This window comes from Anolis carolinensis, chromosome 3 (genome assembly GCF_035594765.1).
Source record: "Anolis carolinensis isolate JA03-04 chromosome 3, rAnoCar3.1.pri, whole genome shotgun sequence".
NCBI lineage: Eukaryota > Metazoa > Chordata > Lepidosauria > Squamata > Dactyloidae > Anolis > Anolis carolinensis.
Window position 1 is genome coordinate 218,823,161 of NC_085843.1, and position 72,089 is coordinate 218,895,249.

Consider the following 72,089-nt stretch of genomic DNA (forward strand, 5'->3'; position numbering starts at 1 on the left):
ACTGGGTTAACTGAATCCACACTGGCATATATTCCAGTTCAAAGCAGATAATGTGGGATTTTATTCAGCTGTGTGGAAGGGGCCATAGTGTTAGCAATTAAAAACTTTTCTGTCCCAGTATTCTTTTAGGAATTGATTGCAAGAGCTTTTAATAGTGTGCAATTTTCTGACCATTATCTTCTTTTAATTAACTTGTTTTAAATGGTTTAAATTCTTTAGACAATTTAATTGCATTTTAATTACACATTTTGTATGTTTTAAACCTATAACTTGTATGTGCTTTTATTGTTATTATTGTCTTGAGTTCCAGCGGGTTTTTTGGGGGGAGGGGGTATTATATAAATATAATATGAAATATAAATGAAATATAAATGAAAGGAGGAGGAGATGGAGTAAGTAGATAAACCTAGGACAGCAAGTTGGAGTGTCCTAGGATACTATGGGGTAGAGCAATACATGAATTGTGAGAAGGTGTGAGGAATTGGAAAGAACAAAAATGGAAAATCAGACACTGGCTGATAATTATGAATTTATCAAATGATTCAAGGGTGGTCTTTTAAATACATGCTTCACAACTGCCTCCTGTTGGCGAGGTGGAATTCTGTCTTAGGAGGCCTTGATGTTCACCCTTCAGTCCTTCTTTTGTCTGTTTGATAACTAAGGAAGGGTGAGGATTTAGAACACACGTGGAACAGATTTGGTGCATTTTTCCAGTCAACAAATGAATTGCCGGATATACTCAAGTATAAGCTAACCCAAAAATAAGCTGAGGCACTAAATTTTACCACAAAAACTGGGGAAACTTATTGACTCAAGAATAAGCTGAGGGTGGGAAACGCAGCAGCTACTGGTATATTTCAAAAATAAAAATAGATACCAATAAAATTACATTAATTGAGGCTTCACTAGGTTAAATGTTTTGCAATATTTATCATATTTCAAAGAAAAACTAGCTCTGTAAGTGGAAAAGGAGAGTCAACAAAAACAACCTGGTATCAACAATAACTTTATAATCATCATCATCACCACCATAATTTATTTGTACCCCACCTCCCCATTGTGCAGCTCCAACATAGTAAACATTCAATGCCTATATAAACAAAAAACTATAAAATTAAACACAAGACAATACTAAACATTGTATGATAAGTTAAAATAAACAGTTGCATTAAATAATTATCATTAAAAGCAATTAAAAAACGAGCTGAGGTAAAGTGTCATATCAGTTCTCCTTCACCTTCTCACAGGCTTCTCCTATTTACGCAGCCTAGAATGGCATTGAGCTGCAACATCACACTGTTGGCTCGTGTACAGCTCGCAGTCGACTAAGGCTTCTGTCATAGAATCCTAGAGTTGGAAGGGACCTCTAAAGGCCATCTAATCCAACCTCTCTTCATTCTGCCTTCATGCAAAGAAAGCACAATCAAAGCACCCCTGACAGATGGCCATCCAGCCTTAATAATACTAATATCAATAATAATATTAATAATAATAGAGTTGGAAGGACCTCTAAAAACCATCTAGTCCAAGGACCTTCTGCCTTTATGCAGGGAAAGCACAATCAAAGCACCCCAAACAGATGGCCATCCATCCTTAACAACAACAACAACAACAACAACAACAACAACAACAACAACAACAACAATTGTTGGAAGAGACTCCTTGGACCATGTAGTCCAACCCCCTTCTGCCTTCATGCAGCCAAAGCACAATCAAAGCACCTCCTCGCCCTGGCGAGGTGGCAAAATCCCCGCTGCCTGCCTGCCTGCCTGATTTCCATCACTGGCAACTGGTGCTGGCTCGCTCGCTTGCGATGGAAGCCTGGAAGTCAGGCAGGCAGGCAGCATTGAGAGTAGGCCTCGCTGTGAGTGGAGGCCTCGCCCTTGCTGTGAGTGGAGGCCTCGGCCTTACAGCAAGCGGAGGCCTTGCCATGAGTGGAGGACACAGTGGACACAGCGGAGGAGGAGGCTGCAGAGGCAAAGGCAAGGCCGGAGACTCCACTGCCTCACCTTCAATCGAATATAAGCCAGGGGGTGGGCTTTTGCAGCCCCGAAAAAGTGCTGAAAAACTTGGCATATATTTGAGTATATACGGTAAATATTTTACCCAGCATGAAGACATTTTAATATTTTTTTTGCTGCTTTTGGGTGGAACTGAAGGTGTACATCAACCAAACTGATAACCATCAGTAGAAAAATTACCACACATTTGGTTTGGGCTGCTGATTCACAAATCATTCTCCTTTCTGATTGATCAAAATGCTTTCCCCAACTATTCTCCATGCTAGCACAGATAGTAACAATTTTGTCAATCAATATGGCATATTACTTCTTTCCAAAGACAAAGAATTCCATTTTAAATCCAGATTGTGATGAAATGCCAAAATGCTAGACAGATAGCTCAAACTTACGTAAATTGATTTTTGGATGTCTTTGACTGACTTCCTCATGAAAATCAGAAACCGGGAGCTTGGAAGGGGCTAAATCTTTGAGAAAAGAGTTCCCTCTGATTGTCCATATCACATTTAAATTGAACACTGAACACTGAGAAAGCTATTGTCTTAAATGGCACCCAATCAATAACCTTTCTGAAAACAGATTCAGAATTTATTTTAAAAGGGTAGTTGGAGCAGACCATCTTGCCCAGACTCACCAAAATACAGTTCAGAAAGAATCCTAACTGCCACCCTCTCCCCCTGTGTCTTTGCTGGCTTAAACCACAACATACTAACACCATAATCCTTCTGGCAGGTCTCAGGAGGAAGCTGAGCGGCAGAAACGAACATTTATTTTTAACTCATTAAAATGTTAGTGACTATGAGATTTCTCAGATTGAATGATTTATTTATATATTGTGTAACTGTATTACCAAAAATCCCAGATTCTATGCAAAAGATGTTTTGAACATTGACTATTATATTTTAGGGGACTGGTAATATTTCAGATATTTTCTTTAGTTTCATGCTTTCATTTTTGCAAAAAGGAATGTCCCCCAATATGGTGACAAAATAATTTAAATGTGCAATATGAATAATTCTATTTCATACTGAACTTATTTTCTTTTTCTAGAATTAGCTAGATAGTGGTTCTCAACCTGTGGGTCCCCAGATGTTTTGGCTTTTATCTCCCAGAAGTGAAGAGACTCCCCCCCCCCCCCAGGCTCACAGAAGACTGTGCAACTTGGAACGTGATGAATAGACTGTGCTCTGGCACCAAGAGATGCAGAGCCAACCTTAAGAAATGGGGCCACAAAATGGAGTCCACAACATGCGAGTGTGGAGAAGAGCAAACCACAGACCACCTATTACAATGCAGTCTGAGCCCTGCCACATGCACAATGAAGGACCTTCTTATAGCAATACCAGAGGCACTCCAAGTGGCCAGCTACTAGTCAAAGGACATTTAGTATAATGCCAAATTTTGTTAGTGATTTTAAATACATTACCCAGGGTCCGCTTCTGATACGATAAATAAATAAATACTCCCAGAAATCCTAACAGATGGTAAACTGGCTGGGATTTCTGGGAGTTGAAGACCACAACACCTGGGGACCCTGGGGTTCACCATTAGGACAACTGGACTAAAAGAACTACAAGCTACCATTTTTAGTGAATCCAGTTTTTCTTAGATGGCTGGTTTTAGAAAGAAATGCTGGATAGTTCCTATCTGACATGTTAGCCATTAGCCTATAGTGTCTTGTGGACTTGAAGCTTGTTTTATGTACATAAAACTGTTGTGCAAAGTTGTACAGGGTAATACAGTTTGGTGTTCCCACTATATAGATAGGGGTGTACACCTGTCTTATCTTAAAAGACTAAGCAATTGTCAATGAAAATTATGCTGTTTCCACCCCTGGATGGTAGCAAATTAATTTCCCACACTTCCACTGCTACAGTGTGGTAAAGGGGCTTGTCCCGACTGTAAAGATGACATCCATCTCCTAGTTCTCTTTTACATTATATTTAAAGGAAATTGTTCATGTTTCACATGGATTTCCATAATCAAAAATAGGTATCCATGTGAAACACGAACAGTTTGCTTTAAGCATAATGTAAAATACAAGATAGAGGTATTCCTTGTCATTGAAAAAATAGCCAAGGGAACTGGTTATCAGCCTGTTTCAAGACAGGGTTACACTTCTTTGAAAATTCTGGTTTGCAGGATGCATTCCGAGACATGAATGCTCAGATTTCAACTGTGTCTGTGTGCTTTTGCTGAGCTAAAGCCCAACAGCCCCTTGGTGATTTATATCATGGTCCGAGTGTGGGAATTATGGGATTTCAGCCACATGTTCTCAGGGGGCTGTATTTGACTTCAAATTTCCCAAAATGCACCCAATGGCAAAAATAGACATCCAATGTCTGGAGAAAGCATTTCTTTTCTAAGATCTCTCGACAATGTTGTCTCCAGGAGTCCTAAAGGATAGATGACCAGATGTTCTAAATTTCCACATCAGAAATAACCCAAAGCCTAACACAAATCAATAATGCAGTTGATTTTGGAGAGTAATTTCCTGAGTAATTTTGGCTGAAGGGATGGGGTTGCATACATAAGACTCAATGTCAACATCTCTCATCCCCTGACCTCAGCATGTAGAGCTATGAAGTAAACAGCACAGTTCTGCTTCTGTTCAATTAATGCAAGGAAAATTATTTTCACAAATGGATCCTCATAAAGCAGGTCATTAATCATTTGGAACATTCTACTTCCAATAAATTAAAGATAAATTGAATGATGTTTCAGATCTAACAGGCCAGTGCATACAAGGAGGCTTAGGTCAGAGTGGACATCTATTAGGGATGTAATTCTTTGCTAATTTTGGCATTGGAGGACACAAGTAATTTTAGCAGTTTTCTTCCCACTGAAAAATATATTTGAAAAGTGCAGTTTTCAAAAACTATTCATAGTTGAAGATTTATACTGAACACAATTTGCATAAAGTTTTGTGAAGAAAGCTGAATTTTCTGCACATAAAATAACATTTTGAAGTACTCTGAAAACACTGCTGCAGGCCAAAGAAAAATGCTGTTTTCCACAAATATTATGTAATTGTGTGAATTCTGCATAGTATAAGACCTGAACTTCAAATATTGTCATTGGTCCAGGATTCCCCTCCAGTTTCCCAATTGTTGAGGAACCCATGTTTAGCATTTTTCAAATATTTTCAAATAGTCTTCCTTTCCTAGCATGCACAACCCATCTCGGAACTGAGACATCAGGTGTTTTGAGGAAGCTGTGAAGATTGGTAATACAGTTCAACAGATTTGATATCCATGGTTTCACTTTCTCATGGCCACCAACATTTTCCTCTTTCAATACAGTGGGCCTCTTTAGGTCCTCCAGTACAATTCCAGACCAAGTATAGTCAAGAAATAGAGTTTATTCTTTTCCATAGTTTCAAATATTCAAATGTTTTAAATATCCACAGGGTGCCTTGGAATGTATTTCCTGAGGATATGGGGTCCTAGTGTACATTTCTCTGTATTTGGAATATATTTCTAATTCTAATTTTGTTTATCTATCTATGCATTAGAAACCCTCCCTACACACTGTGTGTGTGTGTGTGTGTGTGTGTGTGTGTGTGTGTGTATTTCAGGACACACACACATTCTAATCTCTTAACGCCTTTATGTCCCTCTGACTATGAATAGAACATTTTTTCCCTTTTTTGTTCATGATGTCCTCCCAATCACTCCATGTCAGGAAAGAGGAGCAATTTGTGTATTTTCCTTTGCATGCTCTCCTAATAAATTAAAGAACATTGTATAAGTTCTGCTCTTTTTGCAGCTTGGAGAGAAGGCAGTGGAGGAAAGGAAACTGCTATGATGATAATCATACAAAGGGGCTAATCTCCCTCTCCCCCCCTCTCTCTCTATGTGCACAACACATATGATAGATAATTGGTGATACAAATAAACTCCACTGCAGACCTCTTCATATTTTTGTTTTGTAGAATATAATAGGAATGTCTATTTGGACTTTGTTTAGCTTTGAGCAAGATTGGTATCATTAGGCAGCAGCAAAATCTCCACCATTGTCTAAGTGTTTTAAGAGTATCATTTTTGTGCTTTTTCTGCTCTTGATTATGTGATTCTGTTTGCCTAAAGCTGATATGACCATTTCTTGTATTCGCAATAAAAAGTACAATAAAATATTGCTGAGAAGAATATTTAGAGATTTCGAGATTTAGAGCAAAAACCACCAATAGTGATTCTTAAGCTTTTAAGTATTTCTCAGCCTCTTGTAAAGAAGGCAGCACCTTTTCCCAAGTAACAGCTGTGTGTTCAGCTTATACCAGAGTTACCTAGGGTAGAGCTTGGAAAAGTAAATTTTTGAACTACAAGATCCATAATTTCACAAGAAATTGTATGTAATCATGTCCCCCAGGAGTCTATCTACCATCTCTTCTGAAGTGCTCTTCTAATGTTGGCACATTAGATTTGCTACCTGAAAACAGAGGTGCAAAAGAGAAAGTTATGGTCTGAGTTTATCTAGAAATCAAATTCACCTTGGAATGTTATGGAAGGTTATTTTACATCATTCTTAAAAAAATATAACAAAGTGACTCAATTTTCACTCCTCAAACACTATTTTCTTTAAATTTGCTTTTGTTCTTTGCAAACATTCCACAAATAAATTCTAGTTGCTTCAAAAAATTATCAGATCCCTCCCTTAATAAATATGTTAATATAGCCATTACTACTACTACCACTACTTTTTTAACCCAAGGTCACTTGATGGGCTAATATTTTTCAACATTTAGCATATGTCACATTAACCTTCCATGTTCTTTTTCTAATACATAATCTTCCTCAAAAACCCCAGGTAAAGAGAATGCATAATAAAATTCTATATTGTAGATTTTTGAGCATAGTTTTGCTTGCATGGGTTCTGTAATTATTGTAATACCGGGTGTTTCCTTTTATAGGAATTGGAGTATATATTGAGCATTTCCAATCTGTGGGCCATTTTGTTTTCCATATTTCTTAACAGATGTAGTTAGAACTAGAGTCAATGATGTTGCTTTAACCTAAAGCACTTCGTTTGGTATGCCTGGTGATTTTTTTATCCCAAGAGCTCCGAAAAAAGTTTCCACTTCACCTACTAATATTAGAACTTCATCTTCAAATGGTTCTTCTGTGAGTAAATTTAAAATCTTTTCATCTCTTTTATAGTATTTTTCAGTGTTTTATCTTTCATTTGTAATGTGTTCTCTGTAAGTCATCTTGGATCTTCTGAAAGAATTTTCTTGTTCTTGCATTTTGTTGTCATCTTCCATTTCTCTTCATTGGTTATCATAGTTCTCCTTGTCTCTGCATGCAAGTCATTTGATGGTTGCATTCAGGGTTTTGATTCTATTCCTGTCACCTTTAGCTTTAGCTCCTCAACTGATTAAATCATTTCTTCTGTCATTTCTTTCATTTTGGCTGCAGTATCTTTTTTCATTCCTCACTGAAAATGTTCCTGGCTTCAGTTCAGAGTTCTTCTGGCTCCCAATCAACTATACTTAATAGTGCAAATCTATTTTTAAGTTATCTTTTAATTCAGCAGGTATTTTATTAAAATTATATTTTGCCACAATGCTCAGTTCCTTAGCACAGCTAAAACTTGTGTACCAGCTGTGCCCATACCTTGAGACATCTGATAGTCCACGCCTTAGTCACATTCCATTTTGGACTACTACAACACTTTCTCTATGTAGAGCTATCTTTGAAGATAATTTGGAAACTACAGCTAGTGATTGGCAACCAGGTTACTAACTGGAGCCCCATACAGGGAGAGAACCACTCCCATGTTGTGACAGCTCCTCTGGACGCGGGTCTGTTTCTGAGCTAAATACAAAGTGTGGTCATTACCTATTAAGCCCTAAACAGCCCAGGTCCAGGCTATTTGTCAAATTACGTCTCCCTGTATAGACCATCTCAGGCACTTTGGTCAGGCCCAGCACAAGTACGGCTGGTGGGAATGAGAGAGGGGGCCTTCTCCATAATCGGCCCCTGCCTCTGGAACACCCGCCCCTAAAGAATGCCCTAAAGAATGCCCGATCACTGTCTCCCAAAGCAGCTACTCTACTCCCAACTCAAGAATGGAAAATGGAATGTTGGTGGGTAGGAAGAGATTTAAAGATGGGCTCAAAGCCAACCTTAAAAACTGTGGCATAGATACTGAGAACTGGGAAGCCCTGGCCCTTGAGCACTCTAACTGGAGGTCAGCTGTGACCAGCAGTGCTGCGGAGTTCGAAGAGGCACAAATGGAAGGCTTAAGGGAGAAATGTGCCAAAAGGAAGGCACGTCAAGCCAACCCTGACCGGGACCGCCTTCCACCTGGAAACCAATATCCTCACTTTGGAAAAACATGCAGATCAAGAAAAGGTCTCTTCAGCCACCTAAGAACCCACCCACAGGACCCCACAGCTGGAAGACCATCATCCTCAAACTACAAGGGATTGCCTAAGTAAGTACGTATGGTCTAAATGAAACTACAGCAAATGCAGAACATTTTCTGCAGATTGGTAATCTAATTTGGTCCGGGTATATGCTCTGTACAATAAAGTTTTTACTGACTGTTGTGTTTACATTTATTGTTTTTCCAATTTGGAATGTTTACTATAATAAGTATGTTATCAGTATTTTATACTTTTTGATATTAAGTGATGTAATTATTAGGCTTGCTCAAATAATTCGTTTTCCCCGTTAACCGTTATTAATTCGTTATTTTTGTTTGTTTTGAAGCAATTTTGAAGCATTGGTTGTCCACACGTCTGATATCGCGGTTTCGAATCGCGAGAGGCCGTTTTTCGTTATGTCGTCGTTTTCTTCGTTAGGAAAAAAAAGCTTTTGCAAATCACCCAAACCATTCAGGCCCTTTCCTTTTGCCCCTCAGCAAAAGGGGCGTCACGGGCTCAGCCAATGAGAGGGGGCGAGGGGGAAGGAGGCCGAGGAGGAGGAGGAAGACGGAGGGGGGAAATGGCCGCCGCCGCCGCCTCGCCTCAGCTCAGGCCTGGTGTCTCTCTGAGGCGGGAAGGCGGCGGATGGAGCCGAGACCGAGAGAGACAGAGAGGGGCCCGGCGGTGAGGTTTTGACGTCTGTGCGAAGCTAGGCAAGTGGGGTTTATATATCTGTGGAAGGTCCAGGGTGGGAGAAAGAACTCTTGTCTGTGGGAGGTAAGTGTGAATGTTGCAATTGGTCACCTTGATTAGCATTGAATAGCCTTGCAGCTTCAAAGCCTGGCTGCTTCCTACCTGGGGGAATCCTTTGTTGGGAGGTATTAGCTGGCCCTGATTGTTTCCTGTCTGGAATTCCCATTTTCTGGGTGTTGTTCTTTTACTGTCCTGATTTTAGCTTTTCTGTAGCTAAAAATGCATATAAAATTGATTCTATAGGGAGGATAAATGATTGGATTTCAACTCCTACAGCTTGGCTTTCTCTGCCAATAATGGTACCCATCTTGGATATTGTAAGGGATTTATTATTATTATTATTATTATTATTATTATTATTATTATTATTATTAGACCTTGCTCCCAGGAAGGTGCCTTCGCTGTGGCTCCCAACTTATCTATCTATCTACCTTTCCACATATTCTCCACATTGTGTGTATGTGTATGTATATTATATATACATGAGCCCCGATGGCGAAGTGTGTTAAAGCACTGAGCTGCTGAACTTGCAGACCGAAAGGTCCCAGGTTCAAATCCCGGGAACAGAGTGAGTGCCCGCTGTTAGCTCCAGCTTCTGCCAACCTAGCAGCTTGAAAACATGCCAATGTGAGTAGATCAATAGGTACCGCTCTGGCGGGAAGGTAATGGCACTCCATGTAGTCATGCCGGCCACATGACCTTGGAGGTGTCTATGGACAACACTGGCTCTTGGGCTTAGAAATGGAGATGAGCACCAACCCCCAGAGTCAGACATGACTGAACTTAACGTCAAGGGATATCTTTACCTTTACCTATACACACACACACACACACACATTATGCAGGGACTATATACACAGTATATATCACACACACACCAATTTAACAAAGTTTCAGCCACAAAAACAAAGTTTCTGAAGTAGAACAATGACTTTCACAGTAAAGACAACCCAATTTAACAGGAAATAAGACTTTCAAAGCAGGAACAGATTTCTGCAATTATTAAAAAATGGTTTATTATAAAAGCTATGAAAATTTGCCAAAAATCAGAGGATAAGGGAAACGTTCCAAATTTTGGTGAGCTATCAGTGTTAAATGTGTTCTACCACTGTACCAAGTTTGAAGAAGATCACTCAAAAAATGAGGGTGGGAGAGTCCTGTAAAGTCCTCTCCCTCTGTGCTGTTTTTGGGAATTGCGCATGCGCGTCCACCATTAACGAATTAATTTAGAAAATAACGAATTTTCGTTAATTTCGAATTTTTTTGGGGGCCAAATTCGGAAATACCATCAGAAACGAAAAGCTGCCCCCCTCTAGTTTTGAAACGAGTTTAGAATCAAATTTTTCGTGGATCGATCAAGCCTAGTAATTATGGCATTTAATGTTTGCCGCTTTATATGTATGTTAACTGCCCTGAGTCCCTCTGGTCTAGAAATAAAGATGATGATGATGATGATGATGATGATGATGATTATTAAAATCTCCTTAAAATTCCCAAAAAGGTATCCTCACTGGCCCCGTCCTGTAACTTCTCCTGGAACAGCAGAAGGGCACCATTCCTTCTTGCCAAATGTTGAAAATACATTTCCACACCACATTGCCCACTATTTCACTTTCTTTACTAATAAAAAACAACAGCAACTTCTTCCAAAGCACTTCTTGTTCTCACAACATTCTGGAAGAAGCCAGCAGACCACCATCCACAAGCAAGCAAGCAGTATGTCCCTTTATTAGAAAAACACTCCTGTACGATCAACTGGGGTAAAAAAAAATTAAAAATTGATTGTGGGAAATCTAGCCATGTTTGGGGGAAAAACAATGTTTTTGGAGCATATTATATTGCTTTGTCTTAGTGATCCAGAACAGGTCAGGCAGGCAGGCGGATGGCCACTTGAGAAGATGGGGACTAGGACTGCTGGCTGTGGCTGGATGAGACTGGATGCAGATGGCAGGCTGATTGCTTGCATGTCATGACCTGGTTGGCCAGCCAGGCACCCACCTTTTAAGTTAACCACAGCTCTCCAAACAAAGGAAAGATAGCTGCAGGTGGTAGGACACTGTGAGCCAGGGCAGGTGCTTGCTTACAGCATGTCTTGGCCCAGTTGACTTAAGTCAACAAAGCTCTCCAAACAAGGGAAAAGTAGCAAAAGGTGGTGGGACACAGTGGGGTGGGTGTCTGCTGCCGGCATGTCTTGGCCTGGCTGGCCGGTTGGCCAGGAACCCACCAATGGCCCTTAAGTTAACCACAGATCTCCAAACAAGGGAAAGATAGCAGCAGGATTGTCACTTTGTCATGGTGAGGGGGCTTGCGTATTCCAATGAACCTGCAGGCGTAACTATTGTACTTATGTACTCCCAGGAGGGGCTGCAAGTGAGGTTCCAGACCAAGTGTGACCTGAAGACCTCAATAACAGATCAAGATGAAGATAACATAGTACATGTTACAATGGCTGTGAAGGCGGAAGAAAGCTTCAACAGATTGAGAAGCCATCGTCGTCATGTTAACCATGCCACTCGTTGGGACCCTCACTTTGTGAAGACTGTGTGTTGATTGGCTGTGCACTGACCTCCTCACATTAAGAAACTTACTCACAGGCATCTTCCAAGAAAAATATTACACTTGGAAGGCTATCATACTCAGACAACAAGGGATTGCCTAAGCAAGCAAGCAAGAAGCAGGTGGAGGGACATGGTAGAGAGGGTGCCTGCTGCCGGCATGTCTTGGTCCGGCTGGCTGACTGGCTTAGCACCCTGGCCCTTAAGATAATCACAGCTCTCCAAACAAGAGAAAGGTAGCAGCAGGTGGTGGGACACTCTTAACCACTCTCCACTTTAGAAACTTTTTCCAGTCAAGAACCGTCAACAACCCTATATCTCCTCCCATACCTTTTCTAACAACTTCAGCCCTATTTCTTCAACCATTAATCATAGAATCATAGAATCATAGAGTTGGAAGAGACCTCATAGGCCATCCAGTCCAACTCCCTGCCGAGAAGAAGAAAATCGCATTCAAAGCACCCCCAAAAGAGGGCCATCCAAAATATATCCATTGTATATGTTCCAATTTTACTCCTTCCCTGATATTTCTTACCTTTTAAGCTTATCTAGCTACTGGAGCTTCCAGTGGTTCAGTGTGTTAAAGCGCTGAGCTGCTGAACTTGCAGACCATAAGGCCCCAGGTTCAAACCCGGGAACAGGGTGAGCGCACACTGTTAGCCCCAGCTTCTGTCAACTTAACAGTTTGAAAACATGCAAATGTGAGTAGATCAATAGGTACTGTTTCAGTGGGAAGGTAGTGGCACTCCATGCTGTCATGCCGGCCACATGATCTTGGAGGTGTCTATGGACAACGCCGGCTCTTCGGCTTAGAAATGGAGATGAGCACCAACCCCCAGAGTTGGACACAACTGGATTTAACATCAGGGGAAACCTTTACCTTTACCTAGCTATTGTTCATATTTAGTTAACTCTTTCTATATGGGATTTTTACCTAACCAATCATTTTTCCATTTATAGCTGCTGCCTCTCAAAACAATTCAGAACATTTTGTTGCTCTAACTTATTGAATTTGTCCATCAAATTTTGAATCCATTCCTTCCAAGAAAGAGCAGTTTCCACATCCACTATTTTTAGTCTTAAGGTTCCAGCAAAATTTCCAGTAAAACTATTGGAGTTAGGGGATAAACTCCTGGAATTTTTTTTAAGTTATCCCATGTTTCCATAACATCTTTCGCCAGGCTGTTTTTACACCCTTTAATTACTTTGCCTATTTTTGTCATGAAAAACATTTCCCCATTATCTCTTTGCCAACATTTGCCTTCAAGTTCCCACCAGATTATTTTATAACATTCAATTGATGTTAAGTGGCAAACTTTTGAAAATCCTTCAGACAATACTGTTGTTTCTGTCTTGATTTTCTGTCTTGTATCTATGTATCTGACCATGATGAAAGAAATGCCTAAGATATCTTCTCTGAGATAGATATATATATATATATATATATCCTTTTCCTGACATAGTAACCAGCTTGCAATATATATTTAAAAAATGCCAAAACAATATTTACTACAAAGGTTTTGCAAAGCATTAATTATGCAATACAATTAAAAAATGAATGAAAAATAATTAAGAGCACATCCACTGATATTTATCATTAGTAATCATCATCTTAATTAACTTTCATACTGCATGAATGTTAATCATGTGAAATCTGCAAGAAGATTGATAAAACTAGCTGGCTGTTTTTAAGCCTTTAGACAGATAGACCAGTACTAACCTCAGGTATGGTCCCTTCTATGTTGGTACTGTGTAAATTCCAGCACTGAAGTTTGAATTTGCCTTTGAAAAGGGCACATAGCCTCTGCATCAGCAAAGTTGAAAGCAGATTTCTGAAAATCTGCTTTCAACTTAGTCAATTAAAAGTTCATGAAATATAGTCAATTAAGATGTGCAAGAAAGGTGAGGTCTCGTTCATTGAAGTATGTGCAATGTAGAACGAAGATTAATGGGACAATATGGAAAAGAGCTGTTTTTGGATGAATATCTGAAAATCTTCTAGACATTGATATATATTCCCTGAAAAGGTTTCTCCAAGAGAAGCAAAACAAGCCCATTATTGGGGACATATCAAACAAGACCAGATACGAATTGCAAAGAGTGTTTTGAAGACCACACACACACACAAATACACACAGATATATTCTAGCCATTAACTAATGCTTCTACACATTTGAATTTCAATAACCCCAAACATATACTAAATATTAATATCTCTATAGCAGAGCTTTCCAAACTGTGTGTTGTGACATATTAGTATGTTGGCTACAGTGTGTAGGTGTGTTGTACAAACAAAACAAGAAATTACAAAAATCTTGATAATGTATGTTTTTAGCTTACAAATCATGTATTTTTAAAAATATAAAAATAATTTTCATGGGATTTGTATCTCTATACAGTTTGTTGTTACAATGTGTGCATGTGTCCACAACTCTTTATTTATTTATTTATTTATTTATTTATTTGCAGTATTTATATTCCGCCCTTCTCACCCTGAAGGGGACTCAGCATGGATCACAATGTACACATACATGGCAAACATTTAATTCCATATGAACATAGAGACAGAGACAGAGACACAGAGGCAATTTAACCTTCTCCAGCTTCCAGCTTCCTGAGGGTATGCTCGATTTCGGCCACAGGGGGAGCAGCTGCTTTATCATCCACTGTGACACTGACTTCCTCGTTCAAAATGCTGTTGGATGATTTTTGTGGTGTCGTAAATTAGTTAAATTAGCCTCCCCACATAAGTGGGACCAAAATTTCCTACTTGATAGATGTAGCTATCTTTCGGGTTGCTCAGGTCAACAACAAGCAGTGCTATTTTTAAATTTTAATGGTCGGGTGCTTACTTCGATATGGGCTAGCCTCGAACTCATGACCTCTTGGTCATAGTGATTTATTGCAGCCGGCTACTAATCAGCCTGCGCCACAGCCCAATAAGGAATTCGTTTAGCCCCTAGTTTGCTAAAACTGAATTACTGTGCTGTGAAATTATGCATGTCTAAAAAGTGTGTCGCCATTATGAAATGTTTGAAAAGCTCTGTTCTATAGTGTGGTACTCAAGATTTAAATGTATATGCAACTATGATATGATACTACCAACCAGAGAAATATCCAGGAACAAATGAGCTAATTTATTTAATTCATTTGTCAACTTTCTCCCAGCATAGAGGCCAAGGTGACTTACAAAAGAAAAAAACCCATGATGGCTGGCATTTAGTATATATTTCATTGGTATGTACCCATGGTAGTTATGTGGCTATCTAGTAATTCCTAGCCTGACTCCCCATCCTTATTTACAAGTCAGCAGCCACTGTAATTGGCAGGGGTCTCTGTCCCACTTATTTGGACAGCATCTAACATTCCCACCCCTTCACATGAGCAATCTCTGTTACCATAGGGAAAAAATAGGGTCTGTTATGCCCCCCTTCTCACAGAGGAGATTGCTCACATGGGGGTGGGTTGTCAGTCAGTTGCTTCCTGAATGACAGGGGTACTGGACTCTGTCCATTTCAGCAACTGTGGACCATTAAGTGGGAATTGGGTATTTTCACAGTTCCTATGTAACCTCTAGATGAGAAGATGCATATGGACTATGAATACAACAAAGTCATCATTATGTCTATAAATATCATACATTAAAATGCCACCTGCTTCTAACAAGGTATCAACTTCTCATCATGGAGTGCAAGATCCATTAGAGTGCTATATTCTCTACATACTAACTTCTCTAAAACAGAGAGAGAATTGGAAAAAAATGGAGACAGTTATATGCCTATGGTTGATTTCCATCACTCATCTCCTAGTTACCACTTGGCATTCAAAGAAAGCAACTCCTTGACAGTTAATTCACCATATTTTGCTAAAACTATTAATAAGACTCCCATTGCTTTCTGTCAGCCATCTATTCAAAAGCAGCAGCTGGTAAAAGAAGAAATAAAAACTGCAATGGAATGATTTGTGAGTGTGTTCTGTGTGAAACAACTTTTGAAAAGCACAAGCACAGGCAAAACCTGTCATATTAAACCAACCATGACTGGCAATCTCATCTATGTCATATGATTGATTGAGTGAAATTTGTGGGAAGACCCATTATTAATCTTTGAACAAGATTCAGGAACCAAAACTCAGAAATCAATTTTATTTATTTATTTATTTAATTTATATACCGGTCTTCTCCCCAGGGTGACATTTCAGAAATGCCCCTGAAAAAGCTGCAACAATCTGTTCAGAACTGTTTAGTTCTGAAGAACATGGTCTTTCAACATAAATATATATACTCTAGAGAAACCCTGTGATCCAGCCATGTTGAGAAATGAGAAGACCTGTGACACCTTGATGACAGTGACCTTAATGTAGATGACACTACTCTTTCCTCCAGCAACTTCTGAATCTATGTATAGACCTGCAGACTGAAATATACATGCAAAAATGAAATAAGACTATCTTCCAGAGGTACAGATATCCAGGAACAAATTAATATTTTATTTAATTTAGACGTAACTGCCACTGGATCCTTTTACTTCTCTCATTCTAACAAACATTATTGAAGAAGGCAGAGGCCAAATCATTCTATGTTCTTCATAAGCACTGGTTTTCTTTCTTTCAAAAAATCTTTATTGTATATATTATAAAACAGCATATAGGAAAACTATAAAAAAGACAAGCTACAGAACAAAATTTACTTAAGTTGATATAACTACAGCTAAATAAGCTAATTGCAAGACTATAGTAAAATGTTACACAATACAAAAATAATCAAAGGAGGAGGGGAAGACAAATGACTTCCAAATTTACAACTAATGGCTATAATTAACCACATACTTACTAGGGTTTGGGGGTTTGACCGGGACTGCCTTCCATCTGGAAACCAATGCCTTCACTGTGGAAGAACATGTGGATCAAGGATAGGACTCCAGTCACGTATCCACCACCAGACTTGGAGGGCCATCATACTCGGACAACGAGGGATAGTCTAAGTAAGTAAATAAGTAAGTACCTACTAGGAGTGTGCACAATGTCCCAAAACCATACAATTTTTAGCTGCCCCCTGTTCTGTGAAATTTCCAAAATTGGGAGGTGGGATCTCGTTTTTGTTCCAATAAGATTCAGTCCATTGGTGCCAATAGGGAAAATTAAGAGGCTTGTTTTTTAGTCATGTTTAGGCCTATCAGGTTGAAACTTGCCTCGCTAGTAGGGCCCATTTATGACTGCAAGCTTGCCAAGTTTCAGAACATTTCACTAATCCGCTGATTTTTGAGAAATTCTTAAAAATAATTACCATAACATTTTTTAAAAAAAATTCACAAGAGAGGGTTCTGGGAATTGAAGTTCCAACCAGCGCATGCCACAAGAGGGGATGAAAATGGACACAGTCAACCAGGTCTTCAATTGGCTGAGAATGAAACGTGAGAAACAGATAGAAAACCTCAACTCTCATCATGCCCTAGGAGGAGTGCACAGGCTCCTTCAATGCTCATGCCATGCTAAGTGCAGCTGGGAAAGCAAGCTCCCGGTGGGGCCCTCTCTGGAGAAGAGGCCTAGGGAAGCCTTACCCATCTTTTTCTCTCTTTCTATATCTCTCTCTTTCCAGCCTTATTTGCCTCAAGTTGGGGGCAGGGGCCTTCAGGATGGGATGGAACAGGCTGCCAGGAAAGAAAGGAGGAGCTCCCGCCACCAAATGCCTGCTCTTGCCTGGTTTGCGAGACCGCTCACACGCCGTGACCTCCACCTTAGGTAAAGTACCACTCAACTCCATCCTCCCCATTAGCCCAAAGATCTGGCTGCTCATTATCCATTCCGGTTAAGGCTTCGATTGGGTCCTTCCCAGTCCATTTTCAGTGATCTGACTGTCAGATCACTAATTTTTCCTGAATTCTGCACACTCCTACTACCTACTTATCCTATTTCCTCTACATATATTCGTTAAATGAGCTTTTACATATGACTATCTCATCCTTACAAGGTAATTATAAACCTCATTTGAATGCCTCTTTCAAAAAAAGATATGTAACTAAAACAAGTATATTCAAACAAACATTCTACAAAGCAGATCTTCCCAATTGTTGTGTTGCTACCACTTAATAGTGGCAACACTTTGATGACCAAAACAAGTAATGCCCCCTGTCTTTTAAAGAGCTATAGAGCTTTGATTGATTTCTGCCTTTACCTTTGAGGTGAAGTTTTGGTTCTTATTGCATATGTATTGTGTATATAAACTTCAGATCCATTTCTGAGTGACTCCTATTGAAAAATCTTGAGTTAGGAAAACTCTGCATAATGTCTAGGGAGATAGTACTGGGCTAGCAGGATTAATGGTATGACTCCTCTTAAGTCTCAACTTTATGTCTTGTACAAAAATAAACAGTTTAAGCAAGTCCCTAATAGGTTTGTCTGTTATTAGTGAGAACCAGAGTAGGCCAGTGAATCTCTTGTCTAGCATCTGCATTGAAATATAACTCTTCAGAACAGGCACAATTGCCACATTTGGCTGTGATTCATGCTTCAATGCAACCTTCCAAAAAGCCAATCCAGTTTCGTTATTAGTATGAACCTTCATTAGATTCTTTTCGATTTTTACTCTTTTATAGAGATGTACCTATATATGTCTGATTGTTAGCTGATTTGGAAAAAATGTACATTCGACATGGCACTCTTGAGTCATACCACCACATTTCAGTACATTGGGATAATATACATAATAGTATCTATTCCTCTATGTTTATTTTTTTCTTATTTATAATGAAGATTTTCAGCAGGAAAAAAACAACATATAAAAGCGAAATACAGGTGCCTCATAAAATGAACACATGATGGATGGATCTGTCTGCTTAGGGGTGTTTTAAAGCGTGATCTTATTGGCTACAGGCTGTGATGACTTTGTATTACCTCTAGCATCAAAGGAAATGTCTTCATATGCTAAACTCTGGGAATACAACTTCATTGAAGAATGCTTCTCTTGTTATTTGGATAATTAGAGTGGAAAGCAGAACATGAGACAAGTTTGGTGGTTAGTCTGATCCTGAAGATGGTAGTGCATGTGCTCATAAACTCAAGTCTGAACATGAAGAGACATGAAAGAAGCCTCCCAGCAGGATGGTAACACATCCGGGCATCCCCTTGGCAACGTCTATGTGGATGGCCGATTCTCTCACATCAGAAGCGACTTGCAGTATGTCCACTTCTGACACAATAAAAAAAAACCCTACAGGATTGCCATCTCCTGTACAATCCGCCCTAAGCTCTGAGGCCCTCTGAGGGGTATCTGCTCCATCTTGCCAGAATCCAACTGACAACCACCACCCAGATGACCTTTTCATTGGTTGTGGAATGACCTGTCAATAGAGCTCCAATAGCTAGATCCATTGTCAGAATGTAAGACACAAGTGAAGACCTATCTCTTCCAGTAGGCCTACCCAGGCAGTTTTAATAATTAATCTTAAACTTCCAATCTATGTTTTGTGCATTTTAATATGTATTTTATGGAAATATGTTTTACTATGTGTATTAAAAAAATCTTGATTTTTTTTAAAAAAACTTTTCCCCAGAGCTGGAAGCAATTCAGTTATTGGGACTGAAGGGTTTATCATAGTGCTATTCATCTACATCAGTCTGGGGATTTTCAGTATCATGTTCAAATTACTGCTCACATAGGGCTTTTTCAGACATGCCTAAATTCTGTTATGGTTTACAACTTAGCCTGAGGTGTCCAAATGACACCTCAGGTTAATCCAGAGTAACCCAGAGTAAACCTGAATATCCAGGGTTACTCTAGGTTAAAAAAAAAAAAAACCCGCAAAGATCCAGACCTTTTCAGTAAGTTCCAGATCCTTTCAGGTATGGGCCATGTGGGAATTGACTCTTGGGATCACCTTTCATAATCCCGAGTGTCAACCCCCACTGACATCCCAGTTTTTCAGACTCTAGGAGTCTAAAGAACCAGGATGGCACTGCTACCTTCCTCTACCAGCTTCTGAGAGGCAAGCAGACCTTTCTGGTATGTTTAGAGGAGAAATGGGCTGGCTAGACCCCTCCTGGGTTAATTTCTGATCAACCCAGGATGTCAAAGACCTGTCCACAGAATCTTTTTTAATGCAGCCACTCACCATCTCATAATCAAAGGCAATCCAAAGTTACATACAGCAATCAGTTCAACAAGGGCAACGCATACAGACAGTCCAGAGTTCTTTCCAAGGGTCAAAGCCAAGCAGTCTCATCAACTCAAGCCATAGTCCAGTCACCACTGTCAAGGTCCAATCTCAGAGTTCTTCAGCAGAGATTTAAGATGTAGCAATTCCTTACTTACTTACTTACTTACTTACTTAGGCAATCCCTCATAGTTTGAGGATGATGGTCCTCCATTTCTGTTATCTTGGGGATGGATCCGTAGATGGCTGAAGAGACCTATTCTTGATCTGCATGTTCTCCCACAGTGAGGACATCCGTTTCCAGGTGGAAGGCGGTCTCAGTCAGGGTTGGCTTTATGGGCCTTCCTCTTGGTATGTTTCTCCCTTAAGCCCTCCATTCGTGCCTCTTCAAACTTCGCAGCACTGCTGGTCACAGCTGACCTCCAATTAGAGTGCTCAAGGGCCAGGGCTTCCGAGTTCTCAGTGTCTATGCCACAGTTTTTAAGGTTGGCTTTGAGCCCATCTTTAAATCTCTTTTCCTGCCCACAAACATTACGTTTCCCGTTCTTGAGTTTGGAGTAGAGTAGCTGCTTTGGGATACGGTGATCGGACATTCAGACAACGTGGCCAGTCCTGCGGAGTTGATGCCTTAGGAGCATCGCTTCAATGCTGGTGGTCTTTGCTTCCTCAAGCATGCTGACATTTGTCCGCCTGTCTTCCCAAGAGATTTGCAGGATTTTTCTGAAGTAACGCTGATGGAAACGCTCCAGGAGTTGAGTGTGATGTCTGTAGACTGTCCACGTTTCGTAGGCATAGAGCAGGGTTGGGAGGAAAATGGCTTTATAAAAAAGCACCTTGGTATCTCTATGGATATGCAGATCATCAAACACTCTCTGCTTCATTCTGAAAAATGCTGCACTCACAGAGCTCAGGCGGTGCTCAGCAGTTCCATAACATTGCTCCCAGCAACTACAAGATCCAGCCTCCAGTTATTTATGCCACCTTCACAAGTGCTCTCACCTGCTGGCCTTGCTCAGAGCCTACTGAGATCTCCTCAGTTAGATGGCATTAGTTCCTAATTGCAGCCTAGCTGGAATGCTTAACGTCTGATCTGCTTCTTGAAGCTCCTCATCCTAACTCTGCATCCCTACTTCCCTGAAGCTCCTGATCCTGCTCTGCAGGGGTAGATCCTCAATGTCAAGCTGCTTCTCTCTGCTTTCCCCTGACTCAGATGCTAGGTGAAGAAGTCTTTCATCTTCATCCTCAACACAAGCCCTGACACAGGAGAGCATCTTGCCACATATACACACCCCACACACAACCCAAAATTTCAGGATTTGGGCCTAAATTCAGAGATGAACTGGGTTTTTTTTTATTCCTGGTTCCTCTCTGGAAGGGCCCATAGTAAGAAAACTAAAGTTTAGGCTCTATCTACACTGCCATATATTTGTAATGTAGTTTGGAATTCCATTATATGATCAGTGGAGACTCATATAATGCATTTTAACTGCATTGAATTGCTTTATATAAGTCTACGCTCACCATATAATGCAATTCCAAACTGCATTGTGTGGAGGTGTAGACAGAACCTTATTATGAAGAGAAGAATGGATCCAAAAAATCCTGACATGATAATATGGAATGTTCATCACTATTCAAATTGTGCTGGTAAAACTGCCTTCAAGTGATTTGTTCATTTTAATCAAGATATAGAATCATAGAATAGTAGAGTTGGAAGAGACTTCATGGGCCATCCAGTCCAACCCCCTGCCAAGAAGCAGGAAATATGCACTAGTTACAATAAAATGGAGGCGGGGAGTCTTCTTTAATTCAACCCTACAGATATTTCTTTTACTCCCTAAATAGCAGTCACTCCCAGTGATAAACAAGTGGTTGTATGTTTTTTAAATAAAAATAGTTGAAAATGTAACAGAAATAAATTAAAAATAAAATTCCCATGGTCCCACGATCATGCTTCTGCAAATTCTCATAATCTTACCTTCCTACACTATCACTGATTCTTTTTAAAATTATTTTTAGTTTTTGTAATTCAGCTTTGAAAACTAAAAACATAAAATAAATGGAAAATAGGTTACTTAAAATAGTGTGTGTGAGAGAGGAAGAGAATCATGTCCCCTGGCATCACTTTACTGCTGGCATAGAAGTGGAAGGAATCCATCTCACCAAAATATATAATAGGAGTCGGACTGGGAGTTTATTGATGCGTTTTCAGAGAATTTACTCATCAGTAGCTAGGTACAGGAGAATCACAGAGAGGTTGAGGTCTGGCAGCAGGATACACAATGTTTTACAACAGGTAACCATGCTGGTTTGTCAACCTCATATGATAAAATCCATAGTATGGAAGATGAGAACTACTGCTTCCTGTGAAGAAATCAGAAAATAAAAACCTGATGGATCATTTGTGCTTTGGGGAAAAAAAGTCTCCTTAAAAAACATGAAAGAGAGCACTGAGCTCTGTAGAGCAGCGAGTTCAGAATAAAAAGATGTGCCATGTATCTTCAAATATATATTTATCTTCAAACTCAAAGGCTAAATTACTGCCAATGAGTAACAAACACTACTTTATGTTGTTGCCTGTAGTTCAGGGCAGATAAAAAGCTTGATGCATGGTTTTTCTGTTGTTAGGATAATACATGCATATTTTGAAAAACTGGTATAGATCTCTAGTCAGTCTTTCCACTCACAAAGATCAGTGCAATTTCCTTTGTGGACAAATATAAAGCTATATGAAGTGCCTTTTATTCTCAGAACCCTATTTGATAGAGCTCAGTACTCTCTGTAAGGATGGGGTTTTTTTTTCTAAAGCAGGCTTTCCAAAGGCACAAATGCCCCTATTTTAAAAAAAGCTGAACACAAGCCATGCTTTTCTCTAGGCATACATAATTTATCAGCAGCTATTTCTCCATAAGAGTCAAGAATCCTCTCCTATATAATAACAAGTCATTTATGAATTTGTTTTAGTTCCATATTCACTCATGAATTAGCATAGGTTCAGTGACAGTACTTATGGACACAGAGATAATCTAACCACCCTGTAGGAATGTAATTTTTCACTGCTTTTTTTCTTGACAGAAGTGATGAGTTATTATAGAAAGTATTTGAAAGCTGTGTAATTTTCAAATACTATTTGCAATTTGAGACTTATTCTGCACAAAATTTACCTGTGACGTTTTTGTGGAGAAAACAGTATTTCATGTGCAGAAAAAAATCATATAGAATTTGATGTTGCATGAGTAGAAAATTATGTTTTCTCTGCAAAAGAACAATCAGTAAACTTTGCATAGTATGCTTTGAATGAACATTTTCATCACTCCAGGATTTTTTACTTTGGTTTTCAATACTCAAGGAATATATGTTTCTACCATTTTTAAAATATGTTTTAATATTATCCCCTTCTCTAAAAAACAATTATGTCAATGTCAAAGTTCATATTGTACTGGAATAAACATGTTACATAACTGCTCCCATTATTTGTGGCTTTTTAGCATGCAAAAAAGGAATAATTTGGTTATTGAAATTATTAAAGAAGCATAACATTTTTAATAATTTCTAGAGTCTGGTAATGGTGTTCAGGTCATGTGCAACAGAAAAGAATCTGAACTCATTTCTGTAGGCTGGCAAAGTGGTTGTTCATATTTTCCTCTTTCTTTAGAGTATATTTTATAAATTCTTCCACTCCTTTGAACTTGAAACAAATGACACTTAGGGCCTCATCAGAAAGCTCAGTCGAAGAATCCCACTTCACCAGGCTTCTGCAAGGCAAGAGAAAGCAGCAGACCTCCCTCTCTGCAACTCTTTCCCCATCACATGGGGAAAGCATTCCCCTTGCATGGAGGCCTGTACTGGCTCCATTGCTGGCACCTGTGTTGTGGTGGAAGCATCTGGCAGCACTTTCACCCCAATTGTGAACATCGGTCTCCATCCCCCAGACAGGGTGAAAGCATCCTAGGACACTAAAATCACCCCGTCTGATGACATAGTTAAAGTGGGTGAGCCTTTAAATATGCATAGAATTCTATAAAAGTATATAAAAGTAAAATATAAAGAAGAGAACACAACCTCAATTTCATCTTTAACATATACAATAGTTTTTAATTATGTATTTGCTTATCTAATAATGTAGTGCAATACAGCATAAAATTTGTCTAAAGCCCAGTCATTTCTGCCAACTTCTCTATTAAAAAAAATGCTTGCTCACACATATAATTATATTTCAGGGCCATATATGTGAAATAGTGATTTCTTAAACCCACATTTCAAGTTTCAAGTTCGAAGGAGTGGAAGAAAATTATCAAAAAGGTTATGCTTCTTTAATAAATGATGTAAAACTTTGGCAGACCTTGACACCAGCAAAACAAAATCTAGATTATGGGTTCGGATTTAAATGCAGTATATTAATAGAGGAAAACAATATGCTGGTGAAGTTTCATCAGCTTTTCCACCTGTGCAAAGGATACTGTATTTATAGGACTGGAATGAAGCAGCCAACATGTATATATGGCTCATTTTTATTAGCCCTGGTGGCAAAGTGTGTTAAAGCGCTGAGCTGCTGAACTTGCAGACCAAAAGGTCGCAGGTTCAAATCCCGGGAGCAGAATGAGTGCCCGCTGTTAGCCCCAGCTCCTGCCAACCTAGCAGTCGAAAACATGCAAATGTGAGTAGATCAATAGGTACCGCTCCGGCAGGAAGGTAACGGCGCTCCATGCAGTCATGCCAACCACATGACCTTGTAGGTGTCTACGGACAACGCTGGCTCTTCAGCTTAGAAATGGAGATGACCACCAATCCCCAGAGTCAGACATGACTGGACTTAACGTCAGGGGAAATCTTTACCTTTATTTATTCAAGAAAATGGATATCTGAGGATCATCAGGAGGGTCCAGAAAATATCATGTGATTCATTCACTCTACCTTCTTGCAATCTTTGACCAATCTTTGACCAAGATGCCAAGGAATATAAAAATATTTCCTTGAGCCCAAGGAATTTTGATTTCCTGAACTGCCCCTTCCTAAACTGCCATGGCAAAATTATTTTGAACCTGAGAGTGTTTATGGTATTACTGAGAAGTGTGCAAGACAAATTACAAAATGCCATAAAAATTCAAATTGAGCATTGCAGATCAAAATGAAAGGTTCATAAATCAAATCTAATCATGCCAGTTTAACTGGATTTGGAACCCAAGCCTTAGAAAGGAGTAAATGTACTAATCCAAATCCTCCATGGTTGAGTGCCAATTGAGATAAATGTCCATCTTTTGAAAGCTAGCAGGATATTATTTAGGCTGCCTGCAGATGGTCTCTATGCCATGACAAATTTTCTTATTACAAAAACACTGAAAAGCCATGATTCTGACTATTCTATTAGGGCCTCGCCAACAGTTCACGAGTTGTGAATCTTTATCCACTCAAAATGGCTAAGTGTGTGATATATGTACTTTAAGTTCTTTAAAAAGAAAATAATAATTTTAAAGGAAGCATTATGTGAGAATAGATTTGAACTTTTGTACAAATGGCTGTTTCAAATGTATTAGCTACTGTCTTAACTGCTCTTTATCATGTTGTTTCATTTCTTGTTTTTACAGTTTTAAACCCCCATCCCCACCCCGAAATGCTTCCAGTTTTTTTTTAAATAACTGGTTTATTCATGAAAATTTACTGATTAACCAATTTATGAGTAAACAAGGTTTTTATTTTAACCTGAAGCTTTGTTGGGGGGGGGGGGGTGAAACCTTAACTCCACCCCCTCTAGCTACAGGCCTGACAGCAATGGTATACATCATAGTTGAATTGCTGTGGTCATGGTGCTGATTTTATTGCTGGGAGCAAGACAGTAGTAATGAAGAGGATTTGTATGCTTTCATGTCATTTCTGACTTATTGTGGCCCTAAAGCAGGTCTATTACAGGGGTTTCTGGGACTGAAAATGTGTGATTTGCCCAAGATCAGCCAATGGGTTTCTATGACTGGGTGATGTATCAGGTCCTTGTCTCTAAAGTCATAGACAAATATTCACATCTCAATGCTATTTCAATTGTGGGGCGGGGGAGGGGGGAGGGGGGAGAAACAACATTTGGCTTTTCAAGTATAGGAAAACTGACATGCAAAATCTACCTGAAGCCTTTTTCTTGTGTTTTTTTTCTCCATTGCATATTCAAATAGACCTAAAGACTGCATTTTCATCTTCCCGACCCAGACTCACTTGGCTATTCAGTAGCTGGCAGGAGAGTGGGAGCAGATAAGCAAGAAGGCTCAGCACTGGCAAGATTCTGAAAGTTGGAGCACAATTGTGACATCATAACCTCTGAAGAACTCCTGGAACATGCCCACTATGTTGTGTTTTGGCTAGGATAGCCATTGATGGGATGTGCTCCTCACACAGCCATTGATGGGAATCCTTCCTCCTGTTCCCACCTTCTGCCACTGGCGACTATATGGCCAAACTAGTGGATAGCTGAAGGGGGTTCAACTGTCATTGATCTATCAAATGCCAATCCTTCTTGCTTTGCTGGTTGCTCAGTTGTTTTCAATGACTCTGTCCCACTTGACATGGCTTTGCACCAGGTCAGATAAATACGAGTAAGAAGGGCAGACTTTTTCCTCCCTGCAAGAATGCCAAAGCTATAAAATTTTTCTGCCGCAAAGAGTAAGTTGATTAAATTGCTTGTCCTCCCCTGTTGGAATCAATGATTTAAAGAAGGGCATCTTTAAGGTATAAAGAATCATTTGTTTGCCACCTTAAATCATTTTTTTAAAAGCAGGATAAAAATCCTTAAAATAAATAAATGAGTCATAAACTTAAATTCAGTACAAAATAAAGTCCATAATTTCTTTATTTTTCTTTTTTAAAATATATTTTATTGAAGTTTTACCTTATAAGATAAAGTCCATAATTTCTAATGCCCTTCCTTTCCACACAACCATACTAAAACTAAATACCTGTAAGGGAATTAAACATAATGGGGCTTTCCCCATTTAAAATGGAGGTCATGTTGCCAACTGTTTGGTGTGGTTTGCAAATGTGCTTATGCACCATAACAGTGATTATTATTTTCAGTGCAGTATGTAAATTGAAACACTGGAATTTAAAGCGTTCCATATAAGATTATTATGCCACAGGAATAGTAGTTTTGGTTCATGTTGGTTTCAAGGGATGGTTGGATATATCAATTTTTATTTTTCAAAGTTTTCCCCAGTACTGAGTTTAATTGGCCTGAAGTATTAGTTTTTGTTATAATATCACCAAACATTTCTACTTTTGTATGAAATTTAATCTGATACATACATTTTGCAAACACTTTACTTAATAGTAATATATTTTAATGTTTTTATGATGCACTTTTCCCCAATATATACTTTTTGTATGCATTGCTCTTTATGGGATAACACTATTGCATAGTGTATATTTGAATGGATAACTAGGTTTCACTTTACATTAACATGCAGACTGAGGGTAAATCTATATTGTAGAATTAATGATATTTGTAGTTTGGTGAGGCACCAGCATTCTTTGCCAAAAAAGACTAAAGGCCTCACTAAACTACAGCTCCCATGATTTAATAGAATTGAGCTATGGCAGTTAAAGTGGTATTGAACTGCATTTATTTTATAGTGTGGATGGAATCCAAGTGAAATTTCAACAAACATCTATTTGTTGCTTTTCTGCCTTTCCTACCCCAGTGTGAAGAATTCATGCCAACATTCCAATGGTTATTCCACTGCTTTAGTGTGTGTGTGTGTGTGTGTGTGTGTGTGTATCTATCTATCTATCTATCTCAGTATAAGGGGGTTAATTTCTTGGACTGAACTGGGCCAGGTTGAAACCTGACTGAGATAAGAAAGAACTACTTGGGAGCACAAATGTTAGAGTTTGACTAGAGGGTTTTGAAAAACAGGACAGCTATTTCTGATCAATGTTTGAAGTGTGTCAGATGGTTTTATTTTTTCATTGCACAATAGGATTCTTGAAGTCAGCACTAAATATTTTCTCTTACTTTTTTGACTTCTAATTCTGCATTATGTTCAGAGAATGCTGATAGAGAAAGCATAAATGCACACACCAAGAATGTAAGAAACTATAACTTTAAAAGACTTGGAATTCCCAAATCTCAAGGTGTCAGGGCCTGTATCCTCATCTTCAGTTTTCAGGGTGATGGGGAGGAATCTCAGAATGAGAACATCGGCTTGAGATATGTGTGCATAAATATTTCCCTATATGTTAGATATGAATGATTTTACATTTAGGACCTCATCAGATGGGTGGGGGAAAGTGGAGGGAATTTTTTAATCCCATTCCTTTCCATCTTTCCTTGTCACCTGGGATGGCCAGCCATCCCACGTGTTTACCACACCTTTCCTCTGCTTTCTCCTGTTCTCTGCTGCTTGGAGTTGGATAACACCAATTCCTGAAGACAACTGGTAGGCTCTATCTCCATGTACTGCGGAAACGGAACCCCATGGAGTTCCACTGGAAGTGCCCTTACAACACATGATGGCCTCTGGGGCTCCTGTGGGGCCCCATTTCTGCAGTACACAGAAACAGAGACTTTAGTCCATCTGATGAGGTCTTTAGATTCTTATACTCTGTACAAATGTGGCTAGTGCTAAAATAGTTTGCTTAATGAAATCACCAAGTGTTTAATGAAATCACCCCTTATAATATCATGCTTGCATCTTCACCAGGGCTAGTCTCCTTTAACATTTAAAGAGATCATTCCACTGTCTCAGGTTTTGCTCTGAAATACCATGGCCCAGTCTAGTCCTATCCTTTCACCTCTTACTTTCTTGTCAGACATCCTTTGTCCCCAAAACCAAGGCAGTTGTAGTTCCCATGAATAACATAACTTGGGATATATCTGTGAACATGTAAGTATATGTTGGACCTCTGAAATTAAGCTATGTAGAACCCATAAACATACACTCTTCTGCACACATATGCACACTCCCAATGTAATGTTTTTCAGTACAGAAGGCTAACTCCAGGTGTATTATTGAAATACTGGTTACGACAACACCTCTGATGATGTACTGTGCATTTTGCATGATGACTGTGCTTGCTTTTTACACAATCCTGGAATTGTTATCATTTAAGCATTATTTAGAAATTAGAATTCCTATTAATACACTTAAAATACAGATGCCTGCTTAATTTAAGCTTAGTTTTCTGTACTTTGTCATCAATTTCTATAACTTTGTACCTCAAGAAAAAAAGAGCTGGATTTCCTGAAACTATCCCTTCTCTACACTTAGTTCCATCAGAAAGGCCCATTTTCTGTATGAATCTCTCATCATACTTTTGGCAGTGCTTGCTGTATCAGAAATGAACAGAGAGATAGTGGGAGTGATTCTAAATTGTCAGTGACTTGGCATTTTGCTTGTATATTCTTCCCCCACTTCACTGCCTGTTTTGTAATTCAAATGTTACCCAAAAGCCCCCACCTGTCATCTAAAAATGATAATGTAGATTCAAAAGTTCCTAAAGAACTAGGAAAGAAAGTTTCAGAACTACTAAAAAGCTTTTTTTAATTATCTATCAATGGTTTGGGGGAATGGAAATCAATCTGACAGAGCTTCCTAAACGTTTTAAAGTGAGAACTTTCTGTAAAATTGCTTATAGTTTCAAAACCCATTTGTGAACTGATTCTATCTTTTGAGCCCCACTTTGAGCCCTGCACCCAAATCCCAGGAAAGCTACATCAGTAGGGTTGGACAGGTCTGTTTCTGTCCCATGTTAGCCCTGGATGTATTCATCTCTACGTCTTTTGCACCTTCTTTTTGCAACAGTCTGCATATTTTTTAAAAGGAATAGAATTTTGCACTTAAGGTGAACCCCTTTCCTCCTAAAGTATGATTTGTACATACATACATTTCCCCTAAAACATGCATTTGTATACTCATTTTCCTCTTGAATATCCATTTTACAGACAATTTGACTAAAATATGCCATAATGCAGATATTTTGGAGCCAAGAATTACATCACAAAATCTGGAGAAGTGTGCAATTCAGAAGATAGCTGCATTCCAAACCACAAATTAGTTCAGTCAATTTGAATTGGTTTGGCTTGCTTTAAAAATGCACACTGAACAAAATTCTACAGCAGCCCTATTCCTCCGCTAGTTAATATTTTATTTTCTACATTTATCCATTTATAGATAATATAGATATATACAGTCCGAATGCATTTGAATAGACTTTAAGCATGGCACAATTTCAATCTGAAAGGACTGCAATACAAATTTAACAGATCATAGATTTGACCATCCAACACTGTTCGGATTTGCCATTGTGAGCCATGTCTAATCAGGCCTGAGCAGCAGTATTTGTTGTTCCCAATCTGGCACTTTACAGAATTCCTGAAAAGCTCTTGCAGCTGAACATCATGCCATATAGATTCAGGAAGTGTGACAGATCACCAAGCTGAGAGTTCAGATTTGTCAAACCTTGCAGTTCACAGTTAAGAACTGGCAGATCAACCCAGCTTAAATGACGTAGTATATAGAAGTCAGTAGGAAGGCACTTGCTTTGAATTCCACAGTTTCTCACTAGTATCTCTGGACAATAGCACAGCCTTTATACACTTGTTCTTTATACTCATGAATAAGTAATTGAACAAAAATAATGTCTCAAAATATATTTTTGTTATTGATGTTAGGTGCTTCTATGTCAACCTTAACATATGAAGATCTATCATAGGGTTTTAATATGTTTTTGATTTGGAGAAGTTTTGCCATGTCTTCCTCTTAGAATCAGATGATATGACTTGTATTTCCATGGATGAGCAGAGATTCTTGGAGGTGTTGTCTAAAGGTAGCCTTTAGGCTTGTGCATTTCAGCTGAAACTTAATCTGTTTCTGCTGGCCGAATTTCAGAAGAGCCACAGATCTGTTTTCGCATGCCTTTCGAAAATGGGCAGGTAGCCAAATAGCCTTTTTCAGTCTGCAGCCAAAAAAATGTGGCTAGATCCAGCCCATTGGTTCCTGGGCCCCAATTCCTATCATTTTATTGGTTCCTGGGCCCCAATTCCTATCACTTTAGACCTAGTATTTGTGACGAACGGGGGAGATGTTGGTGTGGAAGATCAAAACATCCTTCCATTGTCATGGACCGACCATCATCTGGTCAGTGTTAGACTTACTGTCACCCAAAACCTCTGCAGGGGTGGCGGACCGATTAAGATGGTCCGCCCTAGGAGACTTATGAATCCAGATGGATTCCTGATGTCTCTTGGGGAACTTCCTGTCATGTTGGCTGATGATCCTGTCGAGACCCTGGTCGATCTCTATAACACTGAGATGGCCAGGGCTCTTGACTCGATTGCCCCTGAACACCCCCTCCCTCTCCGCAGAGCCAAGTCAGCTCCTTGGTTCACCGAGGAGCTGACTTTGATGAAGCGGGAAAGGCAGGGACTAGAGTGCAAGTGGCGGAAGACTCGGAGCCTCCATTAAGGCCAACTCCGTGGTGTTGCAGGCAGCCAGAAAAACTTTCTCAACTGCCTGCATCGCATCTGCAACAAATAGACCAGCAGAGTTGTTCCAGGTTGTCCGGGAGCTCCTTCATCCTCATGAGGGGGAGGAACCCCTTGACAACTCGGTCGCTCGATGCAGCGAGTTTGCACATCATTTTGCAGATAAAGTCGCTCGATTGCGCTCCGACTTGGATGCCAATTTTGATACAGCTCCAATTGAGGTACCTAGTGCATCTGTTGAGTCAACTTTGATGGATTCGTTTCAGCTTGTTCGGCCTGATGACGTGGACAAAATCCTTGGAGCGATGAGACCACATGCGCTCTAGACCCTTATCCTACTTGGCTTATAAAGCTTGCCAAGGGCGGTTTGGTCGATTGGTTTTTGAGGATTATCAATGCCTCATTGGAACAAGGGCAATTTCCATCTAGCCTGAAACAGGTAACTATTAGACCAATTCTAAAAAAAGGCATCCCTTGATTCCTCAATTCTATCTAACTACCGATCAATTTCACACCTCCCATTTTTAGGCAAGGTTCTGGAGCAAATGGTGGCCTCTCAACTCCAGGGATTCTTGGATGACACCGATTATCTTGCCCCATTCCAGTCTGGCTTCAGGCCTGGTCATGGCACTGAGACGGCTTCGGTCGCCTTAGTGGATGACCTCCGTGGAGAGCTCGACAGAGGGAGTGTGTCCCGGTTGGTTCTCCTGGACATCTCAGCGGCTTTTGATACCATCGACCATGGTATCCTTCTGGGGTGGCTCTCGGGAATGGGCCTTGAGGGCACTGTACTACAGTCGCTCCACTCCTTCCTGGAGGGCCAATCCCAGATGGTGAAGCTGGGGGACACCTGTTCGGACCCCTGGCCTTTGCCCTGTGGGGTCCCGCAAGGTTCTATTCTTTCCCCCATGCTTTTTAACATCTACATGAAACCGCTGGGCGAGGTCATCCGGGGTTTTGGAGTTCGGTGCCATCTCTATGCTGATTATATTCCGGGCCCAATTCAAGGTGCAGGTTATTACCTATAAAGCTCTAAACGGTTCGGGACCTGCCTATCTTCGTGACCGCATCGTCCCCTATGAACCCACCCGATCGCTGAGATCTTCCGGGGAGGCCCTTCTCTCATTTCCACCCTCCTCATAACTGCATTTGATGGGGATGAAAGAGAGGGCCTTCTCGGCTCTGGAACTCCCTCCCCAGGGAGATTAGGTTGGCTCCCTCTCTACCTTCCTTCAGGAAACTACTGAAGACTTGGATGTTTCGGCAGACCTTTGGAAATACAGTCATTAATTAATCAGCCCCAGAGGGTTTTTAATAATCTATCCTGTATTTATTACGATTTTACCATTTATGTGTTTTAAATGCAATTTTTTTATCCTGTATTTTTGTTGTCATTGATATATTGTATTACTGTTTTATCTTTTTATGGTGTGATTTGTATTATGTTGCCTAAAGTTTGTCCTATGTTGTTTGAGCCTCTGCCCCATGTAAGCCGCCTTGAGTCCCCACGGGGAGATGGTGGCGGGGTATAAATCAAGTATTATTATTATTATTATTATTATTATTATTATTATTAAATGGCTATTGGGATGAAAATGACCACACTTGGAGGACACATCTACCATTGTTAGCCCACCAAGTTTCATAGTTTTTGGCTCATTCCCTGATTTTTAGGAATTTCTTTTCTTTTTAGAAATAAAATCTCCTTTAAAAATTCCCAAAAAGCTATCCCCAGCTCACCCAGTTCTGTAACTTCTTCAGGAACAGGAGCAGCAGGTCAGACCACACCTGGAATACTGTGTCCAAGTTTTGACAGCACAATTGAAGGGAGTTGTTGACAAGCTGGAAAGTGTCCAAAGGAGGGCAACTAGAATGATCAAGGGTCTGGAGAACAAGCCCTATGAGGCAAACCAGGGTATAGGGATACAACCTGTGCTGGATGATGTTACACTCACCCTGGAAACACAGGTTCACAGCTTGGGGTTTTTCCTGGATTTATCTCTGACCCTGGAGCCTCGGGTGTCAGCAGTGGCCAGGAGTGCTTTTGCACAATTAAAACTTTTGTGCCAGCTGCCCCTGTACCTTGAGATGCCATATCTGGCCGTACATGCCTGAATTACATCTTGATTGGACCACTGCAAGGTGTTGTCTTTAAAAAGCACTTTAAAGATCTTGGAGTCCTTGTGGACAACAAGTTGAACATGATCCAACAGTGTGATACAGCAGCTAAAAAGGCCAATGGGATTTTGGGCTGCATAAAAAGGCCAATGGGATTTTGGGCTGCCAAAGTTTGACATGACTTGAAGGCACACAACAACAACAACAACAATCCTAATTAACTTGACTATCTCATTGGCCAGTAGCAGGCCCACACTTTTCATTGAAATCCTAATAGGTTTATGTTGGTTAAAATTGTTTTCATTTTTACATATTGTATTCTTTCGTTGTTGTTGTTGCACTACAAATAAGACATGTGCAGTATGCGTAGGAATTCGTTTGTATTTTTTTTCAAATGATAATTCAGCCCCTCAACAGTCTGAAGGATTGTGGACCGGCCCTCTGCTTAAAAAGTTTGGGGACCCCTGTCTTAGAGTCTAACATTGGAGAGGAATTGGTGAGACAGCCGATTCACCAATTCATCAGGGTGCTGATCTGCAGAAGATGATCGATGGTGTTTGGAGAAACCCACCCAGCACGCACCCTGACCCCTGGCTCCGCTGAATCATTACATGCTGACAATTTTGCCTTTGTATTCTGCTTTCGTTAGACTTCACCTGGAATAATGTATCCAAAGATCAAAAGAGATATTGACAGAGCTGGCCCAACATAGAGGCCAATGTAAGCGCCTGCTTGTGGCGCATTGTCCCCGCGGCTCCTTCCTCACCGAATGTGAAAGGCCTCAACTGAGGACTAGCTCTTTTCGCGAGGTCTCAGTTGAGGCCTTCTGCGTTCAGCGAGGAGGGAGCTGATGGTCCCCGCCGCTGCCACTGCCGATGAAGGTATGTACGAAGCCTTGGGGGGGCACAATTTTGGGGGGCACGGCCACTAAGTTTGCCTACAAGGCGAAATTACCTAGGGCTGCCTCTGGATATTGACAAGCTGGAAGGTGTCCAGGGAAGGGAGACTAAAATGATCAAAGGTCTGGAGACCATGTCCTATGAGGAACCGCTTAAAGAACTGGCATGTTTAGCCAGAGAAGAGAAGGCTGAACTCTGGCAGCATGCCCTAAACCCCACCTCCAAAACCATATAAAGATTTTCTATGCATTATTTCACCCTAAAAAACCCAATCCATAACAATTCAAAATATCATGGCTTTGCTTCCTCATAACCATGTTTCCCACATTGCTCAGGATATAAGGAACAGAAAATGAGCAACATCACTTGTGATCAGAGCAATTTGACATATAGGGGAGGGTTTTTTTAAAAAAGTGAGAAGTTCATCAGGAGAAGGAAAACAGCTATTTTTGCAGTGGTTTTGAGCTGTTGGGGGCAGAATTGAGATGAAAATCACCCTTTAAAAATGAGGGATCTGGGATTTTTAGGGATTTTGGAGGTTTCGGGGACCCAAGAGCTGTGTTTGACCCACAGGCTACATTTTGCAACTCCTTCCTTAGAACAATAATTTCTGCAACTTGCTACTAGATCAGTGGTCCTCAAACTTATTTGCCCGACCACCCCCTTTCTAGAAAAAAATTACTCAGTGCCCCCTCAGAAAGGGGGCGTGGCTTAGAGGGGTGGGTGTGGCTCCTGCTCAAGAGAGTGGGACTGAGCCTCTCCCCTAGTCCAAGATGCAGGCCTGGGAGGAGGAGGTGGGTGGGGCCACAAATGGGCAGCCAAGACTGGGATGGGTGGAGTTACGAGCTCTGAGGCAGGGATGAGCTTCTATCCCTGTCCTGCAGCATCTGCCAGAACACAGGGGGCGGGGCTAGAGGAGGGGGCAGGGCCTCTTCCCAAGTGCCCGATGGGGCTGAACCTCTATACCCTGCCCCCGTGTTCTAACAAGTGCCTCAGGGGAGGTATACAGAGGCTCAGCCCTGTCTCGCGCTCTTGGGAAGAGTCCCCACCCCTAGTCCTGTCCTTTAGTCCTAAAAGGCCTCTCAGGAGAGGTATACAGGCTCAGCCCTGTCTTGGGCTCTTGGAAGGAGGCCCCGCCCCCTTTCCTAGCTCTGCCCTCTGTATCCAAACAAGTGCCACAGGAGAGGTATAGATTCTCAGCCCTGTCTCAGGCTCTTGGGAAGAAACCACGCCCACTCCTCTAGCTCTGCCCCCTGTGTCCTAACAGGCACCTCAGGGGCTCAGCCTTGTCTCCGGCACTTGGAAAGAGGCCCCGCCCCTCCCCTGGCCCCGCCCCCAAATGCACTTGTAGCCATCACTGCCCTGCTGGATCGCTGCAGTGCCCACCAGGGGGCAGTAGCGCCCAATTTGGGAATCACTGTATTAGATGATCTAGCAAAATCTGTGGTTTCTTCTAAAATAATTTTCCAGACAGCCCCTTTCCAATATAGATTTCCTTAACTGAAATGCTTCCTTGTATTTATTGCATGTTTTTGAAGCTATTTGAAGTACGTGCTATTTAGAGGAAAATCAAGTGGTATATTAGTTATCTTTGGAATAAGGCAGAGTTTTCACCAAAGGGCCACATGTATTATTGACACTTCAAGTTCCATTCTATTAAAATGTTTTAGCTCTTTTGTGTATACTAATTGAGTTTATTAATCTATATAAATGTCCCAAGACAGGCATTATAAGAACACATAGGATGAAACATTCTTTGAATTAGTAGTATTTAACCATTTTATCATGAAGAAGGGATAATGCCATCGTTGGCATGACAATTATAGTTTCACCTGCCTCTTTTACATGTTGGCATCAGTTGCAGACCCACGACTTTCCCATTGCCTTCCTTATGTGTGATAACATGAGATCCCCAATGAAGTAAGCATTGTGGGAGTGTAAACAAAACATGCCTTGGAAAATGTATGCCTTACTTCCGACAACCAGGAAACAATTGTTAGACTGAAATTGCACATTTTGGGTAAGAAGTACAATTTTCCATTGATCCCAGAGGGGAAGGGGAAACAATCAAATGCCAAAAAGCTTAGACCAGTGGTTCTCAGCCTGGGGTCCCCAAATGTTTTTGGCCTTCAACTCCCAGAAATCCTAACAGTTGCTAAACTGGCTAGGATTTTTGGGAGTTGTAGGCCAAAAACATCTGGGGACCCCGGGTTGAGAACCACTAGTTAGACCACAGTTTCTGGCTATGTAACTTGGTCTTATTGGTGCTAAATTGACCATACAGGTATATCATTTGAATTCTTCACAGAGTTGGAGAACAAGATTTCATGAACCATAACACTGATAATCCCTGTGAAAAGTAAAGAGTGATCTAATTAATTTAAGCTTGAAAACAACATTAGTGGCAAGCTGGCACTCACTTTGTTGAGCTAGGCAACCTGATAATATGGTTACATCTGCAAGTGACTCACCTAACAGTGTTGTGGCCAGAACCTTTGTTGCAATGCACTTTGTATTTTGTATTTGTTGTTTAATGTTATTTAAGGAGCCGTTGTGGCTGTAGTTTATTAGTATTAAAAAAGTTTATTAGTATTAAAAAGTTTATTAGTATATAATTTATTAGTATTAAAAAAATTAAATTATTACTCAAATCCTTGTGCAGCCATTGCAACTCCATGATGTCCTTGGCCAAATCACATACTTCCAGTCTCAAAAGAAGTTAATGCCAAACTTCCCTGCCTTGTTTATTGAAAAATCTTGCCAATAAAACCTCATTATATATCGTTGTGGATCCGCCGTGGCGAAGTGCGTTAAAGCGCTGAGCTGCTGAACTTGCAGACCGAAAGGTGCCAGGTTAAAATCCCAGGAGTGGCTTGAACACCCGCTGTTAGCTCCAGCTCCTGCCAACCTAGCAGTTCTAAAACATGCAAATGTGAGTAGATTAATAGGTACCGCTCTGGCAGGAAGGTAACAGCGCTTCATGCAGTCATGCCGGCCACATGACCTTTGAGGTGTCTATGGACAACGCTGGCTCTTCGGCTTAGAAATGGAGATGAGACCAACCCCTAGAGTCAGACATGACTGGACTTAACGTCAGGGGAAAACCTTTACCTTTACCTATATATAGTCACCCTTGAGCCCTATAAGTCAGGAATGACTTGAAAGCACATAACAACAAACTATTGTTTAACTTTTAATTGTTTTAAGTTAGTCTTGCTCTATTTTTTTCTTGACTTTCCTATGAGAACCTTGAGATGCCATATGTGATCCCCGCCCAATTCCAAGTTTGTAACGCAAACAACTTCATTTAGTTGTACCCCAACAGCTTTTAAAAGAGATATGGACTACATTTAGTAATCATTATTGTAATGCCTAAAGTATTTAAGGTATGCAAAGCATGAGAGTGAGAAAGTAATGTGTAGATTCTTAATGTTCCTGATCAAAGTTTTCATCACATCAGTCTTAAGAAGTAAATCAAGATACTTTTGCTTTTCTGATGATTTCTAAATCTTAGATGTATTGAAGTTGTTTATCTCAATATCTCTGCTGATTGTAATATTTTTTTTGTTTAATACATGTTTGTAACATTCATAGATTTAAACAATAAATCAGCCACACAGTTTCAGACACACTGGAAATTAAAACAATTATCTGAAGTAAACTTCATGAGCTGAAAGTCATAGGCGAGGATCCTGGGGTTCAATCCATTTAAACAGAGAGGTCTTATTGAGATTGCACTTTGAATGTGTATTTGTCTTAATATCCTCTATCAAGTTAATGGGCCATACCTTTGAGATATGACATATTTGGAACCTGGCTTGTCTTTCTTGCACTGGCGGATGAGAAATAAAATTAGCATTTATTTTAAGTTGCCTGGATACAGGATAATCAGCCAAGAATTTATTCCATCACTGACAATAAACTACTATTCAGAGACATGCAGAATTCATTATAAAATTTTGTATGAATAACACACACACACACATCTCTTAGCAGCATTAAACCAAATGGAGGAATAGAAACACCTATGTTTCATTACTTAAAATTGGTAGCATATATTACTATAACTCAATCATAGGAACATTAGTTAAAGGCATTTCTGAAGTGATTCTTGAAACTGAAAGTGTGATGAAGAATTAAACAGGAAGGCACTAAAAGTTCACTTGACATAGTTGTCTGGTCAATGGTCATCAAATGGGATTGTTCTTCATCACATTGATTATGTTGGCTTAGAAGATCTCACAGAACCAATATGAAGTGCATACAACTTTAAATACAAATAATTCATTATGACACAGATCACAGATAATTATATTCTTTCTACATGATGAATTTTGTCTATCCATCTAAGGCAGAGGGAGATTGATTAAATCCATTTCCAACACTTTCTTCCTTTCCTTCCTCTAAGTGCATTGTGTCTGTTTCTAATTGTGTCTGTTTTTAAGGGCACATCTACATGGCCCATATACCTCAAAGTGGGTGAGCGTTCACTCTGTGGCATTTACATGTTGCATAGGGTTAGCTTACCTCTATTGTGGGGCACAGCTGCTTAACATAATTTTGCTCCATGTTAGGTAAAGTTGGGGGCGCTCTGTATTTGCCCAAAAGTCCAGAGCACTCTACACTTCAGTTGGACCCTACAGTTCACATGGGCCAGTGCCACCATCCCACTTTCTTCAAGCTTTGCAGCATGAGGAAAATATGAAATCCCTTACCTATGTCTTTTGCTGCTGTTGCTGTAGCTATCATGAGAGTCTGCCCAAGAGCTTCCTGGCCATTGCTTGGTGCCTTTGTTGGTGTCATCAAAGGTATCCAAGCAACTTGGAGAGGATGGGGGGGGGGGGTGTCACCTCTGACTGCCTTCCTCTCTTTTCCAAGTCATTCAGACACCTTTGTTGATGGTCAGAAGCTATGGGAATTTTTTAAAAAACGACACAAGTATCCCATTGTACATCCAGTGTGGCCATCCAGTGGTGTTGAACTGGGCTTGGTCCTGCTGGACAGTCTGGACTCTGTCCTGCCCATGCAGTGTAATGGAGGCAGGCAGTGTAGCTGCCAGTAGGGCCAGTCTGGAGTATTGTTACTCTGTGTTGACCCCACATTACGTTGCCCATGTAGATGCACCCTATGTTTGGTCCAGGAGATGCAGATTAGATAAAATGTAAACATAGTAACAGGAGCAGAAATTCTGGTGGGGTCATGTTTCAATAAGTTGATTTATGTCTACAGGAATTACAATTGGGCAGTCTGATAAGGACTTCATCCAGTGGAAGGATGCTGTTATATTACTAGGTTCAACAGTTAGTAAAACATACACAATGGGATACTTTACTTAGCTCTCAATGCTCATTGGCTACCAATGCACATCGGGCGCTTTTGCCAATGTTCTGTAACACAACTTTCTAATTCAGTAAAGGGGGTTCTTAGTGCTTCTTCTACCTGGCTAGATATATGTAAATTAACTTAATGTAACAGGTTATATAGGATTCTGGTGAGAAAAACTGATACAATAAATTTCTCATATCTCTTATTTTACCCTAGATAAACCAACATTAAAAGAGGAAAAGGTAAAGGCTTTTCCCTGACTTTAAGTCCAGTCATCTCTGACTCTGGGGGTTGGTGCTCATCTCCATTTCTAAGCCGAAGAGCCAGCGTTGTCCGTAGACACTTCCAAGGTCATGTGGCCGGCATGACTGCATGGAGCGCCGTTACCTTCCTGCCAGAGCAGTACCTATTGATCTACTCACATTGGCATGTTTTCGAACTGCTAGGTTGGCAGGAGCTGGAGCTAACAGCGGCCGCTCACGCTGCTCCCGGGGTTTGAACCTGGGACCTTTTGGTCTCCAGCTCAGTGCTTTAACACACTTCACCACTGGGGCTCCTAACATTATACTGAAGTATAATACAAGGACAGAATACAAGGTGTTCTGTCCTTGGATTTCAAAATTGACCTTTTCTGTTACTGTTTTTTATATATATATAGAGTACTGTTTTGAACTGGTTGCCAACAAAACAGGAGGCAGCATGCTAGTTTCCTTTGTTGTGTCAACTGTTGGGTGAATGAATAGTTTTTATGCTGAGCTTTGCCCTCAGAAATGCTGAACATTGTTGGGCATTGGTTTTGCCATTGATGTATCAGTGGCATTTTTCTTAAGAAATGGGATCTATGCATAGATTACACAGTGATACCACACCATGGTGGGAAGACTTTATATTACCATAAATATTTGTGTACATGGATGTATAAGCTGACTTCATGCAGGTTTTGGAAACAGAATTATAGATTTTTCTTTGACTCAAGGATAAATTGAGTCTCATTTTGCAGAGAAGGGAAAGTGTCACTGCTGCCTCAGAGGACCAAACATTCTTGGCCATTGCCAGACACCATTTTCTTATCCAGGCATTCAGAAGAGTCAGAAATAGCACCATAATGAAGAGAGTGGCTGAATCAGTGCTTCTTTTAGGTTCTTCCAGAAATGACTAAACTGTCATCTTTCATCATTCTATCCAGAGATGGTTCCTTTTTAAAAAGGACTTAAGGTACAATATTTACATTGACCCATGGATAAGTGGATCCAGTTTTTTATCATTTTTTAAAATAATATTTTTAGACTTATACATGAGAATGTACAGTATATTATTAGTAGCCTCTCAGACTTCATAGATCTGGTAGTTTTCAGTGCTTTTTTGTATTCAAAATTGATTAAGGAGCCATAAAGCATGTGAACTTTGCTGATTTATTATCTAATGATGGCAGGTGCAATTACTGGAAAGAAATGAATGCAGAAAAATCAGTGGTAATTTATTCTTTTAAATACCACTCGTGATTTCTTTCACTCTCTTAGTTTGAATGCTGTGAGAAAAAGATATTTGTGATATCTAGGAAAGTGTGACAGGTTCTTGCTTTCTTATCAGTTTTCTTTGCATTTTATTAGTATTAACTCAACAGTGTCTTCAAAAAAAGCACATGTCATTACTAGTCATTTCTGATCTTTGTGACTGAACAAATATATCTGTGGAAAAGATTCTAGGACTTATTAATATATAGTGACTATAGAGAACCATATCTTCCATATGCAGTCTTGAATCTCCTTGACAGAACTGCAGGTATCTCTTATCATGCTGCTGTCAGAGATGAAGGAAATCTTCATCACCCTAAGAAAGAAAGCTGTAGGACTAGAGGTCATAGCTTCCATCCTCATGTTTCCCATAGTAGTCAATCAGATGCAGCTGGGATGAGAGGACAAGAGTTCTCTGTGTTGTTGTTCCCCAGCATCTGGTATTGAGATGCACACTGCAACTGATACCATTAAAGATAAATAACCATAAGAACTAGTATCCATAAAACGAAGTCCAACCAATCCATGATTTTCCAGAATATTAGCAAATAGTGATTTTTCTGTCTTTTGTTTTGTTTCTTTTCCATGATAAAATTTGGAAGAGGATCATAGGAGTCAATAAATATTATGTGTGTGTGTATTACAAATTTATGAAAATGTGGCCATTCCAGAGAAATTCTGAAAGTACTATAAGGAATATTTGTTCTGTGTTTCCATTGCCATTTGCATTTTAATACAGCCATATGGTTAATGTTTATGTGATAGTTGATTATTCTATACACCTAATTTATACCATCTATTTGATTTTTAAACATGAAGTGAGAATTCTTTCATTTTTGAACAAAATGTATCAAGAAATTAGAGTACAAATATGTGAGAAGATGATCTAGGAGTGGGTTTCTTCCTGCGCTCAGGAGTGGATGGGACTTACACGTGTCACATACACAGGAATTGTCAGAGACAGAACGCCAGCAAGTAAAACAAAACTCAGTTTATTGAGGTTACAGAACCAAAAACGCCCGTAAAAGACAAAGAACAGGGCAAACACTTAACTTCAGTGTGAAAAGTAACAAAAAACAGCTCAGCTTGAGCTTAAACGGTTCAAAGGAATAAACCGGGTTAAACAGAAGTATAATCCGGATTAAATAAAAGAGCTTACTTCAGCTTGGCAAACAAAGCAAACAAAGGAGAATCAGCAGGAAACAAAACGTAAACAACAGGCTGGTGGCAGATTCCTCTCTGCTACTCAGACACAGCAGGGGAATAAACCAGGCTTGTTTATTCCTTCCTGCAGCAAGCGAAAAGAGTGGTCGTAGTCAGGATCCAATTTAGGGTTCAGCGTCCAACGATATCCAGGTCCAGGCACAGCAGTCAGGGTAACGGCAGTCAGCAGGGTCCCAATCCGGTCCAGAGGTCTACAGCCAAGCGAAGTCGTCAAGAAATCCAGAGGTCTCACCAGTAGTCAGCAGAAGGGATAATCCGGAATCGAAGTCAATCAGTCCAGCGTCAATTCAGTGCGAGAAGGTATTGCCCGTCAAAAAGACGACGGAGATCAAGCTATCGAGATTAAACACAAGTTGCACAGAGAAAAACCCCACACAGTTCCTCCCTCCGTCTATGCCCAGTGTCCTTGGTAAACTTACGTATCCAGGCAACGAATCACACCCGTCTTCAGGAAGTTCCCAAACAAAAAGCCCAAGCCTCCGTCCAGATTACCTTGCCCAACGCAATTAGGCATTGATCCCAAACCCCATTTTATCCCAGTTCAAGCTCATCATCGCTGTCAGCTGCCATCCCAATTCCAGACGCCCCAACATCATCATCCTCATCAGAGCTTAAGCACCTTTGACTACGCCCCACAGCATCCCCAGCTGTGGATCCCGCTCCATCCCTCCAGCCAGTCCATGGGTCTGATCCTGCAACCCGCCAAACACCTCCCATGCTTTCATTGCCTGTTTCCCCAACACCCAAATCCTCTCTCACACGAGTCCATTCCATGTCGTCCTCCTCCGAGCTGGCCATCTCTTCCTCCAAACCCTGAGAAAAGCCCTCAAAGGAATCCTCATCTGTCAGTTCTGTAAACAAATCCCGGAGCCGCTTCCTTTCACGCTCCTCGAAGGAGTCTGACTCTCGAGGAGTCTTATGACCCCTTCTCCTATTACCGGAGCCCGAAGGCTCAACCATAACAGGAATACTACTAAAATATAGATTTAAAATGCAACCTTTTCCCTTCCCAGAATGGGGGGGGGGGGGCCTTCACAACACTTCTCTAGTATATATATATTTAAATTACCCTATTATTATTATTATTATTATTATTATTATTATTATTATTATTGGAACCCCACTTTTCTCTCTAGATCTGAGATGGAAAGGGACTCACGTGTGTGAAAAGCGGGGTGCCAATAATAATAATAATAATAATAATAATAATAATAATAATAATAATAATGCAGTTTTCTGGCATTGTATATTTTTGCCGCTTCTATGACTGTTCATTTGGATTTTGATGATTCCATAGCCCACTTATTGATGGATGTCCAGAATCAGCAGCATCCACCATGGTCCTTTTTATCTTGGGCGACAACCGAGCCAGTATAGACTTCTTTTTGGTTTGATTCTCCATAATGCTAATGGGTTAGGTGCTCTGGTTCCATTCCTCAGCTGAGGCCTCTCTGGCTTGGTTGGACCTGCTGGTAGTTACTAGGCTTGCTCAAATAATTCGTTTTTCCCGTTAACCGTTATTAATTCGTTATTTTCGTTTGTTTTGAAGCAATTTTGAAGCATTGGTTGTCCACACGTCTGGATATCGCGGTTTCGAATCGCGAGAGGCCGTTTTTCGTTATGTCGTCGTTTTTTTCGTTAGGAAAAAACAGCTTTTGCAAATCTCCCAAACTCCCACCATTCAGGCCCTTTCCTTTTGCCCCTCAGCAAAAGGGGCGTCACGGGCTCAGCCAATGGGAGGGGGCGAGGGGGAAGGAGGCCGAGGAGGAGGAGGAAGACGGAGGGGGGAAATGGCCGCCACCGCCTCGCCTCAGCTCAGGCCTGGTGTCTCTCTGTGAGGCGGGAAGGCGGCGGATGGAGCCGGGAATGGAGAGACCGAGAGAGACAGAGAGGGGCCCGGCGGTGAGGTTTTGACGTCTGTGCGAAGCTAGGCAAGTGGGGTTTATATATCTGTGGAAGGTCCAGGGTGGGAGAAAGAACTCTTGTCTGTGGGAGGCAAGTGTGAATGTTGCAATTGGTCACCTTGATTAGCATTGAATAGCCTTGCAGCTTCAAAGCCTGGCTGCTTCCTACCTGGGGGAATCTTTGTTGGGAGGTATTAGCTGGCCCTGATTGTTTCCTGTCTGGAATTCCCATTTTTTGGGTGTTGTTCTTTTACTGTCCTGATTTTAGCTTTTCTGTAGCTAAAAATGCATATAAAATTGATTCTATAGGGAGGATAAATGATTGGATTTCAACTCCTACAGCTTGGCTTTCTCTGCCAATAATGGTACCCATCTTGGATATTGTAAGGGATTTATTATTATTATTATTATTATTATTATTATTATTATTATTATTATTAGACCTTGCTCCCAGGAAGGTGCCTTCGCTGTGGCTCCCAACTTATCTATCTATCTACCTTTCCACATATTCTCCACATTGTGTGTATGTATATTATATATACATGAGCCCCGATGGCGAAGTGTGTTAAAGCACTGAGCTGCTGAACTTGCAGACCGAAAGGTCCCAGGTTCAAATCCCGGGAGCAGAGTGAGTGCCCGCTGTTAGCTCCAGCTTCTGCCAACCTAGCAGCTTGAAAACATGCCAATGTGAGTAGAGCAATAGGTACCGCTCTGGCGGGAAGGTAATGGCACTCCATGTAGTCATGCCGGCCACATGACCTTGGAGGTGTCTATGGACAACACTGGCTCTTGGGCTTAGAAATGGAGATGAGCACCAACCCCCAGAGTCAGACATGACTGAACTTAACGTCAAGGGATACCTTTACCTTTACCTATACACACACACACACACACATTATGCAGGGACTATATATATATATACACAGTATATATCACACACACACCAATTTAACAAAGTTTCAGCCACAAAAACAAAGTTTCTGAAGTAGAACAATGACTTTCACAGTAAAGACAACCCAATTTAACAGGAAATAAGACTTTCAAACCAGGAACAGATTTCTGCAATTATTAAAAAATGGTTTATTATAAAAGCTATGAAAATTCACCAAAAATCAGAGGATAAGGGAAACGTTCCACATTTTGGTGAGCTATCAGTGTTAAATGTGTTCTACCACTGTACCAAGTTTGAAGAAGATCACTCAAAAAATGAGGGTGGGAGAGTCCTGTAAAGTCCTCTCCCTCTGTGCTGTTTTTGGGAATTGCGCATGCGCGTCCGCCATTAACGAATTAATTTAGAAAATAACGAATTTTCGTTAATTTCGAAAAATTTTGGGGACAAAATTCGTAAATAGCAACAAAAACGAAAAACTGCCCCCTCTAGTTTTGAAACGAGTTTAGAATCAAATTTTTCATGGATCGATCAAGCCTAGTAGTTACACTACCGCCAGCACAGCCCTCAGCGTCCTCGGGATGGTTAAGCCCCCCCCCCCCACCACCACATCAAGATGGCACCGAGTGGTTCCGGTGGTTATCGGCACACTGGGTGCCGTGCCAAAAGATCTCAGCCGGCATTTGGAAACAATAGACATTGACAAAATTACAATCTGCCAACTGCAAAAGGCCACCCTGCTGGGATCTGCGCGCATCATCCGAAAATACATCACACAGTCCTAGACACTTGGGAAGTGTTCAATTTGTGATTTTGTGATATGAAATCCAGCATATCTATCTTTTTTGCTGTGTCATAATAAAATAATAATACTATCAGGGTAATTTAAAATAATAAGGAGGAACTGTGGAAAATCCTTAGCAGGGTGATAGTTAGTTTGCTTTCCCTGCCCATTGGGTGGAGAATTCTAGTTTGGGGTTTTGCCAGCACATTGGGATTGATCCTGTGATGACTCATGGGCCTTGTAGTCCTGTTCCCAGTACTATTGTGGCAGACGAGGAGGAAAACATGGGATTTTCACCGGTTCAGCCAGAATCGGAGCCCCTGCACCTGGAGGATGTTTGCCCTCCAGAAGTCAGCCAAACAAGCCTTGGGCAGAATTCTCCCCCATATTCTCGAAGGGACAATTATAATAGAGATAGAGGAGCTAGGGAGGCGAATCGCTGGAGCCTCAGAATCGCAGCCAAACAATTAGCTGATTAGGTCTGCTTCCCTTGGGAAATTCTAAGGAGTCATGCATCTGGACAGAGTTGGGTTTCACTTCTAGTTCTCCAGGGAAAGTGTTCTTCTGGCGAGAAACGAGACCCTATTTAGGTGTTTTGCCGCGAAGGAAACCTTGCAGAGTCAACTCGTCAGCTTGAGGAGTGAGATCGTGTGTGGACTACACAACTCCAGTTCCTTGTTTCCAGGACCAAGTTCCAAGCCTGCCTTGTTCCCCGGACCTCGCCACGGACCTTGTTCTTGTTTCTTGGTTGCCTCGTATCAAGTCTTGTTTAGCCAAGAATCTAGTTTGTTTTCCAGCCTTGTTGTCAAGTTTCAATGGACTAAAAGACCTTGTCATCTCCCCACACTATTGCTTGGCAAAGTGTGTGTTTCGGTTATTGGATTATAACTTTGGACCTTAATATCGCATATTGGACATTATTTTCCTGGACTATATTTGACCTTTCCTGAAAGGTCTACTTCTGAACTATATTCTTCACTTGTTTTTATTGACTTTATATATTCCTTTAATAAAGATATTAGATAGAATCCGCCCTCTGCGCATGGTTATTGGTGTTCTGTAGCCTGGGTCCTGACAGATCCCCCTGCTTTCTCCCGTTTCCTCACTTAAAGTTTCTTGCAAAGGCAGGAGAGGTTTTGCAAAGGAGATCCTGCAGAGGCAAAGCCCTACAATTATTAGGCTCTCTCCCTTCTGCAAGCCTGGGTTTAAGTGGGGGAAGACGAAGTAGTTTGCAAGGGAAATCCTCCCTCCACTTTTGCAAGCTAAGCGCGGGAAGATGAAGATCTAGTCTCACCACTTCTGGAAGCCAGTTTAAGAGCAATCACTCCAAACCGGGATGGGGGATTTCTCTCCTGAATAGCAAAGGTTGGTTGAATTAAAACACTTTCCCATATATCCGAAGGTTATCTGAAGGTATTTAGAGGCATGGGCACCAACGCTTCAAATTGGAAGGTTAATTCCAAAGCGCCAAACCATCTCGGAAACCCCTTCGGATCTATTTTAAATAACGAATTTATTACGATAAATGAGGTTTTCCGAATATTCGCCCATCCCTAGTAAATAGTAAAGTACAGTTAAGAGATGTCACCACACTGAAAAAAAAGTGATGGAAGAAAGTACAAAGACAACTTTACAGATGAACATTAAGAAAACAAAAATAAAGACCACTGGCAATTTACAAAACTTTAAAATAGAAAACGAAGACATTGACATAGTGAAAGATTTTTTAGTCATTAATCAAAATGCAGATTACAATCAAGAAATCAGAAGAAGACTATGACATAGAAGGGCAGTCATGAAGGAACTAGAAAAGATCCTGAAATGTAAAGTTATATAACTGAATATTATCTATGTATGGTTGGGAAAGCTACATTGAGACTCTTGTTTGTTAGACATATGTCAAGACATGTCTCACTAAAAAGGACAATTATGTTTGGTAATGTAGGGAAAGAGAAAATAAGTTATCTTTTGGATTTATATTATGCATTTCTCTCAGAATGGGAAGACCACATTTCAGATGGACAGACTCAGTTAATGAAACCCTGGAGCTGAATCTATAATAACTGATGATTCTTTTGATGATAGAGTGACCCGGAGGTTTTTTATTCATGGCCCAAAAACACTCCACCCAGGATTGATTTTTGCGTTGAGGTATGGTTTCTCATTGAAAATGAGAAAACACGTGAACCCAGTTTACTTCCCTCTTTCATGTCTGTTAACTGCCCCAGGCCCTTTTTTTTTTTGGCCAGAAAAAAAATGACTCAAAAATGTAGCTTGAAACTGTGTGAACCCTCGAATAACTGCAAATAATAAATACTGGTTTTCTGACCAGGATTGGATCCATTGTGTATGTGTAGAGGGGAAGGATATGAACCCTTTCCTCTTATGTCTTAATCTCATGAAAAGATCTGTGGCATATGAGTGGAAAGAAAATGGCTCTTCTGTCTTCTAACACAAGGACTAAAAAGACTTCTATCCTTCTATCCTTAGCTGTCATGAAACAATCTTGTTTTCACATTTGAAAATTCTGTGAGGTAGGAAGAAGAGTTAATGGGCCATGCAATCACTAATGATTTGTCCAGAAATGTTTTTAACATCTCCAACATCAATATTGTTAAATCCTGCTTTCATGTACAATTGTGGTTTCATTTTCAAAGTCAGGGTGGCTTCCTATTCTTCAAGAAATTATAGGAAACCGCTTATCCTAGATCGCTGTTATTTGATTAGGCATCCTTAACTTTTTCTTACTTATACTCTTTAGGCGTAGGGTATGATGTTTGGATACTAAGTGGAAGCTTAAAATTTGAATTCTTTTTATTGACTAATAGTAAATCAATAAAAGATTTGTATGAAGTCATGTTTCCTTGCTGGTGGAGTAACTCCAATGTGTTTATGCTCAGCTATTTTGCTTACCAAGCGATGTCTTCTTTTACAGTCTCAAATCTGCAGGATCTGTGAGTTGAGTGGAAGGAAAAGCACATGACTGATAGATCTTTCTTGTCAGTTCTTTCCTTATATATTCAATTTCCCCCATAAACTGTCTTGTTTCTGTGCACTCAGTATATACACACACACACACAATTTTGTTCAGTCATGTTCTGAAACAGAATTAATGTGTTTCCAAGCATACAAAATACAATTAATAACATAAAGTTCCCTTGCCTGCTTTTCAGTTTCTCAACTGTAACAAGGCAGTGTTTCGTGAAGTTTCCATGAAGCAGGTTGCTGCTGCTCTTTTTAAAAAGACTTCTGATGTTGTTGTAGCTCACCTCTCAAAATGCTTTACCAGCACGACCAATGATGTGGGATTATGAGATAATAAATAATAATAATAAACTTTATTTTGATATCCCACCCCATCTCCCCGAAGGGACTCGGGGCGGCTCACAACAGGGACAAGCCCGAACAACAACAATATATTTAACATAAACTTAAAACATTCCAACAATACACAAAATAAAATAAAATAAAATAACATTTTATTTCTAGCATTTCAACAACATCTGGAGGGCTTTTTTTGTTGCCCAAACCTATATACTCTGTTCTCCTTTACTTTCATTCATAATTTGTCTCCTGAATGGCTAATGTGATCCCTGAGCTTATTCAACTTTATGCTAATACAAATAGTGCTGGAAACAATCCACATCTGCAGAGAACCACTATAGACAGTACAGAACTAGACAAAACAATGATATTGCCTGCTATAAAGCAATTTCTATGTAAGCAAAACTGCTTAAATAATATGTGCCCAGATAATCAGAGAAACGGATGCAAACAAATAAAAATTCAGACTAAATTTTATTTTCAGTTCTATATTATATTACTGCAAACCCCTTTCAGAAGACACACCAGTCAATAACTTTTTATCCAGGAAATGCAAGTGTTTGTACTTCAACTAATGTTTAACATTCCCACTTGTTCACATAATTGTTTAAGACAGTATGACCTGAATAGGATTGTCTTAAAATAAGATAATTTGTTTTTCTAATAGAAGGAAGATAAACATGATAAAAGTAGAAATTGAAGTTAAGGAAGTTTCCATGTAACAAAACAAAAGCAGTAAAATTAAAATAATGTTAATACTTCTAATGGATAGAGTGAAAACATCGCTTTGGAGTAAAGTGTATTACAGAAAGTGTCTCATTAAGCTGAATGAAGTGTGGCATTATATGACTGTGTTTTAATAATTAGTTTTTCTTTCTCTATTTTTTATTATAATGAATATTTTCAAAGCATATGCTACTAAAGAAAATTAAGTCATTATCTCCAGGAACACTCATGTTAAAATCCAAAACAGCAATAGACTGCATATATTTTCTATCAGGAAATAAAGAAATGCATACTATTCATTTTGGGTTTTTAAAATACAATTTAAAAGAGAGTGGTGTCAAATATTGGTATATATTCATTCATTAGGTAAAACCAGGTAACATCAGTCAATAAAGATGTGTTGTAGGTTTGAGTTACCTTTTTTGCTTGCATAATTTCTTTCAAATATTTTACCAGTGAATACTACGGCCTTGTTCAGGGAGGGGCAATTTGAGGCCCTCCAGATGTTAGAATATAATTAACTAATTGAGGCTGAAATCCAGGATTATGTGAAAAACAGAGTATTTCCATTTAAGGAATACCATAACATAGAAATTAGAGGTGTGCAAAATGGTTGAAATTCAATTAGTAATTCATTTTGGAGATTTGGATGCCCCCTTCTTCAATTTGTAAAGATTCAGGGTGGATCCTGTTCTGATTCATTATCTGAATCTCCAAAGCTTTATAATTGCTTCATTAAGATTAGTTCCATTAGTGGCAATGGGGAAAATTTTGAGGTTTTTTTCTCTGTCATTTTTATGGCTATCTGGATTAAACTAGGCACACTTGTAGACAACATTTATGAGTTTACACCTGCCAAGGTTCAGAATGTTTCAGTCATCCAATAATTTCTAGGATATTTTTTAAAATTACAAACATTTTTTTGAAAAAACTACCAAACGTATCCCCAAGAATTTCTGCACAATGAGACAACATAAGCAGGGCATCAATCCTGCAAAGTTTTAGAAAGAGTTGTTCACCTACTGATTTCTAGATATTTTTAAAAGTTTTTTTTCAATTTAAAAATGATTTTTCAAAACTACAAGAGGTATCCACTAAAATTGTGGAACAGTGAGACAACATGAGCAGAGCAAAATATCTCAGAAAAATCAGTCTATGCAATGATTTTAAATATTTTTTTTCAATTTAAGCACATGTGATTAGCATACATCGGGGCTTTAACATGGGTATCCCTGCTCTTTAGGCATGAGCAGAATTCTGGGAAATGTAGTTTAGGGTGGGGGCTTTTGAATATTCTGCTACAGAGGTCCTAGTCTTCCCAAACTATATTTCCCAGAATTCTGCTAGCACCAGAAGAACGGAGCTGCAGTTTTAAGAAAACTGAGGGGAAGATAAGGCCTGTAAAGTTTAGCAAGAGATTGGGATTTTGGAAAATATAAGTTTGGGGTAAGACACACATATGCTATGGGGAGGCTGAAAGCATGGAGGAAGGGGCTACTAGGCCTCCCTCCCTTCTGCCACTGTCATTTCCCCTCACAGACCTACCATTTGTGCTAATTGCTTTGGTCACACCCATTTTCACTTCAGAGAGGAGCCTCAGCCTTGGCTCTGGGAGCAACCCATGACAGAGAAGGAGGAGACAGTGGCAGTGAGGCCCTCAGCTCACTTCAGGAAACAGGAGCCACTGCCACCAGCACCAGCATCCAAAACAACAAATCATTACAAATCTCTGAAAATTTCAGAGGCTGCTGTTTTGATTCGTAAATGCTTTGGAGTGTCCCTTTCTGATTAGTAATTTGGAGATTTATATTAACTAATCATACAAATCCCTGAATTATGAAACAGAGGTCTGAAGCTTTGCACAACCCTAATAGAAGTAATTCATTATATGTGTTTCATTTTCCCTATGTTATAATCTTCTTACATTGTAGCTGTATCTTAACAGGAGACAATTGATTAATTGTGGAATTTTTTGTGCCACTTTTATACTTCAGGAGACATGACCTCACTAAAAGAGAAATATGTGATTTGTTCTGATTATCTCTTGAATTAATTTTATGCCATATGCTGATGACTATAGGAAAAACATTCCTCTCTTACTTTTTAGAAACAGTAACCAAGCATAGTAATATACTTACCATTCAGAATGACAAAGTAAATAGTTAATTCTAAACTTAAAATGATAACAAGTAGCTCTTTGAACCAATTAAGTGGATCCTTGGTGAACACTGAGGTAAACGATCCCTTGTAGATATCAAAATTCATGGATGGACAAGTCTCTTTATACAGAATGGAATAGTACAATGGTGTGCTTTAAATGCAATGGCAAAAATCAATGTTTGCTTTTGGTTTTCCATTGATGATTTAATTCATTGATAAATAATAATTCACAGATATGGAAGGCTGACTATTAGGCTTGTGCGATTTGTTCATATGTTCATTACATTCAGATCTAATTAGCATCTAAAGCACTTTTGAAGCGAGTTCCAACCCACCTGCTCACTGCCTTCCCAATATAAAAAATTTGAATCAAAAGGAGCCTTCGATTCTTAAGTCTCGGATGTAGCTGTGATCAAGCCCTGCTGAGAGGTGAAGCAAAATAGGTTGGTATGCCTCTCAGCAAATCAGGGCTGACAGATGAGGAAGGGAGAGGTGGAGGCATTGTTCTTGTAGTTTTGTAGAGAGTTCATAGACAAAAATTTGGCAGATGGGTTTATTGAGCGCGCAGATTCACCCATGGCTCCTCCAGTACTCTTTCAGCCAAAAACGGACAGGATGTTACACTTGTGTACAGACTATAGGGGTTTAAATGCCATATGCACCACCAATAAGTATCCCTTACCTCTGATACAAGACATGTTATCACACTTATCCCAGGGGAAATCTTTACAAAATTAAACCTATGGGAGGCCTTCTACTGAATCAGAATTAGGGTTGGGAATGAATGGAAAACAGCCTTCAATTGTCTCCTGGGATCATAGAAGTACCAGGTAATGTCGTTTGGCTTGGCTGGGGCCTCTAGGGTCTTCATGCAGTTTATCAATGAAGTACTACATCCGTATCTATATAAAGGAGTCTTAGTCTATCTTGATGACATATTATTTTTTTCAGCATCATTAGAAGAACATATAAAATTGACCAGGCAGGGGTTAACAAAATTATGGGAAGCACAGCTCTATGTCAAGTTGTCCAAGTGTGAGTTTCATAATAATAATAATAATAATAATAATAATAATAATAATAATAATAATAATAATAAATAACTAGACTACTTGAGCTCCCATATTTCTTAGGATGGGGTAGGTGATGGACTTCAGTAAAGTGCAGGATCTTTTGGCATGGGAGACCCCTCATACAAGAAAACTACTCCAAGGATTCCTGGATTTTGCCAATTTCTATAGGCACTTTTATATGGCGTTTGCTAGAATTGCCCTGCCATTTACAGATCTTTTAAAGGCTAAGGGGCAAGGGGAGACTAAAAAGATAAAGAACCCAAGAGCAAAGTTTAAACAGACTCCTGAGTGGCAAAAGGCATGTAAGACACTAAAAATAAGGTTTATCAGCCAGCCTATTCTAGCACATCCCCAGCCAGACCAGCCTTTCATGATACATTGTGATGACTCTGAGGCAGTCTATGGGGCTGTTTTGTTGCAGAAAACTTCTGAGGGAAAGTTGGTACCCTGCGCCTATCTATCAAAAAAATTCCAGACATGGAAAAATGTTGGCATGTGTGGGAGAAAGAATAGTATGCAAACAGAATTGCCTAGCAGATGCAGTTTCCAGAATGCCCCAACATGCTAGTGAACCAGAGCAGGTGGTTGGGATGGTATTTGGGATCCAACACTTGGGATTAGTAGCTCAAATTCAGAGTCAGGCTAAAATAGAAGGGGAAAGGATTAGGGAGGAGGGCCATCAATTAAGAGACCTAGCTAAAGAATTATGGAAGGAAGCAAAAATGGACCCCTGATAGTTGAAAAATAGGAACTCTGTTGTGGAAAGGGAGGGACTATGGTACCACGGTAGTAGACTATATGTTCTGCAAAAGATGAAAGTGAAGGTCCATGACCACAAAAGTGCAGGACACTTTGGCTACACTAAAACTTTGAAATTACTCAGTCGGCAGTTTTGGTGTCTGGGAATCGGAAAGATGTAAAAAGTTATTAGCAAAAAAAATCCAAATTTGTGCATGAGCTAAACAAAAAGGGGGGAAACCCACAGGACTATAGCAAACAGTAGCAGAGCCTCGGCAACCCTGGAAGCAGATAGCCATGGACTTCATAGTAGAATTGCCAGACAGCAAGGGTTACAACACTATATGGAATGTCATTGACTTGTTCTCCAAGCAAGCCTACTTTGTCTCTCTCAAAGGCTTACCAACAGCTGGCTAAATTTAGCCAGCAGCTGGCTAAATTGTTATTACTTCATGTCTACCACCTCCATGGCTGTCCCAAGCAAGTCAGCTAGGACTGGGGCCAACAGTTCATATCCACATACTGGAGGGCATTCTTGAAACTGTTGTGGATAGAGCAAGCCCTCCTCTCAGCATTTCACCCCCGATGGATGGGGCCACTGAAAGGATCATCAGAAAGCCCATCAACAATTTTTGAGTTGTTACAGTAATTATCAACAGTACGATTGGGTGGATTTTCTTCCCTTTGCCGAGTTTTCTTATAAAAATTCAGACCATTTGTCAATGGGGTTGTCCCCTTTTAAAGGGCTACAAGGTTGTGATTTCGCCCACTACCAGCATTGCAGATGGAGAGCAGAGAGGGAGTAAAAACTGTACCGGTGACTGGGCTGATAAATTGGTAGCATCTTGGCCAATGATTTGGCAATCACTAGAGGCTGTCACAGAGGGTTACAAATGGTTTGTGCACAGGAAAAGGGATAAGCAACCTCATTTCCAAGTAGGAGATTGGGTGTACTTATCCACCAAATTTCTAAAAATAGTACAGCCATCTTAAAAATTGGCCCCTAGGTTTTTGGGCCTTTCCCCATATTAGATATAATTAACTCAGTCACAATATGGCTCCAGCTTTCTCATAGCTTAAAACAAATACATCATGTCTTTCATTGAAGTCTTATCAAACCGGCCTGTAAGGAATGGCAGTGGCAGAAGGAAGTACCTATCCCTGCTCCTATCCTAGTGGATGGGCAAAGCCACTTTGAGGTGAAAGAAATTCTGGACATGTGATGCCTCATGGGCTTTGTAGTCCTGTGCCTAGTAACATTGTGACAGGTGAGGATGAAAACATGGAGTTTTCTCCATATTTCTGGCCAGAGTCTGAGTCTTTCCAGCTGCCTGAAGTTCTTGTCCAAGAATCAATTAAAACTGACCTTGGTCAATGCTCACCTCCCTTTGAGAGAAAACAGTCTTTCTCGGCAGATAGGGGAGCGAGAGAGAGAATTCGGAGGAGTGCCCGTATTGCTGCCAAGCAAGATGCTGATTAGCCATGTTTCCCCTGGGAAAATCCAGGGAGTCTTACACCTGCAAGCTGGGTCTTTCGTTCCCTGTTCTCTAGGGAAAGGGATCGCTGGACGCCGTTTGGCGGGAAACGAGACCCAGATAAAAGTATCGGGCTCTGTTAGTTCTTTGCGGAGACAACAGCTCAGCTTCGAGAGTGAATTCCATGTTCCCAGCCTAGTGCGGACTTTGCCAAGTCCGCGATCCAGTTTCCTTGCCTTGCCTTTCCAAGTTTTCAAGAATTGCCTCGCTTCGTTCTTAGCCACGGATTATGCTTCTTGAGACAAGTTTTGGACTACCTGCCTTGTTTTAAACCACGGACCTTGCTTCCTAGATTCAAGCCTTGTTTTCCAGTTTCCCTTCGGATTTACCTTAAGCCTCGAAAGACTTTGGACAGTTCCCCACACTATTGCTTGGCAAATAGTGTGTGTTTCGGTTGGATTTTACCTTTGAACTCTAATATCATTTATTGGACAATACATTTCTGGACTATATTTGACCTTATTTGAAAGGTCTGCTTCTGAACTATATTCTCCACTTGATTTTATTACTTTTATATAATTCCTTAATAAAGATATTAGATAGTTTTATTGGCCTCCGTGTTGGGTTCTTGGTGCCCTGCTGCCCTGGTGCATGACAGTTTGTCTCCGCCACCCAAAGCACCAAGCAACCTAGGCCAATATGTCGGTGACACGAGGAGCCGGAGCGGCCGCGCCGGTTCCCAGCTTCACCATTTCCCAGGACAAATTTAACCGGATCCAAGACAAGATCCGGGAGCAAGAAGGAGAGATTCGGGGTTTGAAGGAGCGAGGAGCCTGTCTCCCAGCTTTGGCGTTGTCAAACAAGTTCTTCGGGGAAGCCTCCCAAGTCCACGTATTCCGCCGCCAGTGTATGGCGTACCTAGAAGCCCGCCACACGGAGTTTCTTCGAGAAGATCTCAAGGTGGCGTGGATTTACAGTCTCCTAGATGGACCAGCGGCCACCTGGGCAACAGCGCTCTACGATGCGGGCTCCCCGTACCTGGCTACCGCACAACAATTCTTGGCTCACCTACGGAATACCTGGGGAATTGAGGATGATCAGGAGGCGGCCGGCCACAAACTCCGGCGCCTTTTCCAAGGGGACAGACCGCTGTCACGGTACATAGCCGAATTCCGGGTGTTAGCTCAAAACACCGGCTGGAATGACATAGCCCTCCGAGGCCAGTTTCATGAGGGTCTTAGCCATGAGATGCAGGGGGAAATTTCCAAGGTGGAACCCCCAGACTCCCTTGAGAGACTCATTGCTCATTGCTTACGGGCGGAGGCTCTCCTCGCCAATAAGAAGCAGTGGCTCCGGGGCCAGGGTGGAAGAGCCGGACCCAAACCCCCTTCCACCGTCAGCGTCCAGCCTCGCTCCGTTTGGAGACCACCGCCACCAGGCCCCAGCCCCTTGGGAAGCGAGGACGAGCTGATGCAGCTGGGCAACGTGCGCCCTAGGTTGGATGTGGCAGAAAAGGCCCGCAGGCAGCGTTTGAACCTATGCTGGTACTGCGGAAACGGAGGCCACTTCGCCAGAGAATGCCCAGCTAAGAAGAAGCCCCCTACCCGATTGGCGGCGGCGTCTTCCACGAGCGCTGAGGCGGCCGAGATGAAGTCGGCGGGGGAAGACAGCGACCGGGTGTAGATGGGCTCGCCAACCCGGTCAAAGATTCCACTCAAGAGCCTCAAACGGGAGTCCTTTTTCTTCTAGTGGTCACACTGTGGTCAGTCAAAAAAGGGCCCGTCATGATCCATGCCATGATAGACTCTGGGGCGACCAACAACTTCATTGATAGAGACTATGCCGACTCTCTGGGATTACAATATCAAGATTTCAAGAATGCCCGGGTGGTTCAAGCCATCGATGGTCGACCCCTGAAGACGGGGCCAGTAAGTCAATGGACCGAGCCCACTCGAATGTGGATAAGGGAGCATATGGAAGAAATCTCCTTTTCGTTACTGAGGTACCCCACTTCCCCGTGATTTTGGGGATCCCATGGCTAACCCTTCATGACCCAAGCATCTCCTGGGCCAATAGAGAACTCCAGTTTGCTTCAAAATACTGCCAGAACCACTGCCTAGTGGCCAAGGTCTGCCATGCCACGGACTCAGAGCCCATCATCACTTTGCCTAAAAAGTATTCGGACTTCTGGGATGTTTTCAACGAGAAGGAAGCTGAAAAGCTACCCCCACACAGACCTTATGACTGCACCATTGATCTTATTGAGGGGGCCCCAATTCCGCGAGGACACCTCTACTCCTTGACTGAACCGGAGCAAGAAGCTCTCAGGGAGTTTTTAGAGACGAACCTCCGCAAGGGATTCATCAGACCCTCTCAATCCCCAGCTGCTTCCCCGGTGCTGTTTGTAAAAAAGAAGTCAGGGGACCTACGCCTTTGTGTGGACTATCGGGCTCTGAATAATATCACAAAACGAAACCGTTACCCCTTGCCATTGATCTCGGACCTGCTGGACCGACTCCGGGGGGCGAAAGTCTTCACCAAACTGGATCTCCGTGGAGCTTACAATTTGGTCCGCATGAGAGAAGGGGACGAATGGAAAACCACCTTTCAGACTAAATATGGATTATTCGAGTCGTTAGTAATGTCCTACGGTTTGTCTAATGCTCCCGCAACATTTCAGCATTTTGTCAATGATATCTTCCACGATTATCTAGACCGGTTCATTGTTTTGTACTAGGATGATTTCCTGGTGTTCTCAAAATCACAAACAGAGCATGACCAGCACGTCAGAATGGTGCTCCAACGTTTGCGGGACCATGGACTATATGCCAAGTTAGAAAAATGTGCCTTTGATTTACAAGAAGTAGACTTCCTGGAATACCGCGTCTCGCCACTAGGACTATCCATGGATCCGGCAAAGGTTTCGGCCGTGTTGGAATGGCGGGCGCCAACTAACAAGAAGGAAGTGCAGCGCTTCTTAGGATTTGCTAACTACTACCGCTTTCAGAGTTTGCGTTTAACAATGGTGTCCAGAATTCAACCAAAGAAGCCCCCTTTTTTGCAAACTATGGATTTCATCCCCGTTTTTTCCATCCCGTGGTGGGAACCTCAGAAGTCCCTGCAGCGGAGAATTAGCTACAAGAACTCACTGCAGTGCAAGAACTCCTACACCAGCAACTTGACCAAGCCAAGGAGGACTATAAACGTCATGCTGACAGCCATCGCCAGCCCGGCCCCGAGATCAAGGTAGGAGACCGGGTTTGGTTGTCCACTCGCTTTCTGCCCTCCCACCGCCCCTGTCGGAAGTTAGATGCTCGCTTCATTGGCCCCTACGCCGTGGTGGCGCAACTTAACCCCGTGACTTTTAAACTTCAACTTCCGCGCTCCAAGCGCATTCATCCGGTGTTCCACCGTTCCCTCCTCCTTCCGGCGGACGGTGTCCGCCCCGATACGAGCCGGACTCCCCCCGCCCCCACTTTGGTGGACGGGGAAGAGGAGTTTGAGGTCCAGGACATTTTGGATTCTCGTATTCATCGCCGCCGCCTTCAATACCTGATTGATTGGGTGGGCTATGGACCAGAAGAACGCTCTTGGGAAGACGCTTCCACAGTCCACGCTCCTGACTTAGTCCAACGCTTCCACCGGACCTACTGTGATGACTCATGGGCCTTGTAGTCCTGTTCCTAGTACTATTGTGGCAGATGAAGAGGAAAACATGGGGTTTTTGCCGGTTCAGCAAGAGCCGGAGTCTCTTCACCTGCAGGATGTTGATGTTTGTCCTCAAGAATTCAGCCAAACAGGCCTTGGGCAGAACTCCCCCCCGTTTCCCAGAAAAGAATCTTATTCCAGAGAAAGGGGAAACAGAGAAGCTCAACGGAGGAGTTTACGCATTGCTGCCAGAAATCAAGTTGATTAGGCTTGCTTCCCTTGGGAAATTCTAAGGAGTCACACATCTGGACAGAGTTGGGTTTCGCTTCTCGTTCTCTAGGGAAAGAGTTCTGTTGGCAGGAAAACGAGACCCAATATAGGTGGTTGGCGCGAGGAATTCCTTGCGGAGTCAATTGATCAGCTTGAGGAGAGAGATCGTGTGTGGACTTCGTAATCCCAGTTCCTTGCTTCCCGGATCAAGCTTCAAGCCTTGCCTTGTCTCACGGTTTTACCACGGACTCTGTTTCATGCTTCATGTTCGTCTTGCCTCTAGTCACGGATCTAGCCAAGAATCAAGTTTATTTCCAGCCTTGTTGTCAAGCTTCTTAGGACTTTAAAGACTCTGTTGTTTCCCCACACTATTGCTTGGCAAAGTGTGTGTTTCGGTCAAGTGGATTAAAACTTTGAACTCTAATATCTTATATTGGACAATACATTTCTGGACTATATTTGACCTTATCTGAAAGGTCTGCTTCTGAACTATATTCTTCACTTGTTTTTATTGATTTTATATATTTCTTTAATAAAGATATTAGATAGAGACTGGCCTCTGTGTAAGGTTATTGGTGCTCTGCAGCCAGGGTCCTGACAGTTTGACTCCGCCACCTTAAGCACCAAACAACCTAAGGCCAGAATGTCTACAGGAACCGGAGCGGAAGCTCAACCACCCAGTTACACCATTTCCCAGGAAGAATTCAATAGGATCCGAGACACACTCTGAACGCAGGAGGGAGAAATACGGGGCTTGAAGGAACGCGGAGCCCGTCTCCCTGCCCTAGCGCTACCAACCAAGTTTTCTGGAGAAGCCTCCAAGGTTCATGTTTTCTGTCGCCAGTGCCAGGTGTACTTAGAAGCCCGCCAAGCCGGCTTTCCCCAAGAAGATGTCAAGGTGGCGTGGATCTACAGTCTCCTAGATGGGCCTGCGGCCACTTGGGCGACGGCGCTATATGACGCGGGTTCCACGCATCTAAGCACAGCGCAAAATTTCTTGAACCACCTTAGAAAGACCTGGGGGATCGAGGACGACGAGGAGGTGGCCGGCCATAAACTCCAGCGTCTCTTCCAAGGGCCAGGCCGTTGTCCCGGTACATAGCCGAGTTCCGGGTGCTGGCTCAGAGCACCGGCTGGAACGATATAGCCCTTAGAGGACAGTTTCGCGAGGGCCTCAACATCGAGATGCAGGAAGAAATCTCTAAGGTGGATCCCCCAGGGACTCTTGAGAGACTCATCAACCAGTGTTTACGAGCCGAAGCCCTGCTTGCCAACAAAAAACAGTGGCTCCGAGGCCAGAGTGGAAGAGCCGGAGTGAAACCTCCCGCTTCTGCCAGTGTTCAGCCACGTCCAGTATGGAGATCCCCACCGCCAGCCCCAAACCCCATGGGAAGCAAGGAGGAGCCGATGCAGTTGGGCAATGTGCGCCCCCGACTAGATGTTGCCAAAAAGGCCCGCCGCCAACGTTTGAATCTGTGTTGGTACTGCAGGAATGGGGGCCACTTCGCCAGAGAATGTCCAGCCAAAAAGAAGCCCGCCGCCCGCCTGGCGGTGGCGTCCTCCGCGGAGCCGGAGGCGGCCGAGGCGGCTGGAGCAAAGCCGGCGGGGGAAGCCAGCGACCGGGCATAGAGAGGCTCGCCAACCCGGTCAAAAACCCCACTCAAGAGCCGCAAACCGGGGTCCTATTTCTCCTGGTGCTCACGCTGTGGTCAGTGAAAAAAGGACCCGTCATGATCCATGCCATGATAGACTCAGGGGCAACAAACAATTTCATCGATAGAGAGTATGCCGACTCTCTGGGATTACAATATCATGATTTCAAGAATGCCCGGGTGGTGCAGGCCATAGATGGCCGACCCCTAAAGACAGGTCCAGTAAGCCAATGGACTGAACCCACCAGAATGTGGATAAGGGAACACATGGAAGAAATTTCTTTCTTCGTTACCGAGGTTCCCCACTTCCCTGTGATTTTGGGAATTCCATGGCTGACACTCCACGACCCAAACATCTCCTGGTCCAACAGAGAACTGCAGTTCGCCTCAAGATATTGCCAAAACCATTGTCTAGTAGCCAAGGTCTGCCATGCCACAGACGCAGAGCCCATCATCACCTTGCCCAAGAAATATTCGGACTTTTGGGATGTTTTCAATGAAAAGGAAGCCGAGAAACTACCCCCACATAGACCCTACGACTGTGCCATTGACCTGGAGGAGGGGGCCCCAATTCCGCGAGGACACCACTACTCCCTGACTGAACCAGAGCAAGAAGCTCTCAGGGAGTTCATAGAGTCAAACCTCCGCAAGGGGTTCATCAGACCCTCTCAATCCCCAGCAGCTTCCCCAGTGATGTTTGTGAAAAAGAAGTCAGGGGACCTACGCTTGGTTGTGGACTATAGAGCATTGAACAATATCATGAAGCGGAATCGCTACCCCCTGCCTCTGATCTCGGACCTATTAGACCGGCTCCGAGGGGCCAAGGTTTACACCAAGCTGGATCTCCACGGGGCTTACAATCTAGTTCGCATAAGAGAAGGGGACGAATGGAAAACCGCCTTCCAGACCAAATTCGGATTATTTGAGTCCCTAGTCATGAATTACGGATCATCCGGAGCTCCCACAACATTCCAGCATTTTGTCAACGATATCTTCCAGGATTATCTAGATCGGTTCTTGATCATATATTTGGACGATTTTTTGGTGTTTTCTAGATCACAATCGGAACACGAGCAACACGTCAGAATGGTGCTACAACGATTGCGGGATCATGGACTATATCCCAAGTTAGAGAAATGCGCCTTTGATCTGCAAGAGGTAGACTTCCTGGGATACCGCGTCTCGCCACTAGGGCTCTCCATGGACCCGGCAAAGGTTTCAGCAGTATTGGAATGGCGGGCGCCAACCAACAAGAAGGAAGTACAGCGCTTCTTGGGGTTTGCAAACTACTACCGCAAATTCATCCCAGACTTCGCTCGCTGGTCTGACCCAATCACCAGCTGCATCCGAGGGAACCAGCCTTTCCGCTGGACGGAGCAAGCAGAGAAAGGGTTCCACCAGCTAAAGCAGTTATTCACGACCCAGCCAATTCTACAGCACCCTGATCCTAAAACCCCTTTTGTTGTGCAGGCTGACGCCTCTGATGTGGCAATTGGGGCTGTACTCATGCAACCAGTGGGAGAACATCTTCATCCTTGTGCCTATTACTCCCGTCAACTAACAGCCCCAGAGAGAAATTACACTATTTGGGAGAAAGAACTTTTGGCCATAAAGGCAGCTTTTGAAAATTGGAGACATTGGTTGGAAGGGGCCAAATTTCCCATTGAAGTTCATACTGATCATCGAAATTTAGAGCACCTAAGGACCGCAAGAAAGTTAAATCAAAGGCAGCAGCGCTGGGCTTTGTTCTTTGAACGTTTTGACTTCCAGATCCATTATGTGACCCCGGCTCAGACCAAGCAAGCAGATGCTCTATCACGGAAACCAGAGTATGCTGCAGGACGCAGAGAGACCTCAGAATCTCGATTGCTGCAACCCGAAAACTTTGCCACGCTCACAGTGGGAAACACCAAATCCACTCCAATTGAATCAACTCCCTCTAACCCAGAATCCCTTTGCACTCAAGAAATTAGAGCCAGTCAACAGACAGATGCCTGGGCTCAAGAACAGATTCGCCAAGGACTACGTTTCCCATTCTCACTTAAGGATGGGCTACTATGCTACAGGAATCATGTTTACATTCCTCCAGGTCCCGGCAGAGAACAAGCACTTCATCTGTGTCATGACAGCAAGCCAGCAGGACATTTTGGGCTATTTAAAACCATGCACTTGATCCTACGAGATTTCTGGTGGCCCAAGATCAGCAAGGATGTGGAGAAATATGTCAATACCTGTCCTGTATGTCAGCGTTCCAAGACACGAAGGGAGAAGCCGTCAGGGCTACTACATCCCCTTCCCACTCCTTCTCGCCCATGGGAGATAATTTCCACGGATATTATCACTAACTTACCACCCTCCCTTGGATTCACCACGATTCTAGTAGTGGTGGACCTTTTTACCAAGTTGGCCCATTTCATCCCCTGCGATGGTCTCCCCACGGCCAAAGAGACTGCAGATTTATTCCTTCAACATATTTTCCGACTACATGGATTGCCCAAGAGTTTAGTCACTGATCGTGGATCTCAATTCACCTCTCGTTTCTGGAAAGCACTACAAAAACTATTGGGCATAGACTCTCGTTTATCTTCAGCTCACCATCCCCAAACGGATGGGCAAACTGAGCGCACCAACGCCACTTTGGAACAATACCTTCGCTGTTATGTAAACTACCAACAGGACAGTTGGGCTTCCCTATTACCTCTGTCAGAGTTTGCTTACAACAATGGTGTCCAGGCTTCAACTAAAGAAACTCCGTTCTTTGCAAACTACGGTTTCCATCCACGTTTCTTTCCTTCTGTCATTGAAACCTCAGAAGTCCCTGCAGCGGAGGACTGGCTGCAGGAACTCACAGCAGTACAAGAACTCTTGCACCAGCAACTGGATCAAGCCAAGGAGGACTACAAACGCCACGCTGACGGCCACCGCCAGCCGGGCCCCGAGATCAAGGTAGGAGATCGGGTTCTGTTGTCCACTCGCTTTTTGCCCTCCCACCGTCCCTGCCGGAAGTTAGATGCCCACTTCATTGGTCCCTACCCAGTGGTGGCGCAACTTAACCCCGTGACTTTCAAACTCCAACTTCCGCGCTCCATGCGCATTCATCCGGTGTTCCACCGTTCCCTGCTCCTTCCGGCGGATGGTGTCCGCCCCGACGCGAGCCGGCCGCTCCCCGCCCCTGTTCTAGTGGACGGAGAGGAGGAGTTCGAGGTTCAGGACATTTTGGATTCTCGCTTCCATCGCCGCCGCCTTCAGTATCTCATTGACTGGGTGGGGTTTTGGCCCCAAAGAACGCTCCTGGGAAGACGCTTCCACAGTCCATGCCCCCGACTTAGTCCGCCGCTTCCATCAAGCCTACCCTGCCAAGCCGCGGCCCCGCGACTCTCGGAGAGGGGCCCTGTTTGAGGGGGGCCTTGGGGGCGGGGATAGTGTGATGACTCATGGGCCTTGTAGTCCTGTTCCTAGTACTATTGTGGCAGACGAAGAGGAAAACATGGGGTTTTCGCCGGTTCAGCAAGAGCCGGAGTCTCTTCACCTGCAGGATGTTGATGTTTGTCCTCAAGAATTCAGCCAAACAGGCCTTGGGCAGAACTCCCCCCCGTTTCCCAGAAAAGAATCTTATTCCAGAGAAAGAGGAAACAGAGAAGCTCAACGGAGGAGTTTACGCATTGCTGCCAGAAATCAAGTTGATTAGGCTTGCTTCCCTTGGGAAATTCTAAGGAGTCACACATCTGGACAGAGTTGGGTTTCGCTTCTCGTTCTCTAGGGAAAGAGTTCTGTTGGCAGGAAAACGAGACCCAATATAGGTGGTTGGCGCGAGGAATTCCTTGCGGAGTCAATTGATCAGCTTGAGGAGAGAGATCGTGTGTGGACTTCGTAATCCCAGTTCCTTGCTTCCCGGATCAAGCTTCAAGCCTTGCCTTGTCTCACGGTTTTACCACGGACTCTGTTTCATGCTTCATGTTCGTCTTGCCTCTAGTCACGGATCTAGCCAAGAATCAAGTTTATTTCCAGCCTTGTTGTCAAGCTTCTTTGGACTTTAAAGACTCTGTTGTTTCCCCACACTATTGCTTGGCAAAGTGTGTGTTTCGGTCAAGTGGATTAAAACTTTGAACTCTAATATCTTATATTGGACAATACATTTCTGGACTATATTTGACCTTATCTGAAAGGTCTGCTTCTGAACTATATTCTTCACTTGTTTTTATTGATTTTATATATTTCTTTAATAAAGATATTAGATAGAGACTGGCCTCTGTGTAAGGTTATTGGTGCTCTGCAGCCAGGGTCCTGACACCTACCCTTCCAAGCCGCGGCCCCGTGGATCTCGGGGAGCGGGCCCAGTTGGGGAGGGGCTTGAGGGAGGGGATAGTGTGATGCCTCATGGGCTTTGTAGTCCTGTGCCTAGTAACATTGTGACAGATGAGGATGAAAACATGGAGTTTTCTCCAGATTTCTGGCCAGAGTCTGAGTCTTTCCAGCTGCCTGAAGTTCTTGTCCAAGAATCAATTAAAACTGACCTTGGTCAATGCTCACCTCCCTTTGAGAGAAAACAGTCTTTCTCGGCAGATAGGGGAGCGAGAGAGAGAATTCGGAGGAGTGCCCGTATTGCTGCCAAGCAAGATGCTGATTAGCCATGTTTCCCCTGGGAAAATCCAGGGAGTCTTACACCTGCAAGCTGGGTCTTTCGTTCCCTGTTCTCTAGGGAAAGGGATCGCTGGACGCCGTTTGGCGGGAAACGAGACCCAGATAAAAGTATCGGGCTCTGTTAGTTCTTTGCGGAGACAACAGCTCAGCTTCGAGAGTGAATTCCATGTTCCCAGCCTAGTGCGGACTTTGCCAAGTCCGCGATCCAGTTTCCTTGCCTTGCCTTTCCAAGTTTTCAAGAATTGCCTCGCTTCGTTCTTAGCCACGGATTATGCTTCTTGAGACAAGTTTTGGACTACCTGCCTTGTTTTAAACCACGGACCTTGCTTCCTAGATTCAAGCCTTGTTTTCCAGTTTCCCTTCGGATTTACCTTAAGCCTCGAAAGACTTTGGACAGTTCCCCACACTATTGCTTGGCAAATAGTGTGTGTTTCGGTTGGATTTTACCTTTGAACTCTAATATCATTTATTGGACAATACATTTCTGGACTATATTTGACCTTATTTGAAAGGTCTGCTTCTGAACTATATTCTCCACTTGATTTTATTACTTTTATATAATTCCTTAATAAAGGTATTAGATAGTTTTATTGGCCTCCGTGTTGGGTTCTTGGTGCTCCGCTGCCCTGGTGCATGACAGGACACTAGATGCCATTTGGTAGATAGTCAAAATGTCAGGGCTCCATGTTTGCAGGCAGTGCTCCATCAAAAATACCCAGATAAGCCATAGTGAGGCACCTGTCAAAGTGTATGTACAATGACTTGGATTTCAGTTCATGTTGTTAAAATCCTTCATTTTGTGATTCTATTGTTTTCTGGTTTTTTTAGGTGGGGAGATATGTCATGACCTCATATTTTGGTGTTGTGGGGAACCATGAAAGTAGGCTGTGCCTTGGCCTGTAGCACAATTGAAGCAATGGAGAGCTGACCAGGATGGAGGGTCTCCATGGAAACGGGGCAGTGAAGGAGAGGGCCAGGGTCAGGGATATGAGGAGGTGAGCAGGAAAGCAACTGTCAGATGAAACTTTGTTTGTAACCATATTGTATGCTTTAATACATAAAGGCCTTACAGTCTGTCTGTGAGGTAATTACTTCTCTCGAGAGATGCAGAGCCGGACACTTTTTATTACTCTTCCCCAGCTTCAGGTAAACCTCTCAGCAAACAAAAGCCCCTGACTCCACAGCCACCACGAAACTGAGAACATCAGCAGGGAGGACTAATCACAAATAACTATTTGTAGTAGAATAATTGTTTTTGTTGCTGCACAATGATTTTAGATCTATGTTTGCTTCTGCTTCCCTTTCCTTGGAATGTCGAGACAAGTTATCTTAGCTTTCTCACTCCCACCTCTTTTACTCCTAGGAGTTGATTAGTAAAAATGTTGCTAGTTAGGTTCAAAGCTCCACTTATGATCAAAGTAACTTATCATAAACCTATCAGACTATTGTTGATATTCCTCTTAATTTGTGCTTCTCAAAAATTAGAAAAAAACAGGAGATGCAGAAAGAGTGGAAGAAAGACGGCTCCAGCTATGCTACCATCTTCCCTCATTAGGTAGCCAATTTAAGAGCACAACGTTGTTTTTTGGTTTTTTTGTAATTAGGTTCATTGATTACTTTTTAAAAGAAACTTTTCACACTTTCTTTTGCCTGATACCTGTAGTATAACTACGTTACATTGAGATTATAATTCAACAAGTCATATTCTTTACATCCATTATAGGTTGCAAGCAGGGCCGAAACAATGAGTTCTTACAACTGTTCATGGTAACAATGAATTAATGCATCACAATGAAAATAAAATTATTTTAAAATTGTTTCTGTAATGGTATCTCAACTAGTTATAGCCTTATTAAAATGATTGTTATAAGCTGCTTTTTAAAAATAACATTTCTGCTTAATATAGTAATCCAGCTCTTGTCTCTATTTAAGCTTAAAGTAGTAAAAGTAGATGTCAGATTATAAATATGGGAAATGATCCAAGTAGTGATCATGTACCATAGTTAATTATGGTTCAGATTTTATTAAAACTCTATATAATTATTACCAGCTCTCTAGGCAAGAAAATGCTGACAATGCTAGTCAAAAATAAGCCAGGTTTAGTAATGGAAGACTTTCCAGAAAAGATAAATGTGACCATGTACTCAGCTTAAAGGTCACAGCCAAAACAGGAACTGCATCATCTGTCCTAAAAAACCTACTTAAATCTTGTATATCATAAAAGATGAATGACACCAAGGTTACAAATTCAGACAAAAAATACATGAGTAATTTTTTTCTAATTTTGGATTCAGAAATAGTCTGGGAACATATGTTATGTTTGCGTTGGGCAGAATAGTTGTGATGTTAGAAGGGAACTAACAAAGCTAAAACCATATTGGATAATACAGGATGATTTTAGAGTGCAAGCTCTCCATTTGAACGTTTGAAACAACTGAAATGTCTCAGCAATAGATACTGCAACAGCAAGGAAAGCAGCTACTCTGTCACATGCTTTACTGAGAAACAGAAGAACACAACTAACATTTGCATGATTTCCTCAAAAGAAAACACAAGATCAAAAATACAGTATAATGGAAACTAAAATGAGTCTGGAGACAATTTCCTATGAGAAGCATTTTAAAGAGCTTGGTATGATTAGCCTGCAGAAGAGAAGGCTGAGAGAATACATGATAGCCATGTATAAATATGTGAAAGGGTATCATAAGGAAGAGGGAGCAGACTTGTTTTCTGCTGCCCTTGAAACTAGGATTAGGAGTAATGGGTTCAAATTACAAAAAAGGAGATTCCACCTGAACATTAGGAAGAACTTCTTGACTGTGACAGCTGTTCAACAGTGGAATTCTCTGCCTTGGAGTGTGGTGGAAGCTCCATCTTTGGAAGCTTTTAAACAGAGGTTAGATGGCCATCTTTCAGAGGTACTTTGTGCTTTTCCTGCATGATAGGGCATTGGACTTAGATGGCCCATGTGGTCTCTTCCAACTATTATTCTATGATTCTATGACTCTGGGATCACAAGTGTTTATGCGGCTTCGAGGATGCAATGCACACTTTCTGTGGAACAATTTTCAGTGACTTAATATGCAAAGTATTTCACTCTAAGCCCAAAATAGCTGTGATATGGATTGACTGGGAGCAGTTTAGGTGCATACCTAGAAATGGGTGTATTTCAACACAGCCAACGTACTGTTTACAACAGGAATCCATTGACTAGGAAATTTGAAGAGTCAGCAGAATTTTGCCTTTTACTCATGAAGAACTGAGTAATACACCAGGGTTATTTAAGATCACTCTGGGTTGTTAAGCAATGCTCCCATGATGTTGCTTGTTTTTAAAAACTTTGTAATCAAGGTTAAAGTATCATAATTTCTTTCTCATTAAAGACTGCTTGGCTTGCGGAGAGTCTTTTGTGTATATTTTTATGTTGGCCAAGCAAATTCCTGTGAATTAATTGCTTATAATTATGTGGCATTGGCTAAACTATTCTTGTCTCAATGATTGAAGGATACAAGTGCTTCTATAACTCAAGGAAAATTTTACCAGGCTTCAAATTTTCTTTTATTTCACATGAATTAAGATATACTCACTGATCATAAATACCACATAGATTTCAGACATATCCTTGCATATCACTTTATGTTTATTCTTATAAATTTTCTACCTAAAATGGATGAGGGTACCCTGATGTTTTTTCAGCCCATAACTTCCACAATGTCTTATTCCTGGGCATGCTTTCTGAGGCTTATCACATTTAGAGTCCAGAAGATGTGGAGAGGATTAGATTGTAACATCATATTAAAGGAGTGATTCTTTGCCAACATTAAGTTCCCAGATATGGACTCTTTCGAGATAAGATATTTCCTAAAATGTACCATACCTTTACTTCCATGATCCTTGAGCCACCTTCTTTTGGGGGGTTCTTAAGTTCTGGATGATGGATAGAATCATAGAGTTGGAAGAGACCTCGTGAGCCAGTTCAACCCCCTGCCAAGAAGCAGGAAAATCACATTCAAAGCACCCCCGACAGATAACCATCCAGCCTCTGCTTAAAAGCCTCCAAAGAAGGAGCCTCCACCACACTCTGGGGCAGAGTTCCATTGCTGAACAGCTCTTACAGTTAGGAAGTTCTTTCTAATGTTCAGGTGGAATCTCCTTTCCTGTAATTTGAAGCTGTTCTTCCGCATCCTAGTCTCCTGGACAGCAGAAACCAAGCTTGTTCCCTCCTTCCTATGGCTTCCCCTCACATATTTATTAGACTTGGGCAAAAAATTTGAATCCGTCATATGTCGGATCTAATTCGTTTGTTTTGTCACTTTTGAACCAAGTTCCGACGCAGGTTATCCTATCGTGTGTATTCCGCGATATCAAACCTCGATAGTCAATTTTTCTAATGATGTCGTATGTTTTTTGGAACTAAAGCAAATGCATTTTCAAAGCACCCAAACTTGGTTTGAGGGAGGTGCACTGGTGCAGTCTAGCCTGGACTTGACTACCTGTGGCCAATTGCAGTGCACGTTCACGTTAGGGGAGGTGCTTGTACGTTCTCAATGAAAAGCGCCTGCAGCACGCCTCGTGGCTCATTTGTGCTCGGGAAATTGGAGAGGGAGGGTGGAGGCTAGATTAGCTGGCTGCTCTCAGGCAGGAATTTTCTACTGCATCACAGGCGATAGCTTCCTTGCCTGGTGGCTGGTGGACATTGCTGGCTGCGGGGCCAATTGCTTGGGGCCAGGGCAGGGGAGAGTAGAGCAGAGCAGAGAAGAGCATTGAAAGAAGACTGGGAAAAGGGTGAGTGGGAAAAGGGCCAGTGTGCTGCTTTTTCTCCCGGGTCGGCGCAGGCACCCGCCAGTGCTTCTTCTGTTTGCTGGTGGACCGCCCGGCCGGGTTCATTTCTTTGCGGCACCATTTTTTGCTTCCAGGCAGGAATTTTCTGCTGTGCCATTGCTTGGGGGAGTGGCTTATTTTTATTTAAAGATTTTAATAATAAAGAAGCAAAGCAAGCAACACAACATTTTATTGCAGAAGCTTTTTGGGGGTGGTAGGGGAAAGGGCTTATTTGTTTGTTTGTGGCCTTGGCCCCATGACCACAGACCTCCTCAAGCATATGTGTGTCAGGGTCGCAAAGCCCACACTGTGAACTCTACATGCGCACAGCGGCTGCCCGGTGTCCATAAAATGGGCTCCTTCCCGGATGCCTGCGGAAGCACATTGCGCATTGCAGCAGCACTGTTTCCACCAGCATCCACCAATTTCATGGAGTTTCGGCCACAAAAACAAAGTTTCCCAAGTAGAACAAGGACTTTCAAAGTAAAGAGAAGCCAAAGAAACAGGAAATAAGGCTTTAAAAGCAGGAACAGATTTCTGGAATTATTAAAAAATGGTCTTAAGCTAAGAAAATTTGCCAAAACTCAGCGGATATGGGAAACATTCTGAATTTTGGTGAGCTAACAGGATTTTATTTACAGTATTTATATTCCGCCCTTCTCACCCCGAAGGGGACTCAGGGTGGATCACATTGCACACATATAAGGCAAACATTCAATGTGATAACATAGAAGAGAGACAGACAGACGCAGGCACAGGCTGGCCTCGAACTCATGACCTCTTGGTCAGAGTGATTTATTGCAGCTGGCTGCTAACTAGCCTGCGCCACAGCCTGGTTAAATGGGTTCTACCATTTACCAAGTTTGAAGAGGATAGCTCGAAAAATGAGGGAGGGACAGTCCTGTAAAGCCCCCCCCCTCGAGCTGTTTTTGGCCACTGTGCATGCGCATCCGCTATTAATGAATTAATTATGAATATTACCAATATTTGTTAAGTTTAGCAATTTTTGAAGTCAAAATTTGGAAGTAGTGTCAGAAACAAAGCACCAGCACCCCCTATTTTAGAAGCGAGTTTTGAATCTTTTTTTTTTCATGGATCGCACATGCCTAATATTTATACATGACTATCATGTCTCCTCTCAGCCTTCTCTTCTGCAGTTTAAACATGCCCAGCTCTTCAAGCCACACTTCATAGGGCTTGTTCTCCAGACCCTTGATCATTTTAGTCACCCTCCTCTGGACACCTTCCAGTTTGTCAATGTCTCCCTTCAGTTGCAATGCCCACAATTGGACACAGTATTCCAGATTTGGCCTGACCAAGGCAGAATAGAGGGGGAGCATGACTTTCCTAGATCTAGACACTAGACTCCTATTTATGCAGGCCAAAATCCCATTGGCTTTTTTAACTGCCACATATTTTGGCTCATGTTTAACTTGTTCACGAGGACTCCAAGATCTTTTTCACATGTACTGATATTGAGCCAGGTGTCCCCCATTCTGTATCTTTGTATTTCATTTTTTACTGCCTAAGTGGGCAAAATTTTTGTATGTCCGTTAAATTTGTTTCAAATTTGGATCTAAAGCACTTTTGAAGCGAG

The 72,089-nt window shown here is 41.8% G+C and overlaps 2 long non-coding RNA genes across 2 annotated transcripts; both read right to left on the reverse strand.

Moving 5' to 3' along the window:
• Nucleotides 1-22,015: 22,015 nt before the first annotated feature.
• LOC134298093 (uncharacterized) lies at nt 22,016-26,240 on the reverse strand. The gene is made up of 2 exons (XR_010005066.1): nt 25,957-26,240; nt 22,016-22,207 (listed from the first exon to the last, which is right to left on the reverse strand). It is a non-coding gene; the product is annotated as an uncharacterized LOC134298093 (long non-coding RNA).
• A 15,899-nt stretch (nt 26,241-42,139) lies between these two features.
• Nucleotides 42,140-43,340, reverse strand: LOC134298094 (uncharacterized). The gene is made up of 2 exons (XR_010005067.1): nt 42,807-43,340; nt 42,140-42,720 (listed from the first exon to the last, which is right to left on the reverse strand). It is a non-coding gene; the product is annotated as an uncharacterized LOC134298094 (long non-coding RNA).
• Between the last annotated feature and the right edge of the window lie 28,749 nt (nt 43,341-72,089).